The sequence below is a fragment of the Bos taurus genome, chromosome 21 (genome assembly GCF_002263795.3).
Source record: "Bos taurus isolate L1 Dominette 01449 registration number 42190680 breed Hereford chromosome 21, ARS-UCD2.0, whole genome shotgun sequence".
Lineage (NCBI taxonomy): Eukaryota > Metazoa > Chordata > Mammalia > Artiodactyla > Bovidae > Bos > Bos taurus.
In genome coordinates this window covers 19,729,699-19,800,595 of record NC_037348.1, presented here as the reverse complement: position 1 = coordinate 19,800,595, position 70,897 = coordinate 19,729,699, and the positions used below count along the sequence as shown (strand labels likewise).

Below are 70,897 nucleotides of genomic sequence, written 5' to 3'. Positions count from 1 at the left end.
GCTTGCCTGGGGCCCCTCTGGGCCTGGTGACGCCAGGATGCTGGGCTCTGAGGCTTTGTGGCTGAGAGCAGAAGAAGAAAAAAGATTGTGGTGTCTTCCTGGCCATCAATTATTATAAAGGTTCCTGGTCTCAATGCATGTGTGGCATACAGGCACATATACAGGAAAACACACACTGGGCATGCACTCAGGCATGCATCCTTAAATACAGTTATTCGGGGTCTGGTCCTTCAAGAGGCAAGGGGACAGAAAGTCTAGTGTGGGGGCACAACTGCTAGTTGTCTTGGGCTGGGCCATGCCCCTAGGTTCTCAGGAAAGGTGGGAGTAGGGAGACATTGGGAAGGGCTCCCAGAGATGGGGGTTTGGGTGAGAACAAAAATCTGCTCAGTTTTTCTGAGTTCTAAGAAAATTTGGGGCAATTAGGGTATGTTGATTTGTGCTTTATTCTTTTATATTTGTGTTGAGGTTTAAAAAAGAACATTATAGATATGGGAGAAAGGACAGGCTTCTCTCTATGAACAGCAGGGTTTGATGGTATCCAGAAATTCCAGAGAATTAAAAAATATATGTATATTTACATTTATTTAGATCATATGACAGGTGGGTCCCAGAGAAGCAGGAAGCAACAACAGAAAGCAGCTGGCACATAGAAACACACGTGTGTACAGCACACACCCAAGAAATGCAGGTTCTTCAACAGTAGCAGCAGCAGTGCTCATCCACCCAACACCACCCCCAAACAAAACTTTGGAAAGAAACTTTCCATGCAAAATATAGTCTCCCCATAATTTTTGCCCTTGAGACAATAAAAAGGAAAAGAAAATACCCCAGACTAACATCATCTTAAGGTTGACAGGGCCATGCTCTTCTCCCTGCAGAGGCAAAATGAGCTGTTTTATCACTGAGGCAGGAGGGCCACATCGCCGCCCCTCAAAAACACTGCAGGCAAGTGTCTTCAAGTCTCTGTGGTTCTTCACCAGCTCTTTTTTTTAATTCCCCAGAGAGTAGCTGGGATGGACAGTATCTACCCCTGGCTTCCTCTAAGATGGCCTCTAGGCAGCGGGTGTTTAGTGAGCCTGCAAAAATTCTGGAGCCAATCTCAGGTGGGGCTGGAACACCCAACCTGGAGCACCAGGTGGGGCCCAGGGACCAGGGTCTCTGCTTCAAGACTCCTGCCACTGAAAAGTACAGACCTCCAGAGATTTTAGTTTAAGTTAAAGGGCAGGTGCCCTGTACACTCCCCTCCCATGGGAGGTGGGGGCCGAATCACACAGAGGGCTGTGTGCTGTGGAGTCAGCACCTTAGGAGGCGGGAGGGGTCAGTGGGCAGAGAAGGAAGAGTCTCAGGTCCTGATGGATCAGAAGAAGGAAGATGGGGAGAGGTGGTCAGGACACATGCTGTTATTATTGTTCAGTCACTAAGTCGTGTCTGACTCTGTGACCCCATGAGGCACACCAGGCTTCCCTGTCCTTCACTGTCTCCCAAGGTTTGCTCAAACTTATGTCCATTGAGTTGATGATGCCATCCAACCATCTCATCCTCTGCCGTGCCCTTCTCTTCTTGCTCTCAGTCTTTCCCATCATCAGGGTCTTTTCCAATGAGTCAGCTCTTCACGTCAAGTGGCCAAAGTATTGGCGCTTCAGCATCAGTCCTTCCAATGAATATCAAGGGTTTTTTTTCCTTTAGGTGATAAGGAAAAAAAAAAGGATGACCAGAAGAGGGGAAAAAGCAGAAAATATAGAAAAGATGAGAGTGGAAAAAGAAGGCAGCTAACAAGGTAAACAGAGAGACAGAGCAGAAGGAGGGAAGGAAATGAAAAGGGAGGGAGATGAATGGGGAAGGATGTGAGAGGGGAGAGAGGGAACCAGGAAGAGAACATCAGAGCTCAGTGAAGAACCTGCAGGTGAGAAGAGAAATAGGGAGCCCCAGGGCCCATCCTTGGTCCCTACAAAGCCTCCGAGGCCATGTACAGCAGGTCAGCCAAGTAAATCAGCAGGGTAGCGGCTGTCAAGACAGCCACAGTCCAGCATTCATCCCAGACGCACACAGAGCAGGTGAGGGTTTTTTTTTTTTCCCCTCTATTTTATCATGGCAGCTCACATCACTGGACCACAGAGGCAGCCCACCCAACTTCTCGTGAAAGGGGCAGAGTGACCAGAGATCAGAGCGCTGGTAAAGAGGAGGATGGAAACATAGTCTCCTTTTACAGTAAAGGATAGTAGACAGGTGTCCGTGTTTCAGTGTCATCTTTGAGCAACAGGGTGGACATCATCCCTAGGTAGAAGCAGACGGAGCACAGGATCGTTTGTCTCACCATGGCAGACGTGTACTGGAAACGGCTGTTGCAGTTGATAATGGTATGAAAATTAAAGCCAAAATGACATAGAGCAGGAAGATCAACAGTCTCTCGAGCATGCCTGGACCAGCAGGCACAAAGCAGGATGTGTCGCCAGCCAGGGCGCAGGTCCAGGCCCCTGCGGCGGCGTAAAGCACAGCACTGATGCAGGAGGAGGCAGTGGCGGAGATGGCCTGGTTCCGGGTGTGGCTCTGAGGCAAGAACCGGACATAGTTGGTGGTGAAAATAGTGGAGGCAAAGAGACAGAATAGGGTGAAATAGAAGGCACAGTGGTAGAGAACGTCATAGCAGGACAAGGGGAAGTGGGATTGGAGCCCACACAACTCCACTATGAAGACGGTGAGGGTCTCACCGAAGCAGAAGCACCACAGGAACACAGACCGGTTGACTGTGCACTCACTCCAAGTGTCCATGCTGGCCACCAGCAAGGAGGGCAACCAGGCGGAGAGCAGCTGCCCCAGGTGGAGGAAGAAGCCCACCGTTCTGGAGCCCAGGCCTGAGGAGGTTCCCGTGGTGATGGTGACGGTCAGGCAAGTCACCAGCACAGGAGTTGTAACCTTACTGGTTTTAAAACCAAAGGCTTGTGAATAATTAAAAAACAGCTCAGGGTTTTGACGGACTGGTTCAGTTTCACTCTGCCTGTTTAGTTCTGTTTCTGTCTTTGTTTTTCCAGAAAGATACAACCACCAATCCTAACAATGTAAGGACCACACTCACGGTCTCACTCCAGCAAGATGGTTTCTGGTTCCTGGTTACTGTTCAAAGAAAGAAGTGCAGCACACCCGCAGTGTGCAGCCTGCAGCCACTTCTTGCTCCCCTCCATGTAAGTTCCCCTGGCTGAGCCTTGCTGTGTTGGGAGTTGATTCTTCTGAGTAGTAAAAAACCTTCTCCCCTGGTGGCTGGCTTCCTTAAGATAAAGCTACTTTTCTTTTACCCAGTGCTTGTCTCTCTGTATTGGCTTCTTCTTCTTTTTTTTTTTTAATGTAAATTTATTTAATTTAATTGGAGGCTAATTACTTTACAATATTGTATTGGTTTTGCCATACATTGACACGTGGCAGATTCATGTCAATGTATTGGCTTCTCAAGCAACGCACAGTCGAGACTAGCTGGGGGACAATGCTGTGCATCCAGGCAGGAGTCAGGTCCCCTAGGCTCAGCCCCTCCACCTCCTTCTGGGGCGAGGAGAGGGGTGAGGCTGAGAAGGTTGGGGAGGATCTATAGGCATTTTCAAGCAGAAGCAGAACTTGCTAGTTTCAGGAACTTGCCTGTCCCTCCCACTCCTCGCTCACAGCCTGTGTTCGCTTTCTGTTGAGAGACAGAAACTGGCCTCTTAAGGAGCAGTTGCGCTCTTGACCGAGTGAATAGAGGGCTGTGCACCTGGAGATCCCCCCATTCTCACCCATTTGGGAATAATATTTGCCCTTTGGGACTTTGGGGTCAACTTGGACACTGCAGGAGTGGAAAGTGGCTTGCTTGGGATTCTGTACGAGTCTCTCCTTGAGGCAGAATTGCTTTGTTTGAATTCCGTTCTGGGGGAGCAAGTGAAGTGCCTTCCAGAACTTCATAGGGGAGGCATCTTGGCAGGTTGCCAAACTAGACTATGACCCTGTAACCAACAAAAAAATGTTTTTTTTAATTATAAGCCAGGCTTCCCATGTATGTTTTCAATTCTGAAGAATGGTGGCCCCTAAATGTGTCTCTAAATTCCTCACTATTTTGCAGTTAGAACTGACTTGACCATGATCTGGTAAATGGGAGGAAATTCCATGTGCAGGCTTCCTTGTTTCTTACACTAAGGATTCTTCCAACAAGGGCCCTAAATTAACGGTAAAAGAGGCTGGGGCTGCCCCGGGGTCTTTCCCCGCACACCCCCCTCCCACCTGTCCCTGGAAGGAGGAGGAGTTCTAGTGTGGGGGCAGGGCAGAGCCTGAGTGTCCCCCAGCAGGAGGACAAAAAGGGGTCTGAAGTAGTTTCTCCCTTTAAGACCCCACAGGGCACTGAGTTTGCCTGCAGTGTGTCTCCTATCAGGGAGAGGCAGGGAGGGGATGGATTTTCACTAAGACGACTCCCTGCAGGAGGTTTGAGGACAGCCAATAGGCTATTATTGTTGTTATACTCTGTTTTCCACCTCAGACCTGCTAAACCGGTCAACTGCCAACCTTCTACATGGAGATGATCCACAAAAATAGTGGAAATGTTCATTAGGATTTTTCTCAAGCCGTCACCCAACACGGGCTGATGCGCAGGTTTGGGTGATAATTTTGTGGAGACCTGATGAGGGGTCATTCGTCCCTCCACACCCTCCCTGGGATGCCCTGAAAGATTCCACACCAGCATCAGACACAGTATCCTTGTTCGTTTCCAATCCCTTCTTCCCTGGCTTGCAAGCTGCTCACCAGTTTCCCAGGCCAGGAAAGTCCTCACTCAGGTAGCCCTACTCCTAGATCTTTCCAGACTCCCACCTGGATGGCAGCTTTGGAGCTTAAGAGACAGACATTATGTTAATTTATTCTGTGGTTCCCCCACGACACTATACCTTGGAGTCATGCTGGGTGGGGGTCTCCTTTCCCAAAGGGGAACAGTCTCATGCTGAGACAAATTGGGGGAGGGGATTCACAACAGTCCCTACTTCCCATGTCATCTCGTCCCCACGGCCTTGCTCTCACCCCATGGCTCCTCCCTGTTCACCCCTGAAGCTTCTCTCCTCAGAATGGGACTGTGTCCCTCAGATGGCAGCTCCTTCTAGTGATGCTGCAGGGAGGACAGGCTGGGACAATGTGTCTTCAAGTGCTGTGGAAGGAGGCTGTGGCCCTGAAGGTGGGTCCTGGGTCCCAGAGCCCCGAGCTTTGGTCCTGGGCTCCCATCCACGGGCCTGGTTGACCTGCTGGGCTGTAGAACGTAGTGTTCAAACCCACGGCTTTTTATTTTTAACAGGGATTTCCACTCCTCCCCTTTCAAACTAGGGAAGACACTTGACTCCTGGAGCCTTGGCTTTGCCATCTGTAAAATGGGGTTAGCAGGACAATCCACAATCCCTTTTCTGAAACCCCTGGGGTCAGATTGCTACAGAATCAGAATTTTTTAGCATCAGTCATGTAACTTGATGCATCTTCTCTATTGGACCTAACACCCTACTGGTGTCTAATGCACCTTTTAAGCAAAGGCATTAGTGTTTCTGTAACTGCGCTTTTGAACATTCACACTAAGTAAAATAAACAAAGACCATAAATTGTCTCATGTCTGTTCAGGTGAAACTTTGTTACCAAACAGCTTTTTAAAAAATCTTTTTCAATTTTGAGTATAATGAAGATTTGTGGTTGTAGGAAACGACCAGAGTACCCTGTGTCTCTGTAGATAACGGCTCAAAGCGTGAAAAAATGTGCATGGCTTTGTGGCCAGACCCAACCCATCTGTGAGATAAGACAAGTCTCCTGACAAGGCCGAGGCTGATGGGAGGGAAGAGTAACTGTAGAGCAGCTGTGCTGTTACCAGGTGTCTGAGTCATTGGTTCAAACTCCATGGATCCTGAGCCTCAGTCCTCACAGGGCCCTGAGCCTTTTCTAGGCATCTAACTCAATCCACCTCTGGAGCTGGATCATTCTCTGGGTGGTCCCCAGTGAAGATCACTACCTTACCAGTGTCCGTGAGCTGCCTGACCGTCATAACACCATTCCACCAGGTTGACATCCCCAGACCTTGGACACCACATTCCACTTCCTCCGCCTGCTGCAACTGTTCTCCATCAGTGTGGCTTTCTCGCTGGTGACCAGCATGGGCATTGGGAAGCAGGGGCCATAAGTAACTGGCCCGTGGCCATCCGGTGCTTTTGTTTAGCCATGACTCTCATCATCTTCATTGTTGAGTTATGTAAGCTCCGGTCCTGGCTTCCTGTCTCTGGTACCGCCTCCTCGACACCTACACCTGCCACGCCGCCCTCCTCTGCCTCTCAACCCGCATCATCCACTCCATCACCTATTATGTCCCTCATCAGGACTGGGCTGTCACTGCTACTGCTTTTTCCTGTCTCGCATCTCTACTGTATATCATAGCTGTGGCTTGGACATGGGTCTGCTGTGTGTTCAAGGAGATTTCCAGCTACATTCACACTGTGCCAGGCCTGCTGAAGGTGCTGGAGACCTTCGTGGACTGTATCATCTTTGCCTTCCTCAGCAACACCTCCCCGTACCTGCACCAGTCGGCCCTGGAGTGGTGCGTGGCCGTTACTCCGTCTGCTTCATCCCAGCAGCTGTGGCCATGCTGCTGAAGCCGGATGACTGGGAGGACAGCTACTCACCCCCTGCCCATCTTCCAGGTTGTGGTGACCCGCTCTGTCCTTTTCTACATCAGCGCTCTCGTCCTCTGGCTGCTCTATCAGTTCAGTGAGGAGTGTGACGGGCACCCTCGTTGGTCCGGTGACGAGGACTGCATCGATGACCTCCCCTACAGTCTGCGTGTGCACCTGAGATGAGCGACTGGCTGTGGCCATCCTGACAGCCGTCAACCTGCTGGTTTACGTGGTTGAGCTGCTGTACTAGGCCCGCCAGCTTTCTGTGGGGACTGAGGATACCTCCAGTGCTCCAGACTCTGTTTGCTCCCATTCAGTATCTTCACAGAGTTTGGATTCCTCTGATGCCCTCTTCCTGGCTCCCTCTCTCCCTCCTCACATCCTTCCCCTTTCATCTCACTCTCTTTTCTGTTTCCTTCCCTCCTTCTGCTCTGTCTCCTTCCTGTTTTCTTTAGTTGCCCGTGTCCTGTTTTGTCTCTTTCTCATCTTTTCTACATTTTCTGCTTTTTGCCCCTTTTCTGGTCATCCTTGGTTTCTCATCTCCTGTGTCCTGACCACCTCTCCCCATCTTCCTCCTTCTGATCCATCAGGACCCGAGACTCCTTCCTCCTCTGCCCACTGCCCCCTCCCACCCCATGAGGTGCTGACTCCACAGCACACAGCCCTCTGTGCAGCCGTTCACACCCTGGGCCTCGGGAGGGGCCTCATTGTCAAAGCGTGTCTGTCCCCTGGTGGTGCCTTAGTTGTATATGCATTTGGGGGTGGGGTGGGTAGCTACTCATTGGGCCCCGTTTCTCCCAGTGGAGGGGGATATATAGGCTACATCCCCATTACATCGAAAAAATTCTCTAGAGGTCAATAATTCCCAGTGGGCGAGAGTCTTGAAGCAGAGACCCTGGATCCCTGGGCCCTACCTGGTGCTCAGCTCCACCTGAGAGTGGCTCCAGGATTTTTGCAGGCTCACTGAACACCCACTGCCTAGAGAGCATCTTAGAGGAAGTCAGGGGTGAATGCCTTCAATCCCAGCTAGTGTCTGGGGAATTTTAAAAAAGGAGCTGAGAGAACTGTATGGTCGTGAAGACACCTGTCTGCAGTGTTTGTGAGGGGCAGCGATGTGGCCTGCTTGCCTCAGTGATAAAACAGCATTTGATCACTGTAGGGACAAGGGCATCCCACTTGTCCCCCCACCAACAGCCTTAAAGTGATGTTAGCCTCAGTGTTTTATTTATTTATTTATTTATTTTTACTATCTTCTGTTCAGGAGAGCAAAAATTACTGAGTGACCCTGTTTTGGGGTCTCTTTGATTAAAGACATTTTTTACATTGGTTTCTTTTTTTTAAGGTTTTTTTTTTTTTTATCATGGTAAAAGTCACATAGCATAAAACATGTGACTTTAACCATATTTAACTGTATAGTTCAGTGGCACTAAATGCATTCACATTGTGCAACTCTCAAGATCATCTCTCTCCCAAATTTTTCACCTTCTTAAACTGAAACTCCCCCCTTTAAGCACTAACTCCCATCCACCTCCTGTTCCTGGCATCTACCAACACACTTTCTGACTCTATGAATTTGACTCTTCTAGGTACCACGTATGAGTGGAATAAAGTAGTATTTGTCTGCACCTATTGTATATTGGAAGGCATTTTTAAAGTTAATACATGTGAGTGATTTTGTTCTTAAAGAGGAAGTTTCTTTTCAAATTTTCTTGGGCAGGTGTTCGGGGATGGGATACAGGTTGCTGGTCTCACTGTCCAAGGAACTGCATTGCTTGAGTGTGAGAGGACACACTCATGTATGTGTGTTTCTGTGTACCAGTTGCTTTCTGTTGCTGCTTCTTGATTCTCTGGGGCTCAGACACAATGTAATCTAAACCAATGTACATAATTTAAAAAAAATTTCTGGGGCTTCTGGTTCCTAATAGTCCCTGCTGTTAATCATAGAGAAGACAGTTCAACATTCTCCACATTGATAATGTCCTTTTCAATCACAATTCAAAGATGAAAGAAAAGAAACAAACGAATAAAAACCCAAAACAAAGTCCACATATTCTAATTGCCCCAAATTGCCTAGCACTCAGAAGAGTCCTAGTCAATTTCCACCCTCACCCAAACCTAGGTTTCTGGGAGCCCCTTCCACTGACCCCAGTCACACCTGAACCAGAGCCTGGGGGTGCAGCCCAGCCTGTGATGCAAGATGTTGGGCCCCACCCTAATGCCAACATCACAGGATGTTGTGCAGGCCATGACAGCACCTGGACACCTCTCTAGAAAGGTGTGTACTTGTATGCAAGCTCAGTGCACATGTGTGTACATGTGTACATGCCCACTGCTCCCCTGCATTGAGATCTGCAGCTCTTTACTGGTGGCTGTGAAGGCCCCACAAGTCTCCCAGTCTCAACCACAAAGCTACAGAGTCCAGCATCCTGGTGTCACCAGGGCCAGAGGAGCCAGAGCAGCAGAGCTGTGGGGGAATGGAGGGGAAGGACCCCCTCTACTGTCCCCTCACTCCTGTACTGCCATGAAGCATGTTATCTTCACCCAGGGCAGGTTGGATGGAGGGGAAAGGCTCCCAGGAGGTGGTCCTCGTGGAAGAAGATCTTAAGAAACAATGAAATAAAATTCCTATTTTAAGACAAATCAAGAAAAATTTAAATATAACAATGTTTGTCTGTCTGTTTCAGCCTCTTCCCTCTCCTCTAGTGTGCATTATTCATCTGCATTGTGCCTTAACCAGACCTCTTCAAGGGAAGAAATACCCATTTCACCACAAGGGTGACATTTTCTAGAGGAAGGCCTTGTAACACCTTAGAAGATAGCACTGCTAACTTACTTAGGACCTGATTAATGTCTCTAGTTGTATTACTTGTGTTCTGCCTACTTTAAAGATTTATGTCTTGTTTCTTGTGGTAACATATCTGTGATTAAGTCTGTGAAGAAATATAATGGTGACTAGTGATGGGCTCGATAAAGGACAGAAATGGTATGGACCTAAGAGAAGCAGAAGATATTAAGAAGAGGTGGCAAAAATACACAGAAGAACTGTACAAAAAAGATCTTCACAACCCAGATAATCACGATGGTGTGAGCACTGACCTAGAGCCAGACATCCTGGAATGTGAAGTCAAGTGGGCCTTAGAGAGCGTCACTATGAACAAAGCTAGTGGAGGTGATGGAATTCCAGTTGAGCTGTTTCAAATCCTGAAAGATGATGCTGTGAAAGTGCTGCACTCAATATGCCAGCAAATTTGGAAAACTCAGCAGTGGCCACAGGACTGGAAAAGGTCAGTTTTCATTCCAATCCCAAAGAAAGGCAATGCCAAAGAATGCTCAAACTACCGCACAATTGCACTCATCTCACACGCTAGTAAAGTAATGCTCAAAATCCTCCAAGCCAGGCTTCAGCAATACATGAACCGTGAACTTCCTGTTGTTCAAGCTGGTTTTTGAGAAGGCAGAGGAACCAGAGATCAAATTGCCAACATCTCCTGGATCATTGAAAAAGCAAGAGAGTTCCAGAAAAACATCTGTTTCTGCTTTATTGACTATGCCAAAGCCTTTGACTGTGTGGATCACAATAAACTGTGGAAAATTCTGAAAGAGATGGGAATACCAGACCACCTGACCTGCCTCTTGAGAAATCTGTATGCAGGTCAGGAAGCAACAGTTAGAACTGGACATGGAACAACAGACTGGTTCCAAATAGGAAAAGGAGTACGTCAAGGCTGTATATTGTCACCCTGTTTATTTAACTTCTATGCAGAGTACATCATGAGAAACGCTGGACTAGAAGAAACACAAGCTGGAATCAAGATTGCCGGGAGAAATATCAATAACCTCAGATATGCAGATGACACCACCCTTATGGCAGAAAGTGAAGAGGAACTCAAAAGCCTCTTGATGAAAGTGAAAGTGGAGAGTGAAAAAGTTGGCTTAAAGCTCAACATTCAGAAAATGAAGATCATGGCATCTAGTCCCATCACTTCATGGGAAATAGATGGGGAAACAGTGGAAACAGTGTCAAACTTTATTTTTGGGGGCTCCAAACTCACTGCAGATGGTGACTGCAGCCATGAAATTAAAAGACGCTTACTCCTTGGAAGGAAAGTTATGACCAACCTAGATAGCATATTCAAAAGCAGAGACATTACTTTGCTAACAAAGGTCCAGCTAGCCAAGGCTATGCTTTTTCCTGTGATCATGTATGGATGTGAGAGTTGGACTGTGAAGAAGGCTGAGCGCTGAAGCAGTGATGCTTTTGAACTGTGGTGCTGGAGAAGACTCTTGAGAGTCCCTTGGACTGCAAGGAGATCCAACCAGTCCATTCTGAAGAAGATCAGCCCTGGGATTTCTTTGGAAGGAATGATGATAAAGCTGAAACTCCAGTACTTTGGCCACCTCATACGAAGAGTTGACTCATTGGAAAAGACTCTAATGCTGGGAGGGATTGGGGGCAGGATGAGAAGGGGACGACAGAGGGTGAGATGGCTGGATGGCATCACTGACTTGGTCGACGTGAATCTGAGTGCACTCCAGGAGTTGGTGATGAACAGGGAGGCCTGGCATGCTGTGATTCATGGGGTCACAAAGAGTCAGACATGACTGAGCAACTGAACTGAACTGAACTGAGGCCTCTTGAAATGATTCATATAATATATATAGTTTATAAGGTTTGTGATTGTAATACAGTGACTGTCCCCATACGGCTCAGTGGTAGAGAACCCGCCTGCCAATGTAGAGGGCTCAGGTTTGATCCCTGGGTCTAGAAGATGCCCTGGAGAAGAAAATGGCAACCCTCTCCAGTATTCTTGCCTGGGAAACCTCATGGACAGAGGAGGCTTGAGGGCTACAATCCATTGGGTTGCAAAGAGTCCGAGATGACTTATCAACTAAACAGCAACAACTACAGATGTGGGAAGAAGCAACAGGAAGGAATCATTTCCTCAGGGCTTGGGCCCAGACCACCTTTTCCTCCTCATCAAACCCAGCAACTTTAGGATTCCACTCATCAGTAAGTATTCTTTTTCACCAAGTGTGTGTGTGCCAGGCCCTATTCTAGACACTGGACAGAGAGCAGAGAACAGAACCAAGAGTTCTGCCCTCATGGAGCTTACACTCTAGTACAGGAGACATGCACATCAATACATAACATCAAGTCAGTGGGTTATTAATGCCACAATAAAGGGAACACAGGTAAGAACAGGTACTGGAATGTGTATGGTGGGGGAAGGGGCAAGGCTGCTATTTTAGGTGGGTGGAGGTCAGGCTGCTCCATGGATACGACATTTAAGACGATGCTGAAGGAAGTGAATAGGCCCTGTGCTGACAACTCCCCAATTCCTGTCTCTGGAGTTGATCTCTCTTGGGACCCAGAGTCACACCTTACTGCCCCTAATCTCTCCCTCTGGATGTCTCAGGACACGTCACACTCAACATGTCCAATCCCACCTCTCAAACCCCTCAGCCCTCAACACACGCTAATCCTTCCTCATCTTTCCCATCTCAGTCAATGGCACCACCTTCCCAGATGCTCTTCACAAACTGCTTGTGAATCCGTCTACCCTTCTTCATCTCTAGACTATGTGGTCCAGATCCATCCACCCCCTCACCTGCTCTCCTGCCATAAGCTTCTAGATGCTTTCTGTAGTTCCATCAGTTCAGTTCAGTGGCTCAGTTGTGTGTGACTCTTTGTGACCCCATGGACTGCAGCATGCCGGGCTTCCTTGTCCATCACCAACTCCTGGAGCTTGCTCAAACTCATGTCTGTCATGTCGATGATGCCATCCAACCACCTTATCCTCTGTCGTCCCCTTCTCCTCCTGCCTTCGATCTTTCCCAGCATCAGGGTCTTTTCCAATGAGTCAGTTCTTCGCATCAGGTGGCCAAAGTATTAGAGCTTCAGCATCAGTCTTTCCAATGAATACTCAGGACTGATTTCCTTTAGAATTGACTGGTTTGATCTTGCAGTCCAAGGGACTCTCAAGAGTCTTCTCCAACACCATGGTTCAAAAGCATCAATGCTTCAGTGCCCAGCTTTCTTTATAGTCCAACTCTCACATCCATACACGACTCCTGGAAAAACCACAGCTTTGACTAGACTGACCTTTGTCAGCAAAGTAATGTCTCTGCTTTTTAATATGTGTCTAGGTTGGTCATTTCCATCTTTTCCCTCAAAGACTGGTTTAGAATAAAGTCAAAGTAAGATACTTTGAAGGTTTCTGTTTGCTCCCTTAGGATGGAACACAGATTCCAGAACATTACCTCCAAAGCCCTGCAAGTTCAGACCCCTTTCTACCTCTCCAGCCTCCTCACTTCCCTCCCTCCAGCCAGTGAAAACTGCTTCCAATTCCTCTTGGTCCTCTCAGAGCCTTTCACCTTACCTGTCTACACACCACCCCTCAGCCCTGAACATGGTAGTCCTGTGTCAGTCAATGCCACTCTAAGCCTCAGTTTGCTCATCCAGAAAATGGAGATTTAAGCTCCTGCTTTTAGTTATAAAAGCTGTTAACTGCACCCTGAAGGGAACATCTCAGCCACGTAAGCAGGGAACAACTGTACTAGAAGGATGCAGGATAGCTTGGAAAATCATTAGGGAGGCACCAGCCTGACTCCAGGCTGAGACCAGGAGGAGGGGTGCTGGGCAGCCAGGTCACAGCCAAGGGCAGCGGGTCCAGGCCCCGTGGCCATTGGAAGCACACACTGGACGCTGCTGCAGGCCCCGGAGAAGGAGTTCTGGTCTTTCTTTGTCTCTGTGTATCACCTGTTCTTGTGTGTCCAGGCCCCACTTATGGGGCAGGTCCAATATTTGTCTGGCCTTTTCTTTCTTAGTGAGGATCAGGCCCAGTCTCCCTCCAGGTCGCACACATGATGGGATTGTCCTCAAATATGGTGATGAGTTCACAGCCTCAGTGCTTTCCCTCCATGGAGATGTCCATCACACAAGACCAAGGATTGTTAGGATTAAATGGGAGAAAACATGACTCAGTGATTGTCAAAAATTTACCCAAAAGGCTAAAGGGATGGAATGTATCCCAGTCGGTAGTTCCAGGCTATAGTCTGAGCTGTAAGCACTTGTTATATTCATTTAAGAAACACTTGCCATGGGCCAACAGGGTAGTTACAGACATAAAAGTTTTAAGAGGTGTCACATACAGCGCTCACTACAGATCAAGCCCTGCTCTGGATTCATTTGTTCCTCCCAGCAACCCATGAACTATGCACAAAGTGTCCCCATTTTTACAAGCACACAAAGGGTAACGAGCCCAAGACCACACAAGTAGGAACTGGCAGAGCTGGGATTTGAACCCAGTCATGTGGGTGCAGGACCTTAAACTCTGATTGGCATTGATTTGTACCTTATATTCCAGAAAGATAAAGTAGCCAATATTTTTTGAACACCAACAGTCTAACAAGGTTGTCTTATTACCTCTATTTCATTTCATCTTCAGGGATATTATTACTGTGTCATCCCCATTTAACAGATGATGAAACTGAAGCACAGAGGGTACATTATGTTTTTAGCTCAGAGCCACACAGTTACTCCCTGACAGAGTCTGGACTTGAACACAGATCTGTCTCCCCCAAATCTCAGCAGGTAAAAGAACCTCAGGAAATGCTGAGCCCCTTCCCTCTTCTCTCAGATCCAGGAGCCAACCACACAGACAAGGGTCACATGGATCGGCCATCTGCGCTGGCACCCAAGGGAGATAACCAGGTGCCTGAGACACAGGAGGGAATGGCCCCAACTCTCCCCACTCAGAGGAGGACTGAGGAAAGGCAATCCCTGATTTTTCCAAGAAGTTGGTCTAGGAACACAGAATGGAAACATCTGTGCCCCAGGCTCTGTTCTGGATGCGGCTCAGGCCACAGTCCGGAGGGCATCAGCTGGAGTCATCGTGTGCAGAGGAGGCTCTGGCTGGCTGAGGAAGGAGCCTCTGGCCGCTGCCCCAGGAGACAGAAAGCCCAGGCCAGGCAGGGAGCAAGGGAAGGGCCTGAGGCTTCGGCACTGCAGGGGGCAGGTTGTCTATCAACTGTGTGTGCTAAAGGGCTAGGGGAGGCACTGGACACTAAGTAGGTTGGTTTGGGAGCCACAGCTCCCCCTCCCCATCCAAGTTGATTGGATAGCATCACCGACGCAATGGACATGAACTTGAGCAAGCTCCGGGAGTTGGTGATGGACAGGAAAGCCTGTTGTACTGCAGTCCATGGGGTCGGAAAGAGTCAGACCCCGAACCCAAGGTGCCTCCCTTCTCTCTGCCTTTGGAGACAGGCCTGTGTGGGCATCTCTCAGCTCCTCCCCCAGCCTGTCTGCTTTGGAGTCAGAGCAGATGTGACTGTGAATCCATTCGCGGACCCCAGATCTGCCTCCCTTCACTCTGGGCTTCTCTTTCATCTTCCCCTGCTTATGGTCAGCCCTCTATATGCCCAGCAGGAAGGAATTTGCTTTTCCTAAAGGGAACACAAGCTCCCTAAATAAGGCAAGAGCATTCTGGCTGCTGAGCTGGACTCTGAAGAAGTGGAAAGTCAAGAACGTGCCGAAATAAGGGAGTCTGGGAGACCTCAGATGTGGGGGCACCTGGAAGCAGTTTGTGTTTTTGACAAGAATCACTGGAGAGTCAGACCCCTGGAAAGTGACTGAGGAAACTCATGTTATGAAAGAGAAACATGTTCACCACCAAGCAGGGCTTGTTGGGAAGGAGGGTCTGTGTAATGAGGAAGGATGTGACCAATAAATAGGACCTGGCAGCCAAGAGGAAACAAGCAGAGAGGGTGGACAGAGGGGAGGGAGCCGGCTGCCATCTCCACGTCTGAGTCTCCAAGACTGGCAAGTCCAGGGGCTCCAGAAGAGGGGGGCTGGGAGGGACCAGGGGTCTCTGGCACCCCTCCCCCATCTAGCAGATGAGGAAACTGACTTAGCAGCAGTGAGTGCCCTCCTCACGGGGACGGGGCAGGTTTGTACAGGACTAGAATGGACGGGGCAGAATCCCAGCCTGGAGGATGCTGCTGCCACATTTGTCACAAGCAGCGTGGGGCCGTGGACAGACAGCCGGCCTGGGGACAGGGCACCTGGTCCTGACTCTGACTCTGCCACACACAGGGTGACTCTGGACAAGTGCTGCCATCCCTGGGGCGCAGCTGCTCCTCCTCTGTGATGAGAAGATTAAGTGTATCTCACTCAGTCATGTCTGGCACTTTTTGCGACCCCATGGACTGCAGCCCACCAGGCTCCTCTGTCCATGGGATTTCCCAGGTAAGAATACTGGAGTGGGTTGACATTCTCTTCTCCAGGGAATCTTCCCAACCCAGGGATCCAATCCAGGTCTCCTACATTGCAGGAGGATTCTTAACCTTCTGAGACACCAGGAAGCCCCTATGACGAGAAGTTTGAACTAAATATAGGATCATTACACTTTCTTTTGAGTGCCACAGTGAGGGGACTGGAGCAGCCTTGGAATTGTGACAAATGGCCCTTAACCTCTCAACAGGAGGGATAAAGCAGCCGCCCCCATGAACCGAGAGGCTTGGACAGCGAGCCCCTCAGGTGAGTCCACCCTGGATAATTCTTTTACTGAAGCACAGAGACATTTCCATCCTCCTGGGAAGTGAGGTCCCAGGGTTGTGCTCAATTTGATTTAGAAAAATATAAGAATATGAGGTTCCTGCACTGAGACTTGCGGAGTTCAATGCATATTTGCTTTTGTGGATGAAAAGTTAGGAAATAGTCAACCTAAGAAAGAATTGCAAACTTTATTGGAACCAACCTGAGAAGTGTAACTGGGGAGACAGTCTCTCAAGAAGCTCCGAGAACTGTTTCAAGGAGGTTAGGGTTGGAGATCAGTGTATGTGTTATTTGGGGGAAGGACATGAAACCAGCCCACGTCTTGGTAGAAGGGTACTTCACTCAGGAAGAACAGATATCATAGTTCATGCTTTTAGTGCTTCCTAAGCATGGACAGATACAAGAAACTGGGTTCACATAAAAGTCTCCTGAAAATATCCAAGTATGTGAGGGCAGGTTCGCCAGTTTTCTCAGAGTACAAAGAACAATCCTGACCTTTTCCCATGACTTCCTTTCAGAGTGGATTGCAGGTCAGTGAATTGCAGCAGCTAGTGACTTGATTCTTGTAGAACTGGGTGGTGGGCAACATTCTTTATCACACAATCTATTTGTTTCCATCTTAATTCCAATCAAGGTTTGGAGGACTTCCCCACGTCAGGTGAGAATTTCATTGATTCTCCACTCAATGTGCAATTATTCATCTAGTCCTGGTAACAGTAGCCAAAATCCTCTGGAACAATTGTCTTACTTGTCTGTCAGGCTCTTGGAAATGGTCCCCACTGTTGCTTCTTCCCATATCTCAAGTCACCTTATTATACTCATGGATCTTATAAAACTGTATATTAGGTCACCTGGTCATTACTGTTTTTATCAGAGGCTCAATGACACATTTGTTAGTGCAAGAGACAATATTCTTGTAAAACGGCAGACTACAAGTAATACAGCCAGTGACATTAATAAGGTCATAGGGAGCAGTGTCATATAAAGTTACAAGGCTGGGGTTAGAAGAACAAAAATGGATCTTTATATTGGGTCAGGTATTTCTGCCCTTAGGAAGGTCTGCTTGACATATACACTGCACACAACAGGGGAGGGAGGAGGTCAAAACAGGCAGAGAGAAACTTGGTTTAAAGTTTTCTTGTCTTGCCTTAAAATATGAATTTTATTTCATTGCTTCTTAAGATTTGCCCGTCATGGGAACCACCTCCTGGAGCCCTCCCCATCCACCCCACCCGCCCCCAGGTGAAGAACTCATGCTTCATCCCAGTACAGGAGCGAGGGGCAGCAGTGGGGGGTCCTTGCCTTCTCCTCCCCGACAGCTCTGCTTGCCTGGGGACACTCTGGTCCTGCTGACACCAGGATGCTGGGCTCTGAGGCTTTGCAGCTGAGAACAGGAGACTAAGAACTATATTGGTGGCTTCCTGGCCACCAGTTATTATAAAGGCTGCTGGTCCAAATGCACCTGTGAGCACAGACATACAGGCACATACACAGGCAAACACGCGCTGGGCATGCACGCAGGCACACACCTTTAAATACAGTCATCCGGGGTCTGGTCCTTTAAGAGCTAAGGGGACAGAAAGTCTAGTGTTGGGGACACAACTGCTAGTTGTCTTGGGCTGGGCCATGCCCCCAGGGCCCGGGGAAGGTGCGAGTGGGGAGACATTGGGAAGGGCTCCCGGAGATGGGGGCTTTCGTGAGAATAAAAATCTGCTCCATCCTTCCCAGCTCTGAGAAAATTTGAAGCACTTAGCGTATGTCAGGTTTGTGGGTTTTTTCCTTTTATCTTTGTACTGAGGTTAAAAAAGAGCATTACATTTGTAGGAGAAAGGGCAAGGCTTCATCTATGATTGATAGCAGGGGTGATGGTATCCAGAAATTCCAAAGAATTAAAAAATCCATGTATATTTACATTTATTTAGATCATATTATGTGTTTGTCCTGGAAAAGCAGGAAGCGGCATCAGAAAACAGCTGACACATAGAAACACATGTCTGTGCAGCACAAACTCAAGCAACACAGTTTCCTCGACTGTGGCATCAGCAATACCCACCCATCCAACACCACCCATCAACGAAGTTTTGAAAAGAAACTTTCCATGTAAAAATATAGTTGCCCAGTAATTTTTACCCTTGAGACAATAAAATTTAAAGAAAAATAAAACACCCAGACTAACATCACCTTTAATGCTGGCAGTGGCGATGCCCTTCTCCCTGCAGAGGCAGGACCTGCTTTTTGATCATTGAGGCAGGAGGGCCACATCACTGCCCCTCACCAACACTCCAGACAGGTGTCTTCAAGACTCTTAGTCCCTACAATAGCCTACAATAGCCTCACAGGCCAGGCACTCAGTGTCAGCCACATCAAGCAGCAGCTGGATAGGACGGCCGCAGGCAGCTGCTGGTCCCAGGCGCAAACCGAACAGGTGCGTCTGCTGCTCCAGCTCACATCACTGGACCGCTGGGGCTGCCCATCCAGCTTCTTGTTGAACTGGGAGAGCTGGCAGAGGAGCACAAAGAGCACCATCTGCTCAGACAGGATACCGGTAGGGAACAGAGCTTTTTGTCTTTGATTCGATCAAACCCCTTCACTATGAAGTTCACAGCTCCTTCCAGGAGGAAGCATATGAAGTACACAACCACGAACGTAGGGCTGGCTGATGCTGATACTGGTGGGGGATGCTGAGGAAGGCGATGATGATCCAGTCAGCATAGTTCTCTGGCCTCCTGAGCAGGCCTGGGAAGGCTGGCTTGAACCAGACCATGCCTCCAGGCTGGATATGATGCAGAACGCTTCAGTGGCATAGAGTACAGCAGCCATGAAGGCGAATGCAGTGGCAGTGATGACCCTGTTTTGGGCGGAGCCTGGAGGCAAGAACTTGATGTAGGTGGTGCCGAGGATGATGGACGTTGAGAGGCAGGAGATGGAGAAGTAAAAGGCATGGGCGCAGAGAAAGCCATCCCAAGAGAAAGGGAGGCGGGACCGGAGCCCACAAAACTCCCCTATGAAGATGATGAGGGTCACGGTGAAGCAGATGCACCAGATGAACATGAACCAGTTAATTACATTCCCCTTCATAAAAGTGTCCTCACTGGCCCCCAGCGAGAAGGGCACACAGGTGGAGACCAGCTGCCCCAAGTGGAGGAAGAAGCCCACGATGGGCTTGGTGCCCAGGCCTGAGGATGGGCACATGGTGATCATGGTGGTCAGGCAGGTCACCGGCACCCGTTTGTAACCTTGCTTGTTTCTCAACCAAAGGCTTATGAATAGTTAAACAGAGTTTGATGTTCTGGTTTCAGTTTTGTTTTGCCGGTTAAACGCTGTTTCTGTCTCAGTTCTTTTTCTCTAGAAAATATATAACCACTGAGTCCCTCGAACTGATGTGCTGATCTGAACAAAGTAAGGACCACACTCACCTTCTCAATCCAGCAAGGGGGCCCAGGGGTTACTGTAAAGTCCCCCAAAAGCACAACTCATCCCCGGCATGCAGCCTGCAGCCGTTTCCTGCTTCCCTCCTCATATAAATCCCGGCTGAGCCTTGCCATGCTGGGAGTTGATTCTTCTGGGCAGTAAAACAGCTTCTTGCCGGCTTCCTTAAGATAAAGCTACTTTGCTTAAACCCAAGACTTAGCTCTCTGTATTGGCTTCTTCAGCGACAAGCAGCTGGGCCTGACTTGGGGGACAGTGTTGAGCGTCCAGGCAGGAGTCAGGTCCAAGTCTCCAGCCCTTCTTTCTTCCTAGAGCAAGGTGCAGAGTGCCACTGGGAAGATAGGGTGGAAGTGCCAGCTACTCCTAGCGAAGATCTATAGGTCTTTTCCAGCAGCTGCCGAACTTGCTAGTTTCAGGAACTTGCCCTGTCCCTCCCCACGCCTTGCTCACAGGGTGCTTTCTCTCTCTGTTAAGAGAAGGAAACTGGCCTCTGAAGGAGCACCGAGCTCTTGACTGAGTGAGTAGAGGGGTGTGGGTCCCAGGAGCCCCCCTTCCCACCTGTTTGTGTGTATTCTTTGCTCTTTGGAACTCTGGGGCCAGTTGGACACTGCAGAAGTGGGAAATGGCTTGTTTGTGACTCTGTACCACTCTCTTCCCAAGGAAGAATTGCTTGTTTGTTTAAATCTGTTCTGGGGGAGCCAGTGAAGTGGGGGGAGGGGACCTACATCCATCCCTTCTACAAGTCCACAGGCACCCATCTTGGCAGATGGGCAAAACTGGAGGTATGACCCTGTAATCAAGAAAAAAATGATTTTCTACTTTCAATAAATACAACTTGGCCCATGTATATTTTCAGTTGTGAAGAACATTGGTTCCTGCATGAATCTCTAAATTATTCCAGTATTTTGCACTTAGAGCTCTTTTTTCAAGATCCGGAAGTGGGAGGGAACTCCATGCGCAGGTCTTCCTATTACTCCCTAATTAGGATTCTTCCAACAAGGGCACCAAATTAAAGGCAAAAAGGAAAGTAAACTGTGAAAAGCCTGCCATGTTCACAGAGGAGTCTGCAGGCAAGGGAGGGAGAAGAGGGGTCAGCTTCTTAGGGAACTGAATCCACCCCGACCTCTGTGGTTCCTATGATGCCCCAGGCAGGGGCTGCCCTGGTCTGCGCCAACCCCCTCCCCCTCCCCCCAACTCCTGTCTCCGGAAGAGGTGGGGTTCTAGTGTGTTGGTGGGGCACAGCCTTAGTGTCACCACAGCTTGAAGAAGAACGGGGTTCTGAAGTAGTCTTTCCCTTTAAGACCTGACAGGTCATTCAATTTGGCCAGAGTGCGTCCCTTATGGCATGGGGCAGGGAGGCGGGGGCGGGCAGGGCCCTGCAGGAGGTTTCACTGCAGGAGAAAAGTCTGTGACTGTTATTGAACATATGATCTTCTTCTCAACATAGACCTGCTAAACTGGAAAAAACCATCCTCCAAGTTGATCCACAAAAAATGGTGGAAACGTTCATTGGTATTTTTTCTAACCCTCTGCCCAACATGGGCTGATGCACAGATGTGGGTGATGATTGTGTTCACAGCAGAGGAGCGGCACCTTGTCCCAGACAAAGCCCGACACTTGTCTCTCAGTGTTTGGCTTCTTGAGGACTGAGTAGACAAGCCTGAGTTCAGGAACACAGCCACGGGCCAAGGCTCCTCCAGAAGCCAAAAGAGACAAGGAGGGACCCTCCCCTGGGGCATCAGAGACAGAGCAGCCCTGCTGACACCTTGTTTCAAAATGCTGACCTCCAGAACTGTGAGAGAATCCGTTTCTGTTGTTTTAAGCCATCAGGCTTGTGGTAATTGGCTGCAGTAGCCCTAGTAGAACAAAATGAATTTCCAGAAATGAAAAATATATTATTTGTCATATTTTTTTTAAGTTCCCAGAAAATCTTGCCAACCTCCTGCTCTAGAGTATGGTGGTCACAGGGATCCCAGGACCCCTTGTCATATCCTGTGTCCCCCAGTGTCTGAGACTCACAGGAGAGGGTCCACTGATCTAGAGAAGGGGGGTCAGTCCAAACGCCCACAGGAGCCAGGAGGGAAGGAAGTAAGTAAAGGGGATGGAGAGGACTAGGGCCCCTGGAGAAGACCAGCTGCACCTGCCGGGGGTGGTGGAAAAGCAAGATGCCGTGTGCATGGCACGGTCTTATGTTTACAAAACAGAAAATAAAGAAGATACTCCCTACAGGCATGTGTGCATGTATGCAAACACATGTCTAAATACATTTTCAGAGCTTGTGACATGTGTTGAAGGCTGTACGAGATGTTGAGAACACCGATGCTCCCTGGAGGAAGGGGTGGACGCTCGTGTGAGCAGGCAGGAAGCCTGGCCATCCCAAAGAGGGGGAAATAGGCACACGTGAGATGATCATAGCCCTGTTTATGTCGATTATACAGGAGAATAAGAGAAATATAGAAAACTACACAAAGGTATAAATGGAAAACAGTAAAGAGGCCATAGCCGATGCTCACCCCCAGCTACTCCCCCAACCCCAAGGGAACACAGCCCAGTGACACCAGATCTCCTGAGGTTTCTAAAGGAGCAGGAAATCTGGATTTTCTTGTGAAATTAAAACACTGCAGCTTCCAAACCCTTAGGGAAGAAACAATACTGATTCTACACCATGTCTTCCAGAAAATACCATGAAGAAAAACAAAACAAATCCTCGGGGCTACCTCCAGTACAAACTGGTTTGTGCCCCTAATCTGGAGCAAACCAAGCTTGCGTGAGCGGGCGTGGGCCTTCTGGGTCCTCTCTGAGGGGGAGGCGGAGAACCGTGAGACCATGAATTGTCTCATGTACATTCAGCTCAAATTCTGCTACAAAAATGAAATTTTAAAAAATTGTTTTCGATTTTGAGAGACTTGAAGATTTGAGGTTGTATGTAAGGATGATCCTACCTTATAACCCCAAAAGATAATGGTATGCAGCACAAGACGCCCCAAATATTCATGGTTTGGGGCCAGACCAAACATGGCTGTGAGATTTTGGGATGAGGCAGTCTCCTGACAAGGGCGAGGGTGATGGGTGGGGAGAACCATTGTGGAGCGGCTGTGTTGTTGTCCAAGTGTCTGACCATTGGGTCCAACTCCACAGATCCTGAGCCTCAGCCGTCACAGGGCCCTGAGCCTGTTCCAGGAGGCTGACTCGATCCACCACCAGCCAGACCAGCACAGCCCTTGGGCACTGGGGTGACACCTGAGACAGGGGCTTCTTGGAGGTCACATGCTGCTGTCTCTGCCTCCGCCCGCCACAGCTCTTCTCCACCTGTGTGGCCTTCTCTCTGGTGGCCGACATGGGCATCTGGAGAGGGGCCACAGGTAACTGGTCCATGTCCCTCTGGTGCATCTGCTTCGTTGTGACCCTCATCATCTCCATAGTCGACTTACGTGAGCTCTCGTCCTGCTTTCCTTTCTTCTGGTGCAACACCACCCTCCTCTGTCTCTCGGCCTCCATCATCTACTCTGTCACCTTTGTCCAGTTCCTGCCTGATGGTCCTTACCGGCACCGGGCCATCAGTGCCACTACGTTCCCCTGTGTGGCATCTGTGCTACATGCCCTGTAAGTAGTCTGCATGCGGATCACCTATGGGTTCAAAGAGACCTCCTGCTGTGTGCTCACCATGCCAGGCCTGCTGAAGGTGCTGGAGACCTTTATGTCTGGTTTCATCTTCACCTGCATCATCAACACCTCCCTGTACCTGCATCAGCCGGCCCTGGAGTGATGTGTGGCCGTGTAGTCCATCTGCTTCTTCCCAGCAGCCCTGGCCATCCTGCTGAACCTGGGCAAATGGCAATGCAGGCTGCCCAGCCTGTATCCCATTTTTCAGCTTGTGCTCAGCCTGCTCTCCGTCCTCCTCTATGTCAGCACTCGGTCCTCTGGCTGCTCTACCAGTTCAATGAGCAGTTTGGCAGACAGCCCCACTGGTCCAGTGATATGGGCTGCATCAATGGGCTCAACTACGACATGTGCTTCTGGGACCAGCGACTGGCTGTGGCCCTCCTGACAGCCATCAACCTGCTGGTTTACGCGTCTGACCTGGTGTACTGGGCTCGCCAGGTTTCTGTAGGGACTGAGGACCAGCCCAGGGTTCCTGACCCCCCTGCTCTCAGGAGGTATCCTCACCGAGCTCTGTCAGCCCCTGATATCCTCTTCCTGGCTCTCCTCTCTCCTTGCTCGTGTACTTCTCCACTCATCTCACTCTCTTTCTGTTTCCTTCCCTTCTGCTCTGTCTCCTTTCTGTCTTGTGTGGTTGCCCACATTCTGTTTTGCTTCTTTCTCTTGCTTCTCTCATTTTTTCTACATTTTTCTACCTTTTGCCCCTTTCCTGGTCATCCTTGCTTTTCTCATCTCCTGTGTCCTGACCACCTCTCCCCATTTACCTTCTCCTGATCACAGCAGCCTGGCATAAATCAAGCTCCCACTCAAGATCAGATTCACAAGTAAGATAGAAAAGATTGAAAATAACCCAGGTGTTCATCTATAGGATGCAGATCACAGAATTAACCTTCCTAGTCCACCTTTGAGAAGAGACAAGGGACTCTGCTCTCAGGAGGCTCAAGGCACCTACCCGGGAGCCGACATCGACTGCCAATCTGTGTGGCCCTTGTCTGTGTCACTGTCTTGTGGAAAAGTCTCTAGGAAGACTGATGGGCCAAGGAGATTCAGGCCAGGTTCCAATCAGTCCCTCCCTAGGGTCTGGACCCTCTCTGTCACGTACTGGCTGGCTTGCCAAGTGGAAGTGGTCTGGCTGGGATGGGAACTCAGCCACAGGACCTCTGGGTGGGGCACTAGAGCCAGACCAGGACACACGGGAGCCAGGAGATGAATCCTGGACCCAGAGAAGAGGGAAGGGGCTCAGCATTTACTGAGGTTCTGTTCCCTGCTGGGGCTTCCTTGGTGGCTCAGATGGTAAAGAATCTGCCTGCAAAGCAGGAGACTCATGTTTTATCCCTGGGTTGAGAAGATCTTCCGGAGAAGGAAATGGCTTCCCACTCTAGTACTCTTGCCTGGACAGTTCCATAGACAGAGGGAGCCTGTGGGGTCTGCAGTCTGTGGGGTCACAGCGTCAAACATGACTGAGCGATTAACACTTTTCTTTTTCCGCTTATGAGTTGCTGAGATTTGCAGGAAGACAGACCTGTATTCAAATCTGTCTCTGACAGGAAGTGACTGTGTAAACCTGAGCAAAAAACAGAACACACTCTCTGAGCCTAAGAATCATCATCTGTACAATGGGGGATGACAATAATAACATCCCTGAAGATGAATGAAATGGAAGTGATGTCACCAGGTCACTCTGTTGGTGCTGAAAAACATATTGGCCACTCTGTCCCTTTGGGTCTAAGGTACAAATCAAACCCAAGCAGATTTTAAGGTCCTAAACCCACATGACTGGGTTCAAATCCCAGCTCTGACACCTAAACCTCTGTAATCGTGATTGGTTGACCTCTCTGTGTGCTGTGAAAATGGGGACTGAGAACATAGTTCAGGGGCTGCTGGGAGGAACAAATGAATCCACAGCAGAACTCGACCTGCAGTGAGCACGACACATACGACCTCTTGTAACTGTTGTGTCCACAGCAGCCCCGCTGCAGCCCAAGTCCTCAGGGCCCCTTTCTCAGCTGACAGAACGTGTGAGCTGTCACCTGAGGTCTCTTCTGGAGCCAGGCTGGGCTGGTGAGGTTTGCCCAGTTGGTCTTTTCTGGGTCTGCTTCTGACCAGGAATGGAGTAGCAGTGGGGTGGGGGAGCTTAGTTCAAGCCCATCTCCACACCCCTCATTCCAACCAGCATCTGATTCCATAAATCCCTCAAGTGCTTGGCCCATCAGCCCAAACCACTGCCCCCAGTAACACTCCCATTGCTAGTGTGGGACCACTCCTTATGCATAAACCCTTAAAAGAAAGCCTGGTGTTCTTTCTGCTACTTTGGGCAGGAAATGCTTCTTGAATAGTCTGTTCCTGGAACTTGTCAGAGGCTGGCAGGACCCCAGAACCCTCCATCATCTCTCGGACCCTCTGCTCCTCTCTCACAGGTTTTGGCTCCCCCGTGTTCTACTCCCCCCGATCACATGTACTCTGATCCAGCTTTGTTCATGTGTCAACCACAATGTGCTTAAATATAGGCACATAAAGACCTCGTCTTCTAGTATCTTGACGCAAATAGGATGGCTCAGCCACCAGCCCATTAGTAGGAAGTTGTTACTTTTGTATTGAAACAAGTCTGATATGTTAAGAGTATATTATTATGGGGTATTATAAAAAAGAATGCAATATCCCACATTTACTATCATGGAAAACATGAGGCTTCAAAGATAAACTCTAGAATATAGATCCACAAAGCAGAGGTGTCTTGTCCTTTGTTCACTGAAGTTTTCCCAGTGCTGAGCAGAAGGCCTGGTATGTTGCAGGAGTTTATTGAATAAGTATTAACCGAGTTTACAACCTCAGGCTCCTTCCTGCCTGGACCTCCTGACCGGGATACATTCCATCCCTTCTGCCTTTAGGGGAAATGTTTGAGAACCAATGATTCCTTTGTTTTCTCTTTTAATTCTCCCACCTTTCCCATGGCCTTGTATGATGAACATCTCCAGGGAGAAGAACAGTTGAGAACCTGAACTTCCCCCCACCTCATATTTGAGGATGTCCCCATCGTGTGAATCTTGATGAGAAACTGGGCCTCACCTTCAATAAGAAACTCAAAAGGTCAGGTAAATATTTGACCTGCTCCCATGTGAAGTCTGGACACACACCTAAGGAGCAGGTGATACACAGACACCAGGTCAGATCGGATTCCTATTGCTGGGGCCTGAGTAGCATCCAGAGTCTGCTGCCAGGGGCCATGGTGGCTGGACCAGCTGCCCTTGCCTGTGCCCCAGCTGCCCAGCACCCCTCCTTCCTGGTCTAAGCCTGCTCTCAGGCCCGTCTCTCCCTAATAATTCTCTAGCAGCCTTCTAGTACAGTTGTTCTCTGCCTAAGTTGCTAGAGGTGTTTTCTGCAGGATGCAATCAAGAATCTTCTCCTTTAAAAAATGGTGCTATCTGTAAAGCAATTATCCTTTAATAAAAAATAAATATTTAAAAACTGGTGCTATTATCTCCATTTTCTGGATGAGGAAACTGAGGCTCAGAGTGACGTTGCCTGAACAGGACTACTATGTTCCAGGCTGAGTTCTGGTCTCTGTTCAGGGTTGGGGTGTGTGTAGACATGTAGCAGGAATGGCCCTGAGTAGACCAAGAGGAACTGGAAGTACTTCTCCGTGACTGGAGGGAGGGAGGCAATGAAGCTGGAGAGGTAGAAAGGGGTGCGAACCTACAGGGCTTTGGAGGTGACATTGTGCGGTTTGAGGGAGCAAAGAAAAGCGGTCAAAGGTAACTTAGTTTGAGTTCAGCCCAAGCTGACTTTGAGGCAAAGAATGGAAATAGAGGAAGCAGTGAGAAGCTTATGAGGGGAGCACAGGTGAGAAGGCTGGATGGATCTGGACCAAGATCAAGTGGATGCTCTAGAGAGGAGGAAGAGTGTGTGTGTGTGTGTGTGTGTGTGTGTGTGTGGTGTGGGTTCACAGTATTTTGTGAAGCGCATCTGTGAAGGTGGTGCCATCAACTGAGACGGGAAAAACAAGGAAGGGTCTGTGTGTGTTGGCGCTAGGAGGGTTCAGGAGATGGGACCAGAAATGGTGAGTGTGAGGCGTCTTGAGACATCCAGAGGGAGAGATCTGGAGGCAGTTGCATATGACTCAGGGTCTCTGTAGAGATCAGTCTGGAGGCCAGAATTGGGGAGTTATCATCATACAGTCAATTCACTTCACTGAGCTCCAACAAATCAGAATCTCTTGGTGAGGGGTGGGTCACATCCACAGAGTGGCCTGACCTCCAACCACCTAAAATAGCAGCCTTGCCCATCCCTGCATTCCAATAACTTTTTTTTCCACTTGTTTTCCCTTTATTATAGTATTTATCACCCACTGACCTGATATTACACATTGGGTCTCAGATTTTCCATCTTGTGCCCTAGAGGATAAGCTCCATGAGGGGGGAACTACTGGTTATCTTCTCTGCTCTCTGTCCATTGTCTACAAAACTGCCGGGCACACACTTGGTGCACAGGCGTATTTGTCAACTGAGTGGAATCTTAAAGTCATAGGACTGGATGAGGACGAGAAGGAGTGAGGGTGGGTAGCTAGGCATCGGGCCTCCTTTCTCCCAGTAGAAGGGCGTGTATAGTGCACCTCCCCTTTAAGTAAAAAAAAAAAAATTCTGGAGGTCACTGATTCCCAACTGGCAAGAGTCTTGAAGCAGAGATTTTGGATCCCAGGGCCCACAGATGCTCAGCCTCACACTGGCTGCCTAGAGGGCATCTTAAAGGAATTTGGGATAAGTTCCACCCCCAAGCAATCTCTGGAGAATCAAAACAGGAGCTGGTGAAGAACACGAGGGACTTGAAGACACAACCACGAACGTAGGGCTTGCTGTTGCTGATAGTGGTGGGGGCTGCTGAGGAAGGCGATGATGAGCCAGTCAGCATAGTTCTCTGGCCTCCTGAGCAGGCCTGGGAAGGCTGGCTTAAACCAACCATGCCTCCAGGTTGGATATGATGCAGAACGCTTCAGTGGCATAGAGTACAGCAGCCACAAAGGCGAATGCAGTGGCAGTGATGACCCTGTTGTGGGTGGAGCCTGGAGGCAAGAACTTGATGTAGGTGGCGCCAAAGATGATGACGTTGAGAGGCAGGAAATGGAGAAGTAAAAGGAGTGGGTGCAGAGAAAGCTGTCCCAGGAGAAGGGGAGGCGGGACCAGAGCCCACAAAACTCCCCTATGAAGACGCTGAGGGTCACGGTGAAGCAGATGCACCAATTCAGCGTGCACCAGTTAATTATGTCCCCCTTCAGAGTGACCTCACTGGCCCCCAGCGAGAAGGGCACACTGGTGGAGAGCAGATACCACAAGTGGAGGAAGAAGCCCACGGTGGGCTTGGTGCCCAGGCCTGAGGGTGGGCACATGGTGATCATGGTGGTCAGATAGGTCACTGGCATCAGTTTGTAACCTTGCTTGTTTCTCAACCAAAGGCTTATGAATACTTCAACAGAGTTTGATGTTTTCTGTTTCAGTTTTGCTTTGCCATTTAAGCTCTGTTTCTGCCTCCGTTCTTTTTTCTCTAGAAACCACTGACCCCTCGAACTGATATGCTGATCTGAACAAAGTAAGGACCACATGTTCTCAGCACAGAAAGGCTCCTGGTGGTTACTGTAAAGTTCCCCAAAATAGAAGCACAGCGCACCCCCGGCATGCAGCCTGCAGCCGTTTCCTATTCCCTCCTTGTATAAATCCCGGCTGAGCCTTGCCTTGCTGGGAGTTGATTCTTCTGGGCAGTAAAACAGCTTCTTGCCGGCTTCCTTAAGATAAAGCTACTTTGCTTAAACCCAAGACTTAGCTCTCTGTATTGGCTTCTTCAGCGACAAGCAGCTGGGCCTGACTTGGGGGACAATGTTGAGAGTCCAGGCAGGAGTCAGGTCCCCAGGTCTCCAGCCCCTCCCTTTCTTCCTAGAGCAAGGAGCAGAGTGCCACTGGGAAGACAGGGTGGAGTACCATCTATTCCCAGGAAGATCTATAGGTCTTTTCCAGCAGCTGCCGAACTTGCTAGTTTCAGGAACTTGCCCTGCCCCTCCCCAAGCCTTGCTCACAGGGTGCTTTCTCTTTCTGTTAAGAGAAGGAAACTGGCCTCTGAAGGAGCACCGAGCTCTTGACTGAGTGAGTAGAGGGGTGTGGGTCCCAGGAGCCCCCCTTCCCACCTGTTTGTGTGTATTCTTTGCTCTTTGGAACTCTGGGGCCAGTTGGACACTGCAGAAGTGGGAAATGGCTTGTTTGTGACTCTGTACCACTCTCTTCCCAAGGAAGAATTGCTTGTTTGTTTAAATCTGTTCTGGGAGAGCCAGTGAAGTGGGGGGAGGGGACCTACATCCATCCCTTCTACAAGTCCACAGGCACCCATCTTGGCAGATGGGCAAAACTGGAGGTATGACCCTGTAATCCAGAAAAAAATGGTTTTCTACTTTCAATACAACCTGGCCCATGTATGTTTTCAGTTGTGAAGAACGTTGGTTCCTGCATGAATCTCTAAATTATTCCAGTATTTTGCAGTTAGAGCTCTTTTGTTAAGATCTGGTAAGTGGGAGGGAACTCCAAACGCATGTCTTCCCATTACTCCATAGTAAGGATTCTTCCAACAAGGGCACTAAATTAAAGGCAAAAAGGAAACGAAACTGTGAAAAGCCTGCCGCGTTTACAGAGGAGTCTGCAGGCAAGGGAGGGAGAAGAGGGGTTCATCTTTCTAGGGAACTGAATCCAGCCCCAGCTCTGTGGTTCCAGTCCTGATGCCCGAGGCAGGCGCTGCCTGGGCATCTGCGCCCCCCTCCCCCCAACTCCAGTCCCCGGAAGGAGGAGGGGTTCTAGTGTGTTGGCGGGACACAGCCTTAGCGTCACCACAGTTTGAGGAAGAAAGGAGGTCTGAAGCAGTCTCTCCTTCTAAGACGGTCAGATCACTTGATTTGGCTAGAGTTTGTCCCCTGGGGTGCGGGTGGGGTGGGGGCGTGCCAGGGATGGATTTCCACTGAGACGATTCCCTGCAGGAGCTTTCAGTGCAGGAGAAGAGTCAGTGGCTGACCCTTCATACAATCTTTTTCTCACCTCAGACCTACTAAACTGGAAAAAAACAAATCCTCCAAGTTGATCCACAAAAAAAGGTGGAAATGTTCATGAGTATTTTTTTCAAACCACCGTCCAACATGGGCTGATGCACAGATGTGGGTGATGATTGTGTTCACAGTGGGGGAGCCGCACCTCATCCCAGGCAAAGCCCAGCACTCATCTCTCGGTGTTTGGCTTCTTGAGGGATGACGGGACAAGCCAGAGTTCAGTAACACGGGACGAGCTAAAGGGCCTCCAGAGCTAAAAGACGCAAAGAGAGACCCTCCCCTGGGGCATCAGGGACAGAGCAGCCCTGCTGACACCTTGTTTCAAAACGCTGACCTCCAGAACTGTGAGAGAACAGGTGTCTGCTGTTTTAAGCTGCCAGGCTTGTGATAATTTGTTGCAGATCTAGGAAACCAGATTTAATTTCCAGAAATGAAAAATATATTATTTGTCATATTTTTAAGAAAATTTCTCAGAAAAACTTGCTGACCTCCTGCCCTAGAGCATGGTGGTCACTTGGATCCCAGGATCCCTTGTCCCATCCTATGTCCCGTGTCTGAGACTCACAGGGGAGGGTCCACTGATGCCCAAGGAACCAGGAGGGAAGGAAATAAGGGGATGGAGAGCACTAGGATCCCTGGAGAGGACCAGCTGCACCTGTCTGGGGTGGTGGAAAAGCAAGATGCTCTGGGAACACGTGGTCTCATGTTGACAAAACAGGAAAAAAGATACAGATATTCCCTACAAACATGTATGCACGTATGCACAAACATGTATGCTTGTGTGCACACACATGTCTACACGTGATTTTACAGCATTTGAAATATATTGAAGGCTGAGGTTGAGGTTGAGGACATGGATGCTCCCTCGATGGAGGGGTGGATGCTCCTGTGAGCAGGCAGGAAGCTTGGCCATGCCGAAGACGGGAAACCAGTCACAGGAGAGATGATCATAGTCCTGCTTTATGTCAGTTATACATGAGAATGAGAGAAATATAGAAAATACTAAACAGAGATGAGGATGGAAAACAATATAAAGAAAGAGGCTAGCAGCTGCTTGTCTCCAGCAACGCCACTGCCAAGGGAACCAAACCAGGTGACACTGTATCTCCTGAGGCTTGAAAAGGAGCTGTAATCCGAATTGTCACGTGAAATTAAAACAATGTGCAGCCACCAAACACTCAGGGAAGAAATAGTAATGCTAGTGATCCCACATCATTTTTTCATGAAAACACTGATGGAAACTGTGATGGAAACTGAACACATCAAGAGTCCACCTGCAGTGCAAACTGGCTTGCAGCCCCTGATCTGCAGCACATCAAGCTGCATGTGCTGATGTCCAGAGCCAGGGCCTTCTGGGTCCTCTGTGAGGGGGGCGGGGAGGTAGCTGGCATGGATTAGGGTTCCATGTGACAAGCCTTCTGATGAACCTGTCACATGCTTTTATTCATTTAATTGACACAAAGTAGGTATAGAGACATTGAACAGAAGGGGAAACTGAGGTTCTATTGAGTAGCTTGCCATGATCATCCAGCTATGAAGGCTCTACTCCTTGTCACTCTGAGTGTCCATCTCATCTCACCCTTCTCTGCCCTTCTGGCACCTCCTCTTCCTTCCTCTGTTCTGGCCATGACCTTCCCAGCTCACTGTCTTCCAGTCCACATGCCTGGCTGCCGGGCAGGCAGGGCTCAGCCACATCCAGGCTGTGCTATGACCGGAGCACCACGTCCAGGCTCACAGATTAGAGTGGACGAGGGGCTGCTGGGAGACTCAGATAAACTTCCACTTCCTGCTTTCCAGGGCACAGGCCTGACCCAGGATCACGCGGTTGAAACCCCCATGCCTCCTCTTCTCCATATGCTCTCTCTAATGCATTCAATGGATTCAAAGCATTCAAGTTGTCTCTTATCTTAGGTGGAATTTCAGGGTGAGTTCAAGTAATTAAACTGGGATCAAACTGGGGTACACAGAGCATGACACTCCCTCCCTCACCCCAGTGCCCCTTCCCCACCCTGGCAGTGCCCAGTAGGAGGCCAGCAGGCTCCAGGGCTCCCCTGCAATGGGCCTCAAGGAGCTTTGTGAGTCCAGGGAGGTTCTCAGGTTTGCGCTCTGTTTCTCTTTCCAGCCTCAGCTTGTCCCAGGGTTTATTATCAGCAAAGGCAACAAGGCCCCTGATGGCAGGAAGCTGGCTGGGGCTCAGGCTGCTGGCCCTTCAGCCCTGGGGGCCTCTCAGCAAATAGTCCCTTGGAAACAGGGCGGCTGTCCCCGCGGAGGGGGCGGGCTGGGAGGGGCCTCATTCCCCCCAATACTGGACCCTGGAGGAGCCCCTGTGGGAGCAGGACTGCAGCCCTGGCTGGAGGGACTGTCTTGGGCGGTGACCTGGGCAATTCCATGGTCTCGAAGGTCCCTGCCACGTGTCCCTGTCACAGCCCTGAAACCCCTTCAGGCCCCTGTTCTCCTGCCTCAGTTCCAGTCCTGGCCCCTCCTCCATGGGAAGGTTGGCTCCATTCCTGCATCCCTTCTGGGTCAGAAGACCCCTACTGGGCTGCCTCAGGGCCCCAGGGACCCTAGGATCCCCCCAGTCATCTCCACTCTACCCCACCCCCACCCCAGTCCCGGGTGCATTCTCAGGGTCACCCCCTTCCAGGGTAACTGCTGGGGCCTCCTCTTTCAACTCCTGCCCTTAAAAAGGGGTGATCATCCGTCCATCCCCACTCCCTCCCTGGATGCCCTGAAAGACTATACATCAACCTCAGACACAGCATCCATGTTCATTTCCAATCCCTTCTTACCAGCTTGGAAGCTGCTAAGAAGTCTCCCAGGCCAGGAGAATCCTGCTCAGGTAGGGCTTCTAGATCTTTCCAGACTCCCACCTGGATGGCAGCCCTGGAGCCCAACACTATGTTAATCTATTCTGTGGTTCCTCAATGTCACCCCACCTTGGAGTCATGCTGGGTTGGGGTCTCCCTTCCTCATGAGGAAGCATCACATGTGAAGGCAAAAGTGGGTGGAGGAGATTCATAACAGTCCCTACTCCCATGTCATCCTGTCCCCATGGCCTTACTCTCACCCTGTGGCTCCTCCCTGTTCACCCCTGAAGCTGCCCTCCTCTGGGTGGGGCTGTGTCCCCTCAGACGGCAGCTCCTTCTAGTGATGCTGTGGGGAGGTGAGGCCAGGACACGTGTGCCTTCAGGTTGCTGTAAAAGGAGGCCGTGGCCCTGACGATGTCTCCTGTGTCCCAGAGCCCTGAGTTTTGGTCCTGGGATCCCACCCACGGGCCTGGTTGACCTGCTGGGCTGTAGAACAAAGTGCTCAAACCCATGGCTTTTTAATTTTTATCTTGGATTTCCACTGCTCCACTTTCAACCTTAGGGAAGGCACTTGACTCCTGGTTTTCCCATCTGTAGAATAGGGTTAGCACAACAATAAACAGTTCCTTTCTGAAAATCTTTGGGGTCAGATATTCTCCAGAATTCAGAATTTTTCAGTTTTGACAGGTGACATGATACATATTCTCTATAGGACATGACACCCCACTGGGGTCTGAAAGCACTTTGGGATCAAACACATTACTGTTTCAGCAAATGGACTTTTGAACATTTTACACTAAGTGAAATAAGAAAGAAGGAAGAAAGTTTAGTCTCTCAGTCATGTCCTACTCTTTGTGACCCCATGGACCGTAGCCTACCAGGCTCCTCCATCCATGGGATTTTCCAGGCAAGAGTACTGGAGTGGGTTGCCATTTCCTTCTCCAGAGGATCCTCCCGACCCAGGGATCAAACCCGGGTCTCCCACATTGTAGGCAGACGCTTTACCGTCTGAGCCATCAGGGAAGTCCATACAAAACTATAAATGATCTCCTGCCCGTTCAGCTCAGAATTGGTTACCAAACAATTTTTTTAAATTGTTTTTCTAATTTGAAGGTTTGTGATTGTAGAAAAAGACCACAGTATACTGTATTTCTGTAGATATTGACGCCCAGCAAAAAGACATAAAAATGTTGGTGGTTTGAGGCCAGATCCAACTCATTTGTAAGATGAGCCAAGTCTCCTTACAAGGCCAAAGGTGATGGGTGGGGACAGTCATTCTGGAGCAGCTGTGCTCTTACCTGAGTGTCTGAGCCACTGGTTCAAACTCCACAGATCCCGAGCCTCAGCCCTCATAGGGCCTGACCGTTCTCTGATCATCTCACTTAATCTACCTTCAGATCTGGATCTCTCTCTGATGAGTCCTAAGTGAAGACCACTCCATGTTGGTGACTCTAACCTGCCAGACCTTCACAACACCATGTCTAGCAGACGGATAATTCCTGAGGAAGATGATGTGGACACACTGTGCTACTTCCTCCGCCTCCCGCAGGTGATCTCCATTTGTCTGGCCTTCTCCCTGGTGGCCAGCATGGGCAACGAGAGGGGGGCTGTAGGTAACTGGTGCCTAGCCATTTGGTGCCTCTGTTTCACTGTGACCGTCTTCATCTCTATGTACGAGTGCTTTTACTGCGACTGGATACTACCTTTTTTCTGGTACAAATTACATATCACCTATGCCTGCTATGCGACACTTTTCTGCCTCTTGACCTCCATCATGTACCCCATCTTCTACGTCCAGTACCTGCCTTATGGTCCTTCCCGAGACCGGGCCATCGCTGCCTCTGCGTTCTCCTGCATCGCGTGTGTGCTCTATGCCATAGATGTGGCCTACACATGGAAACACTATAAGTTCAAGAACATCCCCTGCTACGTGCACACATTACCAGGCCTGCTAAAGATTCTGGAGAGCGCTGTGGCCTGTGTCATCTTCGTCTTCATCAGCAACACCTCCCTGTACCTGCACCAGCCGGCCCTGAAGTGGTGCGTGGTCGTGTACTCCATCTGCTTCGTCCAGGTAGCCGTGGCCATGCTGCTGAAGCTGAGTGGCTGGGAGAACAGACTGCCCCTCTGGCTCCCCATTTTCCATCTGGGGCAGACCATGCTCTCATTCCTCCTCTATGTCAGTGCCATGGTCCTCTGGCCACTCTACCAGTTTGACGAGAAGTTAGGTGGACAACCCCACTGGTACAGTGATATGAGCTGTGTTGATGAGCTTACCGACTATGGCTGCGTCTGGGACCAGCGACTGGCTGTGGCCATCCTGACAGCCATCAACCTGCTGATGTATGTGGCCGACCTGGTGTACTGGACCCGCCAGGTTTTGTAGGGACTGAGCACCAGCCCAGCACCCCTTATCCCCTCCACTCACAGGGAGTGTATTTGCAGAGCTCTGTTGAACCCTGATGCCCTCTTCCTGGTTCCCTCTCTCCCTCCTCACGCCCTTCCCGTTCATCCCGCTCTCTTTTCTGTTTCCTTCTCTCCATCTGCTCTGTCTCCTTCCTATTTTCCTTGGTTGCCCATGTCCTATTTTGCTTCTTTCTCATCTTTTTACATTTGCTGCTTTTTGCCCCTTTTCTGGTCATCCTTGGTTTACTCGTCTCCTACATCCTGACCACCTCTCCCCATTTTCCTTCTTCTGATCTATCAGGACCTGAGACTCCTTCCTTCTCTGTCTACCGCCCCTCCCACCTCCTAAGGTGCTGACTCCACAGCACACAGCCCTTTGTGCAGCTGTTCACACCCTGGGCCTCGGGAGGGGCCTCATTGCCAAAGTGTGTCTGTCCCCCGGGTGCCTTAGTTGCTGTGTGTTTCTGGGGTGGGAGTGATGGTGGGTAGCTAGGCATTGGGCCTCCTTTCTCCCAATAGAAGGCAGTGGATAGCGCACCTCCCCTTTAAGTAAAAAAAAACATTCTGGAGGTCACTGATTCCCAATGGGCGAGAGTCCTGAAGCAGAGATTTTGGATCCCTGGGCCCAGCCTGATGCTCAGCCTCACCTGAGATTGGCTCCAAAATTCTTCCTAGCTTACTCAACACTGGCTGCCTAGAGGGCATCTTGAAGGAATTTTGGATGACTTCCACCCCCAACCAGTCTCTGGAATATCGAAAAAGAAGCTGGTGAAGAACCCCAGGGACTTGCAGACACCTGGCTGCAGTGTTGGTAAGGGGCAGTGATGGCCTCCTGCCTCAGTGATCACAACTGCAGGTCCTGCCTCTGCAGGGAGAAGAGCATGGCCACTGCAGCCTTATGTGATGCTAGCCTCAGATTATTTTTTCCTTTCTTTTTCTGTCTTCTGGTCAGGAGGCCAATAATTATTGGGTGACTTGTTCCTAAAGAGAAAGTTTCTTTTCAGAATTTCTTAGGCAGGTGGTTTGGGGGTGGGTGTGGGGTGGTTGTTGCTGCCTCCATTGCCAAAGGAATTGCATTGCTTGAGTGTGAGGTGACACGTGTGTGTGTTTCTGTGTACCTGTTGCTTTCTGCTGCTGCTTCCTGAGTTTCTGGAATCAGGTAAAATAAACATAGAATTAAAAATTTTTTTCTAGATCTTTTTGTTTCCATCAGCCTCTGCTGTCAATCATCAGGAAAAGACTTGTACTTTTTCTCACACACATAATGTTATTTTTAATCTCAGTATAAAGATAAAGAGCGTCGTCAATGGCTCAGCAGTAAAGAATCCATGGGCAATGCAGGAGACAATGCAAGAGATGCCAGTTTGCTCCTTGGGTAAGGTAGATCCTCTGGAGAAAGGCATGGCCACCCACTCCAGTACACTTGCCTGGAGAATCCCATGGACAGCAGAGCCAGGTGGGCTACAGTCCATGGGGTCACTAAGAGTTGAACATGACAGAAGCCACTTGGCATGCATATAAATATGAAAGGGAAAAAAGCAAGAAACAAAAAGCCCAAAACAAAATCCACATATTCTAATACCCCAAATTGACCTAGAACTCAAAAGAGCCCTAGTCAGTTTTCACCCTCACCCAAATCTATGTTTTGGAGAATCACTCTCACTGACTCTCTACCTCCATCTGGACCAGAGCCTGGGGATGTGGCCCAGGCTGTGAGGCAAGAGGTTGGGCCCCACCCCAATGTCAACATCCTGCCCGCTACCTCTTAAAGGGGCCATGACAGCACCTCAAGGCCTCTCTTTAAAGATGTGTACCGGTGTGGATGTTCAGTGCACCTGTGTGTGTACATGTGTGTGTGCTCATGTCAGTCAGTCAGTTCAATCGCTCAGTCGTGTCCAACTCTTTGCGACCCCATGAATCACAGCACACCAGGCCTCCCTGTCCATCACCAACTCCCAGAGTTTACCAAACTCATTTCCATTGAATCAGTGATGCCATCTAACCGTCTCATCCTCTGTCGTCCCCTTCCCTTCCTGCCTTCAATCTTTCCCAGCATCAGGGTCTTTTCAAATGAGTCAGCTCTTCACATCAGGTGGCCAAAATATTGGAGTTTCAGCTTCTACATCAGTCCTGCCAATGAACACCCAGGACTGATTTCCTTTAGGATGGACTGGTTGGATCTCCTTACACTTCAAGGGACTCTCAAGAGTCTTCTCCAACACCACAGTTCAAAAGCATCAATTCTTCGGTGCTCAGCTTTCTTTATAGTGCAACTCTCACATCCATACATGACCACTGGAAAAACCATAGCCTTGACTAGACAGACCTTTGTTGACAAAGTAATGTCTCTGCTTTTTAATATGAGGTCTAGGTTGGTCATAACTTTCCAAGGAGCAAGCATCTTTTAATATCATGGCTGCAATCACCATCTGCAGTGATTTTGGAGCTCCAAAATATAAAGTCAGCCACTCTTTCCACTATTTCCCCATCTATTTGCCATGAAGTGATGGGACCGGATGCCATGATCTTAATTTTCTGAATGTTGAGCTTTAAGCCAACTTTTTCACGCTCCTCTTTCATTTTCATCAAGAGGCTCTTTAGTTCTTCTTCACTTTCTGCCATAAGGGTAGTGTCATCTGCATATCTGAGGTATTGCTATTTCTCCCGGCAATCTTGATTTCAGCTTGCTTCCTCCAGCCCAGCGTTTCTCATGACAAAGTCTGCATAAAAGTTCATATGCAACCCTGCAATGACACCAACAGCCCTATATAGTAACTGGTGATGAGAAATGCACCACAAGCCTTCTTCTCCTGTTCGCAGCCACAAAGCCTCAACCCCAGCATCCTAACATCACCAGGGCCAGAGGGGCCAGACAAGTAGAGCTGTGGGGGAGGGGAAGGGAGTGACCCCACTGCTGCCCCTCACTCCTGTACTGGGGTGAAGTGTGTGATCCTCACCCAGGGGCTGGATGGATGGAAGGGAAGGACTTCCAGGATGTGGTCCCTGTGGCAGGAAAATCTTAAGCAACAATGAAATAAAATTCCTATTTTAAGACAAAACAAGAAAAATCTAAATTGAACATTTTGGGTCTGTCTGTTTCAGATTCTTCCCTCTCCTCTAATGTGCATATTTCATCTGCATTATGCCTTAACCAGACCTCTTCAAGAGAAGAAATACCCATTTCACCACAAGGGTGACATTTTCTAGAGGAAGCCATGTAACTTCTTAGAAGATAGCACTGCTAACTTACTTAGGACCTGATTAATGTCTCTAGCTGTATTACATGTGTTCTGCTTATTTTAAGGATTCATGCCTTATTTCTTGTATTAACAGATGTGTGATTAAGAATGTGATGAAAAATTAATGGTGACTAGGCCTCTTGAAATGATTCATATAATGTATATAGTTTATAAGATCCAGGATTGTAATGCAGTGACTACTCCCATATGGCTCTGTGGTAACGAACCTGCCTGTTAATGCAAGAGACTTGGGTTTGATTCCTAGGTCTGGAAGATGCCCTGGAGAAGGAAATGGCAACGCACTCCAGCATTCTTGCCTGGAAAACCCTATGGACCGAGGAGTCTTGCGGGCTACAGTCCATTGGTCTCAAAGAGTCAGAGACGACTTAGCGTCTAAACCACAACAACAGCTACAGATATGGGAATAAGCAACAGGAAGGAACCATTTGCTCAGGACTTGGGCCCACACCACCTTTTATCTGGGAGCCTTTTTTGTCCTCATTCAGTCCGATGACTTTAAGATTCCACTCATTAATAAATATTCTTGTTCCCCAAGTGTGCATGTGCCAGGCCCTATTCTAGACACTGGATAGAGAGCAGAGAACAGAACCAAGGGTTCCGGCCTCGTGGAGCTTGCACTCTAGTACAGGAGACGTGCACATCAATACATAACATCAGTCAGTGGGCTATTAATGCCATGATAAAGGGAACACAGGTAAGAAGGGTTATTGGAGTGCCTGTTGGCGGTGGGGGGCAAGGCTGCTCCATGGATGTGACGTTTAAGAAGAAACTGAAAGAAGAGTGTAGGCTGAGGGAGGACAGCTCCCCAGTTCTGTCTCCGGAGCTGATCTCTACTGGGATCCAGAGTCATATACACCTGCCTCCTTATCTCCCCCTTCAGATGTCTCGGGACACGTCACACTCCGTATGTCCAGTCCCACCTCTTCAATCCCCCACTCCCAACACACGCTGATCCTTCCTCATGTTTCCATCTCAGTCAATGGCACCACCTTCCCAGATGCTCTTCACAATATGCTCCTGAACCCACCCACTCTTCTTCATCTCTAGACCACCTGGTCCAGATCCATCCATCCCCTCACCTGTACTCCTGCCATAAGCTTCTAGATGCTTCCTCTATTTCCATCCTTTCCCTCAAAGACTGGTTTGAATTAAAGTCAAAGTACGATACTCTGAAGATTTCTGTTTGCTCCCTTAGGATGGAACACAGACTCCACAACATCACCCACCTGCAAAGCCCTGCAAGATCAGACCCCTTTCTACCTCTCCAGCCTCCTCCCTTGCCTCCAGCCACTGACAACTGTTTCTAGTTCTCTTGGTCATCTCAGAGCCTTTCACCTTATATGTCTACACACCACTCGCAACCCTGAACTGAGACCTGAGTTCAGCCAGGTTCACAGTAGTCCTGTGCTCAGTCTATGCTACTCTAGGTCTCAGTTTGCTCATCCAGAAAATGGAGATAACAGCTCCTGCTTTTAGTCATAAAGGCTGTTAACTGTACCCTCCAGAGAACATCTCTGGCAGCATAAGCAGAGAACAACTGTACTAGAAGGATACTGGATAGCTTGGAGAACTGCTAGAGAGGGACCAGCCTGAGAACGGGCTCAGACCAGAAATGAGGGTGCTGGACAGCCAGCTCACAGCCAAGGGCACTTGGTCCAGGCACCGTGGCCACTGGAAGCACACTGGATGCTCTGCAGGCCCTGCAGAAGGAATTCTGGTCTGTCTTTGTTTCTGTGTATACCTGTTCTTGTGTGTCCAGGCCCCAGTTGTGGGACAGGTCCAATACTTACCTGGCCTTTTCTTTCTTGAAGCTTCCCTGATGGCTCAGACAGTAAAGCATCTGCCTGCAATGTGGGAGACTTGGGTTCGATCCCTGGATCAGGAAGATACTCTGGAGAAGGAAATGGCAACCCACTCTAGTATCCTTGCCTGGAAATCCCCATGGACGGTGGAGCCTGGGATGCTATAGTCCATGGGGTCACAAAGAGTTGGCCACGACTGAGCGACTGCACTTTCCTTTCCTTTTCTTTTCTTTCTTATTGAGGGTCAGGCCCAGTCTCTCCCCAGGTTGCACACATTATGGGATTCTCCTCAAATATGCTGATGAGGTCAGGTCCTCAGTGATTTCCCTCCTTGGAGATATCCATCACAGAAGGTCAAGTGTTGTTAGGAGGATTAAATGGGACAAAACATGACTCAGAGATTCTCAAATATTCCCCCCAAAGGCAGAAGGGATGGAATGCATCCCAGTTGGTAGGTCCAGGCTACAGTCTGAGCTGTAAGCACTTGTATTCATTTCAGAAACATTTGCCATGGGCCAACAGGGCAGGTATTGACATAAAAGTTAAGAGAGGTGTCACACACAGCACACACTGCAGGTTAACCACTGTTCTGGATGTTTTGTTCCTCCCAGCAGCCCATGAACTATGCACTCAGTGTCCCCATTATCACAGACACACAGTGGGTAACTAGACCAAGATCACACAATTAGGAAGTGGCAGAGCTGGGATTTGAACCCAGTCATGTGGGTGCAGGATCTTGTACTCGGATTGTCATTAATTTGTAGCTTGTATTCCAGAAAGATAAAACAGCCAACATTTTTTAGCACCAACAGTCCAGCAACTCCTTGGTGGCTCACTAGGTAAAGAATCCACATACAATGTGGGAGACCTGGGTTCGATCCCTGGGTCGGAAAGATCCCCTGAAGGAGGTCATGACAAGAATCAGGACCAGGCATAACTGTGGAGACAACCGTGGACACTGGATCTGTCTCTCCCTCTGGGTTTCCATTTCCTCCTTCACTGCTTGGGATCAGTCCCTTCGTTCTCTCCCAGCAGAAGAAACATTGCTTTCCCTAAAGGAAACACGAACTCCCCAGTCAGGGCAAGAGTATATTCCGGCTGCTGAGCTGGACTCTGAAGAAGTGGAAAGTCAAGAATGTGCAGGAATAAGTGAGTCTGGGACACCTCAAACTGTAGGGGCACCTGGAAGCGATTTGGGTTTTTGACAAAAATCACTGGAGAGTTGGATGGACCCATGGAAAGTGACTGAGGAAACTCATGTTATGAAAGAGAAACACGTTCACCACCCAGCGGAGCTTGTGGGGAAGGAGGGTCTGTGTAATGAGGAAGCATGTGACCAATAAACAGGACCTAGCAGCCAAGAGGAAACAAGCAGAGAGGGTGGACAGAGGGGAGGGAGCCGGCTGCCATCGCCACATCTGAGTCTCCAAGACTGGCAAGTTCAGGGGCCCTGGGAAGAGGGGGGCTGGGAAGGACCAGAGGTCTCTGGCACCCCTCCTCCCTCTAGCAGATTTGTCCATGGGGATTCTCCAGCCAAGAATACTGGAGTGGGTTGCCACTCCCTCCTCCAGAGGATCTTCCCAACCCAGGGATCGAATCCAGGTCTCCCGCATTGCAGGCAGATTCTTTACCCTCTGAGCCACCAGAAAGCCCTCTCCATTTGTTTCTGTATTAATTTCCACCAAGGTTTGGGAGGCATCTTTGACCATTTTGTCTCAGAATGCTAGGAATGCTCATTTCCAGGTCAGGTGAGGATTTCTTTGATATACCACTCAAATGCTATTACTTATCTAGCCCTGGGAATAGCAGCCAAAGGCCTGTAGATCACCTGTCTCACTAGCCTGTCAGTTTCTGAGAAATGGTCCCTCCTATTGCTTCTTTCCATATCTAGAGTCATACTATTACAATCATGGGTCTTACAGGACTATATATTATATGAATTGTTTCAAGTAGTGTATTCATTGTTATTTTCCATTACAGACTCAATCACAGATCTGTTAATGCAAGAAACAAGAATCTTGTAAAATAGGCAGAATACCAGTAGCACAGCTATGACATTAATCAGGTCATCGGTAAGTAAGCACTAATACCCTCTAGGAGTTGCATGGCTTTCACTAGAAAAATTCATCTTTACGGTTGAGCAGGTATTTCTGCCCTTGGGGACGGCTGGTGAATAATAATGCAGATGTACAGTGCACAGTGGAGGGGAGAGAGGAGGTCAAAACAAGCAGAGAAAAATACTGTGCTTTTTAAGTTTTTCTTTGCTTGCTTTAAAATATGAATTTTATTTCAGTCCTTCTTAAGATTTTTCCCATGATGTGGATCACCTCATGGCAGCCCTCCCCATTCACCCCTCCTCCACTGGGTGAAGATCACATGTTTCAGGAGCCAGGGGCAGCAGAGGGGGTCTTTCCCCTCCCCTCCCCCACAGCCCTGAGTGCCTGGCCCCTGGCTCTGGTGACATTAGGATGCTGGGCTCTGAGGCTCTGTGACTGAGGAGAGGAGATGGGTGGTGCCTTCACAGCCACCAGTTACTGTACAGGGTTGCTGGTCTCCATGCAGGGGAGCAGTGGGAACACACACATGTACACACAAGTACACTGAAATGCACACAACTGCTCACCTTTATAAAAAGGCAGCCTATATGTCACGGCCCCTTTAAGAGTTAGGAACGCAATTGGCATTGTGATGGGGCCCAACTGCTTGTATTGCAGGCTGGGCCACACCCTCATCCTGTGGTTCACATGTGGGTGGGGAGTCAGTGGGCAGGGCTCCCAGAGACCTAGTTTAAGGTGAGAGTGCAAATTGGCCAGGACTCTTCTGAGCTCAGGGCTTCCCAGGTGGCTCAGTGGTAAAGAATCCACCTGCCAATACAGGAGACATAAGAGATGCGGGTTTGATCCCTGAGTAGGAAGATCCCCTGAAGCAGGGCATGGCAGCCCACTCCAGTATCCTTGTCTGGAGAATCCCATGGACACATACAGACTGAAAGTGAAGGGCTGGAAAAAGATATTCTATGCAAATAGGGACCAAAAGAAAGCAGGAGTAGCAATACTCATATCAGATAAAATAGACTTTAAAACAAAGGCTGTGAAAAGAGACAAAGATGGTCACTACATAATGATCAAAGGATCAATCCAAGAAGAAGATATAACAATTATAAATATATATGCACTGAACACGGGAGCACCTCAATATGTAAGACAAATGTTAACAAGTATGAAAGGGGAAATTAACAATAACACAATAATAGTGGGAGATTTTAATACCCCACTCACACCTATGGATAGATCAACTAAACAGAAAGTTAACAAGGAAACACAAACTTTAAACAATAGAATAGACCAGTTAGACCTACTTGGTATCTATAGGACATTTCATCCCAAAACAATGAATTTCACCTTTTTCTCAAGTGCACATGGAACCTTCTCCAAGATAGATCACATCCTGGGCCATAAATCTAGCCTTGGTAAATTCAAAAAAATTGAAATCATTCCAAGCATCTTCTCTGACCACAATGCAGTAAGATTAGATCTTAATTACAGAAGAAAAACTATTAAAAATTCCAACATATGGAGGCTAAACAACATGCTGCTGAATAACCAACAAATCACAGAAGAAATCAAAAAACGAATCAAAATTTGCATAGAAATGAATGAAAATGAAAACACAACAACCCCAAACCTGTGGGACACTGTAAAAGCAGTCCTAAGGGGAAAGTTCATAGCAATACAGGCATACCTCAAGAAACAAGAAAAAAGTCAAATAAATAACCTAACTCTACACCTAAAGCAACTAGAAAAGGAAGGAAATGAAGAACCCCAGGGTTAGTAGAAGGAAAGAAATCTTAAAAATTAGGGCAGAAATAAGTGCAAAAGAAACAAAAGAGACCATAGCAAAAATCAACAAAGCCAAAAGCTGGTTCTTTGAAAGGATAAATAAAACTGACAAACCATTAGCCAGACTCATCAAGAAACAAAGGGAGAAAAATCAAATCAATAAAATTAGAAATGAAACTGGAGAGATCACAACAGACAACACAGAAATACAAAGGATCATAAGAGACTACTATCAGCAATTATATGCCAATAAAATGGACAACGTGGAAGAAATGGACAAATTCTTAGAAAAGTACAACTTTCGAAAACTGGACCAGGAAGAAATAGAAAATCTTAACAGACCCATCACAAGCACGGAAATTGAAACTGTAATCAAAAATCTTCCAGCAAACAAAAGCCCAGGTCCAGACGGCTTCACAGCTGAATTCTGCCAAAAATTTAGAGAAGAGCTAACACCTATCCTACTCAAACTCTTCCAGAAAATTACAGAGGAAGGTAAACTTCTAAACTCATTCTATGAGGCCACCATCACCCTAATACCAAAACCTGACAAAGATGCCACAAAAAAAGAAAACTACAGGCCAATATCACTGATGAACATAGATGCAAAAATCCTTAACAAAATTCTAGCAATCAGAATCCAACAACACATTAAAAAGATCATACACCATGATCAAGTGGGCTTTATCCCAGGGATGCAAGGATTCTTCAATATCCGCAAATCAATCAATGTTATACACCACATTAACAAATTGAAAAATAAAAACCATATGATTATCTCAATAGATGCAGAGAAAGCCTTTGACAAAATTCAACACCCATTTATGATAAAAACTCTCCAGAAAGCAGGAATAGAAGGAACATACCTCAACATAATAAAAGCTATATATGACAAACCCACAGCAAACATTATCCTCAATGGTGAAAAATTGAAAGCATTTCCTCTAAAGTCAAGAACAAGACAAGGGTGCCCACTTTCACCATTACTATTCAACATAGTTTTGGAAGTTTTGGCCACAGCAATCAGAGCAGAAAAAGAAATAAAAGGAATCCAAATTGGAAAAGAAGTAGTAAAACTCTCACTGTTTGCAGATGACATGATCCTCTACATAGAAAACCCTAAAGACTCCACCAGAACATTACTAGAACTAATCAATGATTATAGTAAAGTTGCAGGATATAAAATCAACACACAGAAATCCCTTGCATTCCTATACACTAATAATGAGAAAACAGAAAGAGAAATTAAGGAAACAATTCCATTCACCATTGCAACAGAAAGAATAAAATACTTAGGAATATATCTACCTAGAGAAACTAAAGACCTATACATAGAAAACTATAAAACACTGATGAAAGAAATCAAAGAGGACACTAATAGATGGAGAAATATACCATGTTCATGGATTGGAAGAATCAATATAGTGAAAATGAGTATACTACCCAAAGCAATTTATAGATTCAATGCAATCCCTATCAAGCTACCAACGGTATTCTTCACAGAGCTAGAATAAATAATTTCACAATTTGTATGGAAATACAATAAACCTCAAATAGCCAAAGCTATCTTGAGAAAGAAGAATGGAACTGGAGGAATCAACCTACCTGACTTCAGGCTCTACTACAAAGCCCCAGTCATCAAGACAGTATGGTACTGGCACAAAGACAGAAATATAGATCAATGGAACAAAATAGAAAGCCCAGAGATAAATCCACGAACCTATGGACACCTTATCTTTGACAAAGGAGGCAAGAAAGTACAATGGATTAAAGACAATCTCTTTAACAAGTGGTGCTGGGTAAACTGGTCAACCACTTGTAAAAGAATGAAACTAGAGCACTTTCTAACACCATACACAAAAATAAACTCAAAATGGATTAAAGATCTAAATGTAAGACCAGAAACTATAAAACTCCTAGAGGAGAACATAGGCAAAACACTCTCCGACATACATCACAGCAGGATCCTCTATGACCCACCTCCCAGAATATTGGAAATAAAAGCAAAAATAAACAAATGGGACCTAATTAAACTTAAAAGCTTCTGCACAACAAAGGAAACTATTAGCAAGGTGAAAATCCAGCCTTCAGAATGGGAGAAAATAATAGCAAATGAAGCAACTGACAAACAACTAATCTCAAAAATATACAAGCAACCCCTACAGCTCAATTCCAGAAACATAAATGACCCAATCAAAAAATGGGCCAAAGAACTAAATAGACATTTCTCCAAAGAAGACATACAGATGGCTAACAAACACATGAAAAGATGCTCAACATCACTCATTATCAGAGAAATGCAAATCAAAACCACTATGAGGTACCATTTCATGCCAGTCAGAATGGCTGCAATCCAAAAATCTACAAGCAATAAATGCTGGAGAGGGTGTGGAGAAAAGGGAACCCTCTTACACTGTTGGTGGGAATGCAAACTAGTACAGCCACTACGGAGAACAGTGTAGATTCCTTAAAAAACTGGAAATAGAACTGCCTTATGATCCAGCAATGCCCATACACTGCTGGGCATACACACTGAGGAAACCAGAAGGGAAAGAGACACGTGTACCCCAATGTTCATAGCAGCACTGTTTATAATAGCCAGGACATGGAAGCAACCTAGATGTCCATCAGCAAATGAATGGATAAGAAAGCTATGGTACATATACACAATGGAGTATTACTCAGCCATTAAAAAGAATACATTTGCATCAGTTCTAATGAGGTGGATGAAACAGGAGCCTATTATACAGAGTGAAGTAAGCCAGAAAGAAAAACACCAATACAGTATACTAACGCATATATATGGAATTTAGAAAGATGGTAACAATAACCCTGTATACGAGACAGCAAAAGAGACACTGATGTATAGAACAGTCTTATGGACTCTGTGGGAGAGGGAGAGGGTGGGATGATTTGGGAGAATGGCATTGAAACATGTATAATATCATATATGAAACAAGTCGCCAGTCCAGGTTGGATGCACGATACTGGATGCTTGGGGCTGGTGCACTGGGACAACCCAGAGGGATGGTATGGGGAGGGAGGAGGGAGGAGGGTTCAGGATGGGGAACACATGTATACCTGTGGCGGATTCATTTCAATATTTTGCAAAACCAATACAATATTGTAAAGTTTAAAAATAAAATAAAATTTAAAAAAATTTAAAAATTAAAAAAATAAATAACTGTACTTGGAAAAAAAAAAAAAGAATCCCATGGACAGAGGAGCCTGCAGGCTACAGTCCATGGAATTGCAAAGAGTCAGACACGACTGAGCACTAACACACACACACACACACACACACCTGTTCTGGACACAGCCTGGCCAAACTGAGTGTCCGTCTGGTCTTAAAGGGAAAGATTACTCAGACCTTCTTTCTTCCTCATGTTGTATGGGTGCTGACGCTCTGCTCCGCCCTCACACTAGAACCCCTCCTCCTTCCAGAGACTTGGGGGGAAGTGGGCACAGACCCCAGGGCAGCCCTACAGAACCACAGAAGTCAGGATGGACTCAGTTCCCTAAGAAGCTGACCGCCTTTTCTTCCTCTGTTGCCTGTGAAGACTCCTCTGTAAAGAGGGCAGGCTTTTCACAATTTAGTTTCCTTTTCATACTGAGACAGGAGGTAGATGGACCCCATCAGGGTAAAGTGATTGGAGATACATTCCCTATGGACCAAAACGCCAAGACTAGAGTAGCAAGACTATTAAGGTAGGAGGCTGGGCCCTGCATATTTCTCATTCTCCAAGTCAGGAGATCTCCCTGACCACACATGAGCAGAAAAGCTCCTTGGAAGTCAAAAGGCAGTGATGCTAACCAATGCCAGGCTACCCATAGGCCTCTTCGGAAGAATCCGGCCTGTGTAAGAGATGCATGCACATATGGGAGGATCCGGAGATATATCAAACATGGACTCGGAACCAGGCAAACCAAAATGATTGGCCAAAGGAAATCCAGAAGAAATGTCCCATAAAAGTAATTAAAACTGCCACGAGGGTGTGACTCAGTGACTCTCCCTGACTTTGCCCGGGTTTCTATCCACACGTACTGTACTCTTTTTCCTCATAATAAATACTTGACCTGTTTCACATCTGTCTTTGTGGAAATTCTTTTCTGCAAAGCTGAAGGGCCAGGGCCCTGGTCACTGACCACTGGCCTACTGGCTAGGACCTGTGCTTTCACCACCGGGACCTGGCCTCAATCTCTGCCTGGGAACCCAACCACCACTCTAAGCTGCTGCAGGCCAAGGCCACCCGAGATCAATACCATCAATGTAGTGCCTTTGTTGAAAGAATCTTTATTATAAAGTAACAGGAAAGCTACCTATGGCATTTCCTCCCACTTGCCAGATCTTTAACAAATCAGTTCGAACTGCAAAAGAGTGGAGGAATTTAGAGACCCATTCAGGGGGTACACTGTTCTTTAGACTAGAAAACATACACGGGTTAGGGTGTATGAAAATTTAAAAATCGTTTTTCTTCTTGGTTACAGAGTCATACTCTAGTTTTGCCAATCGACCAAGATGTGTCTACGTGGACTTCTGGAAGGAATGGAAGTAAAAGGCGTGGGGGAGAGAAAGCCATTCCAGGAGAAGGGGAGGCAGGACTGGAACCCACACAACTCCGCTGTGAAGATGGCGAGGGTCATAGTGAAGCAGAAGCACCAGATGGACACTCATCTATCCCCTTCCCCGTTTCAGAGCGTCCATGCTGGTCACCAGAGGAAGGGCGCACCTGTGGGGAGCAGCTGCCCCAGGAGGAAGGAGAAGCCCATGACTGGCGTGAAGCTGGGGCCTGAGGAGAGGCTCATTGTAATTCTCGTGCTTTTTAACCTCGTTTGCTGAATAGTTAAACAGCTCTGGGGTTTGATGGGCTTGTTTGGTGTGTCTGTTTTTCTCAGTTTCTGTCTTAGTTCTTCATTCTCTAGAAATATAAGACCACTGACCCCTTAGAACAATGACCTGCTGATCTGGAAAATGTAAGGGCACACCCAAGTTTAAAAGCCAGCAAGGTGCCTCATGGTTAATGCAAACGTCTCCAAAAATAGCAGCACAGGGTTCCCCCAGCCAGCAGCCTGCAGCCCTTTCCTGCTCCCCTCCTTGTATAAGTCCTGACTGAATCTTGCAGGGTGGGAGCTGGCTCTCTTGCACAGTGATCCACCTTCTCCCCTTTTGGCTTGCTGCCTTAACATAAGGCTCCTTTTTTTCTCTCCATCGCTTGTCTTTCAGTATTGGTTTCTTCAGAAACCAACAGTCGAGCCTGAGCTAGGGTACAATGCTGGGTATCCAAGCAGCAGTCAGGTCCCCGGTGCTCAGGCCCCTCCATCTCCCCCTGGGATGAGGAGGGGACTGAGGCTGGGAAGGTTGGGGAGGATCTATAGGTATGTTGCTAGAACTACAACATAAGAATTGCAACAGCTACGGAACTTACTAGATTCCGGAACTTGCCCTGTCCCTCCCCAGGCCTTGCTCACAGCCTGCTTTTGCTTTCTGTTGAGAGAAGGCAACTGGCCTCTGAAGGAGCAGCCGAGCTGTTGACTGAGTGAGTACAGGGTGTGCGCCCCAGGAGCCCCTCCCCACCCATTTGGACATAATTTTTGCCCTTTGGAACTTTGGGGTCATTTTGGACCCACCTGAGTGGGACATGGCTTGTTTACGACTCTGTACCAGTCTCTCCCTGAGTGAGAATTGGTTTGTTTGTTTGAAATCTGCTCTGAGTGAGAGAGTGAAGTGAAGTGGGAGGTCTACATCCATCCCTTCTAGAAGTCCACTGGGACGACTCTTGGCAGATTGGCAAACCTAGAGGCATGACCCTATAACCAAGAAAAAGGGGATTTTTAAATTATAATACAGCCTGGTCTATGTATGTTTTCAATTCTGAAGAATCGTGGCCCCTGAATGGTTCTCTATATTACTCCACCATTTTGCAGTTAGAATTGATTTGTTAATGATCTGGTAAGTGGGAGGATATTCTATGTGGGGGTCTTCCTGTTACTCCATAATAAGGGTTCTTCCAATAAGGGCACTAAATTAATGGTAAAAAGAAACTAAACTATGAAAAGCCTGTGTCCTTGACAGACTATTCTGCAGGGAAGGGAGGGAGAAGGGGTCAGCTTCTAAGGGAACTGAATACACCCTGACCTCTGTGGTTCCAGTCCTGATGCCCCAGGCAGGGGCTACCACAGGGTCTGCACCAACCACTCCCCCCGAAATCTGTGGAAGGAGGAGGAGATCTAGTGTGGGGGCGGGCACAGCCTGAGTGCCCCCACAACAGGAGGAAGAAAGGGAGTCTGAAGTAGTCTCTCCCTCTAAGACCCGGATTGGGTGGAGAGGCAGGAAGGGGTAGATTTCTGCTGAGACAATTCCCTGCAGTAGGTCTGAGTGTTAAGAGGACAAACAGTTGACTATTATCGGACTTATACTCCGTTTTCCACCTCAGACCTACTAAACTGGATAATTACCAATCCTCTATGCACAGATGATCTACAAAAAATGGTGGAAACGTTCATTAGTATTTTTTTTAACCCACCACCCAACACGGGCTGATGCACAGACATGGGTGATGATTGTGTTCACAGAGGATGAGTGGCACCTTGTTCTGGACAAAGCCCAACACTCGTCACTCGGTATTTGGCTTCTTGAGGGATAAGCAGACAAGCCTGAGTTGGGTAACACGGCCATAGGCCAAGGGGCCTCGAGAAGCTAAAAGAGGCAAAGACGGACCCTCCCCTGGGGCATCAGAGACAGAAACGCCCTGCTGACACCTTGTTTCAAAACACCGATCTCCAGAACTGTGAGAGAATACTTCCTGCTGTTTTAAGCCATCTGGCTTGTGATAATTGGCTGCAGTAGCCCTACAAGACCAAGATGAATTTCTAGAAATGGAAAATGTATTTTTGTCATATTTTTTAAGTTTCCAGAAAAGATTCCAGACCTCCTGCTCCAGAGCATGATGGTCACAGGGATCCCAGGACTCCCTGTCATATCCTGTGTCCCCCAGTGTCTGAGACTCACAGGGGAGGGTCCACTGATGCCCAAGGAGCCAGGAGGGAAGGAAATAAGTAAAGGGGCTGGAAAGGACTAGGTCCCTGGAGAGGACCAGCAGCACCTGTCTGGGGTGGTGGAAAAGCAAGATGCTCTGGGAAGACAAGGTCTCATGTTTACAAAACAGGAAAAAAGATACAGAAACGCCCTACAAACATGTATACATGTATGTACACACATGTCTACATATGATTTCACAGCATTTGAAATGTATTGAAGGCTGAGGTTGAGGTTGAGGACATGGATGCTCCCTGGATGGAGGGGTGGATGCTCCTGTGAGCAGGCAGGAAGCCTAGACATGCCGAAGATGGGAAACCAGTCACAGATGAGATTATCATAGTCCTGCTTTATGTCAGTTATACATGAGAATGAGAGAAATATAGAAAATACTAAACAGAGATGAGGATGGAAAACAATATAAAGAAAGAGGCTAGCAGCTGCTTGTCTCCAGCAACGCCACTGCCAAGGGAACCAAACCAGGTGACACTGTATCTCCTGAGGCTTGAAAAGGAGCTGTAATCCGAATTGTCACGTGAAATTAAAACAATGTGCAGCCACCAAACACTCAGGGAAGAAATAGTAATGCTAGTGATCCCACATCATTTTTTCATGAAAACACTGATGGAAACTGTGATGGAAACTGAACACATCAAGAGTCCACCTGCAGTGCAAACTGGCTTGCAGCCCCTGATCTGCAGCACATCAAGCTGCATGTGCTGATGTCCAGAGCCAGGGCCTTCTGGGTCCTCTGTGAGGGGGGCGGGGAGGTAGCTGGCATGGATTAGGGTTCCATGTGACAAGCCCTCTGATGAACCTGTCACATGCTTTTATTCATTTAATTGACACAAAGTAGGTATAGAGACATTGAACAGAAGGGGAAACTGAGGTTCTATTGAGTAGCTTGCCATGATCATCCAGCTATGAAGGCTCTACTCCTTGTCACTCTGAGTGTCCATCTCATCTCACCCTTCTCTGCCCTTCTGGCACCTCCTCCTCCTTCCTCTGTTCTGGCCATGACCTTCCCAGCTCACTGTCTTCCAGTCCACATGCCTGGCTGCCGGGCAGGCAGGGCTCAGCCACATCGGCTGTGCTCTGACGGGGGCACCATGTCCAGGCTCACAGATTAGAGTGGACGAGGGGCTGCTGGGAGACTCAGATAAACTTCCACTTCCTGCTTTCCAGGGCACAGGCCTGACCCAGGATCACGCGGTTGGAACCCCCATGCCTCCTCTTCTCCATATGCTCTCTCTAATGCATTCAATGGATTCAAAGCATTCAAGTTGTCTCTTATCTTAGGTGGAATTTTAGGGTGAGTTCAAGTAATTAAACTGGGATCAAACTGGGGTACACAGAGCATGACACTCCCTCCCTCCCTCACCCCAGTGCCCCCTCCCTACCCTGGCAGTGCCCAGTAGGAGGCCAGCAGGCTCCAGGGCTCCCCTGCAATGGGCCTCAAGGAGCTTTGTGAGTCCAGGGAGGTTCTCAGGTTTGCTCTGTTTCTTTTTCCAGCCTCAGCTTGTCCCAGGGTTTATTATCAGCAAAGGCAACAAGGCCCCTGATGGCAGGAACCTGGCTGGGGCTCAGGCTGCTGGCCCTTCAGCCCTGGGGGCCTCTCAGCAAATAGTGCCTTGGAAAGAGGGTGGCCTTCCTTGTGGAGGGGGTGGGCTGGGAGGGGCCTCATTCCCCCCACACACTGCACCCTGGAGGAGGCCTTGTGTGAGCAGGACTGCAGCCCTGGCTGGTGGGACTGTCTAGGGCGCTGACCTGGGCAATTCAGTGGTCTCGAAGGTCCCTGCCACTCTGGCCACGTGTCCCTGTCACAGCCCTGAAACCCCTTCAGGCCCCTGTTCTCCTGTCTCAGTTCCAGTCCTGGCCCCTCCTCCATGGGAAGGTTGGCTCCATTCCTGCATCCCTTCTGGGTCAAAAGACATCTACTGGGCTGCCTCAGGGCCCCAGAGACCCTAGGATCCCCCCAGTCATCTCCACTCTGCCCCACCCCCACCCCAGTCCCGGGTGCATTCTCAGGGTCACCCCCTTCCAGGGTTCCTGCAGGGGCCTCCTCTTTCAACTCCTGCCCTTTAAAAGGGGTGATCATCCGTCCATCCCCACCCCTTCCCTGGATGCCCTGAAAGACTATGCATCAGCCTTAGACACAGCATCCATGTTCATTTCCAATCCCTTCTTCCCAGCTTGGAAACTGCTAAGCAGTTTCAGGTAGGACTGCTCAGGTAGGACTTCTCCGAGATCTTTCCGGGCTCCCACCTGGATGGCAGCCCTGGAGCCCAACACTATGTTAATCTATTCTGTGGTTCCTCAATGTCACCCCACCTTGGAGTCATGCTGGGTTGGGGTCTCCCTTCCTCATGAGGAAGCATCACATGTGAAGGCAAAAGTGGGTGGAGGGGATTCATAACAGTCCCTACTCCCATGTCATCCTGTCCCCATGGCCTTACTCTCACCCCTGTGGCTCCTCCCTGTTCACCCCTGAAGCTGCCCTCCTCTGGGTGGGGCTGTGTCCCCTCAGACGGCAGCTCCTTCTAGTGATGCTGCGGGGAGGAGAGGCCAGGACACATGTGCCTTCAGGTTGCTGTAAAAGGAGGCCGTGGCCCTGATGATGTCTCCTGTGTCCCAGAGCCCTGAGTTTTGGTCCTGGGATCCCACCTACGGGCCTGGTTGACCTGCTGGGCTGTAGAACAAAGTGCTCAAACCCATGGCTTTTTAATTTTTATCTTGGATTTCCACTGCTCCACTTTCAACCTTAGGGAAGGCACTTGACTCCTGGTTTTCCCATCTGTAGAATAGGGTTAGCACAACAATAAACAGTTCCTTTCTGAAAATCCTCGGGGTCAGATATTCTCCAGAATTTTTCAGTTTTGACAGGTGACATGATAATATTCTCTATAAGACATGACACCCCACTGGGGTCTGAAAGCACTTTGGGATCAAACACGTTACTGTTTCAGCAAATGGACTTTTGAACATTTACACTGAGTGAAATAAGAAAGAAGGAAGAAAGTTTAGTCCCTCAGTCATGTCCTGCTCTTTGTGACCCCATGGACCGTAGCCTACCAGGCTCCTCCATCCATGGGATTTTCCAGGCAAGAGTACTGGAGTGGGTTGCCATTTCCTTCTCCAGAGGATCCTCCCAACCCAGGGATCAAACCCGGGTCTCCCACATTGTAGGCAGACGCTTTACCATCTGAGCCATCAGGGAAGTCCATACAAAACGATAAATGATGTCCTTACTGTTCAGCTCAGAATTGGTTACCAAAAAATTTTTTTTAATTGTTTTTCTATTTTGAAGGTTTGTGATTGTAGAAAAAGACCACAGTATACTGTATTTCTGTCGATATTGATGTGCAGCAAAAAGACATAAAAATGTTGGTGGTTTGAGGCCAGATACAACCCATTTGTGAGATGAGACAAGTCTCCTTACAAGGCCAAAGGTGATGGGTGGGGACAGTCATTCTGGAGCAGCTGTGCTCTTACCTGAGTGTCTGAGCCAATGGTTCAAACTCCACAGATCCTGAGCCTCAGCCCTCATAGGGCCTGACCCTTTTCTGATCATCTCATTTAATCCACCTTCAGATCTGGATCTTTCTCTGATGAGTCCTAAGTGAAGACCATTCCATACTGGTGACTCTAACCTGCCAGACCTTCACAACACCATGTTTACCAGAGGGATACTTCCTGACCTAGTATATATGGAAACCCTGTACTCTCCCTTCAGCCTCGTGCAGATGATCTCCATATATGTGACTCTCTTCCTGGCAGCCAGAATGGACAACGAGAGGGGGGCTGTAAGTAACTGTTGCCTAACCATCTGGTGTGTCTGTTTCTCCCTGACCGCCTTCATCTCTATGTTAGAGTGCTATTACTACGACTAGATACTTCCTTTTTCTGGTACAAATTACCCATCACCTATGCCTGCTATGTGGCAATTTTCTGCCTTTTGACCTCCATCATCAACCCCATCTTCTACGTCCAGTACCTGCATTATGGTCCTTCCCGAGACCAGGCCATCGCTGCTTCTGCATTCTCCTGCATCACGAGTGTGCTCTATGCCATAGATGTGGCCTGCACATGGAAATACTACAAGTTGAAGAACATCCCCTGCTATGAGCACACATTACCAGGCCTGCTAAAGATTCTGGAGAGCGTTGTGGCCTGTGTCATCTTCTCCTTCATCAGCAACACCTCCCTGTACTGGCCCCAGCCGGCCCTGAAGTGCTGCTTGGCTGTGTACTTCACCTGCTTCGTCCGGGTAGCCGTGGCCATGCTGCTGAAGCTGAGTGGCTGGGAGAACAGACTGCCCCTCCAGCTCACCATTTTCCATCTGGGGCAGACTATGCTCTCATTCCTCCTCTATGTCAGTGCCATGGTCCTCTGGCCACTCTGCCAGTTTGACGAGAAGTTAGGTGGACAACCCCACTGGTACAGTGATTTGAGCTGCGTTGATGAGCTTACCGACTATGGCTGCGTCTGGGACCAGCGACTGGCTGTGGCCATCCTGACAGCCATCAACCTGCTGATGTACGTGGTCGACCTGGTGTACTGGACCCGCCAGTTTTCTGTAGGGACTGAGCACCAGCCGAGTACCCCTTATCCCCTCCACTCACAGGGGGTGTCTTTACAGCGCTCTGTTGAACCCTGATGCCCTCTTCCTGGTTCCCTCTCCCTCCTCACGGCCTTCCCATTCATCCCGCTCTCTTTTTTGTTTCCTTCCCTCCATCTGCTCTGTCTCCTTCCTATTTTCCTTGGTTGCCCATGTCCTATTTTGCTTCTTTCTCATCTTTTTACATTTTCTGCTTTTTGCCCCTTTTCTGGTCATCCTTGGTTTTCTTGTCTCCTGTATCCTGACCACCTCTCCCCATTTTCCTTCTTCTGATCCATCAGGACCTGAGACTCCTTCCTTCTCTGTCCACCACCCCTCCCGCCTCCTACGGTGCTGACTCCACAGCACACAGCCCTTTGTGCAGCTGTTCACACCCTGGGCCTCGGGAGGGGCCTCATTGCCAACGTGTGTCTGTCCCTCTGGGTGCCTTAGTTGCTGTGTGTTTCTGGGGTGGCAGTGACGGTGGGTAGCTAGGCATTGGGCCTCCTTTCTCCCAATAGAAGGGAGTATATAGTGCACCTCCCCTTTAGGTGAAAAAAAAAAAACATTCTGGAGGTCACTGATTCCCAATGGGCGAGAGTCCTGAAGCAGAGATTTTGGATCCCTGGGCCCGGCTGATGCTCAGCCTCACCTGAGATTGGCTCCAAAATTCTTCCGAGCTTACTCAACACTGGCTGCCTAGAGGACATCTTGAAGGGATTTCGGATGACTTCCACCCCCAACCAATCTCTGGAGAATCAAAAAAGGAGCTGGTGAACAACCCCAGGGACATGCAGACACCTGTCTGCAGTGTTGGTGAGGGGCAGTGATGGCCTCCTGCCTCAGTGATCACAACTGCAGGTCCTGCCTCTGCAGGGAGAAGAGCATGGCCACTGCAGCCTTATGTGATGCTGCTGCTGCTGCTAAGTCACTTCAGTCGTGTCCAACTCTGTGGGATCCCATAGACGGCAGCCCACCAGGCTCCCCTGTCCCTGGGATTCTCCAGGCAAGAGTACTGGAGTGGGTTGCCATTTCCTTCTCCAATTCATGAAAGTGAAAAGTGAAAGTGAAGTCGCTCAGTCGTGTCCGACTCTTAGCGACCCCATGGACTGCAGCCTACCAGGCTCCTCCGTCCATGGGATTTTGCAGTCAAGAGTACTGGAGTGGAGTGACCTAGCCTGAGATTATTTTTTTTCTTTCTTTTTTTGTCTTCTGGTCAGGAGGCCAAAAATTCTTGGGTGACTTGTTCTTAAAGAGAAGTCTCTTTTCAGAATTTCTTAGGCAGGTGGTTTGGGGGTGGAGGTGGGGTGGTTGTTGCTGCTTCCATTGCCAAAGGAATTGCATTGTTTGAGTGTGAGGTGACACATGTGTGTGTTTCTGTGTATCTGTTGCTTTCTGCTGCTGCTTCCTGAGTTTCTGGAATCAGGCAAAATAAATATATAATTAAAAATTTTTTCTAGATCTTTTTGTTTCCATCAGCCCCTGCTGTCAATCATCGAGAAAAGCCTTGTACTTTTTCTCACACACATAATGTTATTTTTAATCTCAGTATAAAGATAAAGAGCATCCTCAATTGCTCAGCAGTAAAGAATACATGGGCAATGCAGGAGACAATGCAAGAGATGCCAGTTTGAACCTTGGGTAAGGTAGATCCTCTGGAGAAGGGCATGGCCACCCACTCCAGTACACTTGCCTGGAGAATCCCATGGACAGCAGAGCCAGGTGGGCTACAGTCCATGGGTCACTAAGAGTTGGACATGACTGAAGCTACTTGGCATGCATATAAAGATGAAAGGGAAAAAAGCAAAGAAACAAAAATCCCAAAACAAAATCCACATATTCTAATATCCCAAATTGAATAGAACTCAAAAGAGCCCTAGTCAGTTTTCACCCTCACCCAAATCTATGTTTTTGAGAATCACTCCCACTGACCCTCTACCTCCATCTGGACCAGAGACTGGGGATGTGGCCCAGGCTGTGAGGCAAGAGGTTGGGCCCCACCCCAATGTCAACATCCTGCCCACTACCTCTTAAAGGGGCCATGACAGCCCCTCAAGGCCTCTCTTTAAAGATGTGTACTGGTATGGATGTTCAGTGCACCTGTGGGTGTACATGTGTGCGTGCTCATGTCAGTCAGTCAGTTCGGTCGCTCAGTCATGTCTGACTCTTTGTGACCCCATGAATCACAGCACACCAGGCCTCCCTGTCCATCACCAACTCCCGGAGTTTACCAAACTCTTTTCCATTGAGTCAGTGATGCCATCTAACCGTCTCATCCTCTGTCGTCCCCTTCATTCCTACCTTCAATCTTTCCCAGCATCAGGGTCTTTTCAAATGAGTCAGCTCTTCACATCAGGTGGTCAAAATATTGGAGTTTCAGCTTCTACATCAGTCCTGCCAATGAACACCCAGGACTGATTTCCTTTAGGATGGACTGGTTGGATCTCCTTACACTTCAAGGGACTCTCAAGAGTCTTCTCCAACACCACAGTTCAAAAGCATCAATTCTTCGGTGCTCAGCTTTCTTTATAGTGCAACTCTCACATCCATACATGACCACTGGAAAAACCATAGCCTTGACTAGACGGACCTTTGTTGACAAGTAATGTCTCTGCTTTTTAATATGAGGTCTAGGTTGGTCATAACTTTCCTTCCAAGGAGCAAGCATCTTTTAATATCATGGCTGCAATCACCATCTGCAGTGATTTTGGAGCTCCAAAATATAAAGTCAGCCACTCTTTCCACTATTTCCCCATCTATTTGCCATGAAGTGATGAGACCGGAAGCCATGGTCTTAGTTTTCTGAATGTTGAGCTTTAAGCCAACTTTTTCACTCTCCTCTTTCACTTTCATCAAGAGGCTCTTTAGTTCTTCTTCACTTTCTGCCATAAGGGTAGTGTCATCTGCATATCTGAGGTATTACTATTTCTCCCAGCAATCTTGATTTCAGCTTGCTTCCTCCAGCCCAGCGTTTCTCATGACATACTCTGCATAAAAGTTCACATGCCACCCTGCGATGACACCAACAGCCCTATATAGTAACTGGTGATGAGAAATGCATCACAAGCCTTCTTCTCCTGTTCGCAGCCACAAAGCCTCAACCCCAGCATCCTAACATCACCAGGGCCAGAGGGGCCAGACAAGCAGAGCTGTGGGGGAGGGGAGGGGAGGGGAGGGACCCCACTGCTGCCCCTCACTCCTGTATTGGGGTGAAGTGTGTGATCCTCACCCAGGGGCTGGATGGATGGAAGGGAAGGACTTCCAGGAGGTGGTCCCTGTGGCAGGAAAATCTTAAGCAACAATGAAATAAAATTCCTATTTTAAGACAAAACAAGAAAAATTTAAATTGAACATTTTGGGTCTGTCTGTTTCAGATTCTTCCCTCTCCTCTAGTGTGCATATTTCATCTGCATTGTGCCTTAACCACACCTCTTCAAGGGAAGAAATACCCAATTCACCACAAGGGTGACAGTTTCTAGAGGAAGCCATGTAACTCCTTAGAAGACAGCACTGCTAACTTACTTAGGACCTGATTAATGTCTCTAACTGTATTACTTATGCTCTACTTGTTTTAAAGATTCATGCCTTATTTCTTGTATTAACAGATGTGTGATTAGTCTGTGATGAAAAAATAATGGTGACTAGGCCTCTTGAAATGATTCATATAATATATATAGTTTTATAAGATCCAGGATTGTAATACACTGACTGTTCCCATATGGCTCTGTGGTAACGAATGTGCCTGCTAATGCAGGAGATTTGGGTTTGATTCCTAGGTCTGGAAGATGCCCTAGAGAAGGAAATGGCAAGGCACTCCAGTATTCTTGCCTGGAAAACCCTATGGACCGAGGAGGCTGGCGGGCTACAGTCCATAGGTCTCAAAGAGTCAGAGACGACTTAGCGTCTAAACCACAACAACAGCTACAGATATGGGAATAAGCAACAGGAAGGAACCATTTGCTCAGGACTTGGGCCCAGACCACCTTTTTTCTGGGAGCCTTTTTGTCCTCATTCAGTCCGATGACTTTAAGATTCCACTCATCAATAAATATTCTTGTTCCCCAAGTGTGCATGTGCCAGGCCCTATTCTAGACACTGGATAGAGAGCAGAGAACAGAACCAAGAGTTCCGGCCTCATGGAGCTTGCACTCTAGTACAGGAGACATACACATCAATACATAACATCAAGTCAGTGGGCTATTAATGCCACGATAAAGGAAACACAGGTAAGAAGGGTTATTGGAGTGCCTGTTGGCGGTGGGGGGCAAGGCTGCTCCATGGATGTGACGTTTAAGAAGAAACTGAAAGAAGAGTGTAGGCCGAGTCAGGACAGCTCCCCAGTTCCTGTCTCCGGAGCTGATCTCTACTGGGATCCAGAGTCATATACACCTGCCTCCTGATCTCCCCCTTCAGATGTCTCGGGACACGTCACACTCCGTAGGTCCAGTCCCACCTCTTCAATCCCCCACTCCCAACACACGCTGATCCTTCCTCATGTTTCCATCTCAGTCAATGGCACCACCTTCCCAGATGCTCTTCACAATATGCTTCTGAACCCACCCACTCTTCTTCATCTCTAGACCACCTGGTCCAGATCCATCCATCCCCTCACCTGTACTCCTGCCATAAGCTTCTAGATGCTTCCTCTATTTCCATCCTTTCCCTCAAAGACTGGTTTGGAGTAAAGTCAAAGTACGATACTCTGAAGATTTCTGTTTGTTCCCTTAGGATGGAACACAGACTCCACAACATCACCCACCTGCAAAGCCCTGCAAGATCAGACCCCTTTCTACCTCTCCAGCCTCCTCCCTTGCCTCCAGCCACTGACAACTGTTTCTAGTTCTCTTGGTCATCTCAGAGCCTTTCACCTTATATGTCTACACACCACCCCCCAACCCTCAATTGAGACCTGAGTTCAGCCAGGCTCACAGTAGTCCTGTGCTCAGTCTATGCTACTCTAGGTCTCAGTTTGCTCATCCAGAAAATGGAGATAACAGCTCCTGCTTTTAGTCATAAAGGCTGTTAACTGTACCCTCCAGAGAACATCTCTGGCATCATAAGCAGAGAACAACTGTACTAGGATACTGGATAGCTTGGAGAACTGCTAGAGAGGGACCAGCCTGAGAACAGGCTTAGATCAGAAATGAGGGTGCTGGACAGCCAGCTCACAGCCAAGGGCACTTGGTCCAGGCACTGTGGCCACTGGAAGCACACACTGGATGATACTGCAGGCCCTGCAGAAGGAATTCTGGTCTGTCTTTGATTCTGTGTATACCTGTTCTTGTGTGTCCAGGCCCCGGTTGTGGGACAGGTCCAATACTTATCTGGCCTTTTCTTTCTTGAGGCTTCCCTGATGGCTCAGACAGTAAAGCATCTGCCTGCAATGTGGGAGACCTGGGTTCGATCCCTGGATCAGGAAGATACTCTGGAGAAGGAAATGGCAACCCACTCTAGTATCCTTGCCTGGAAATCCCATGGATGGTGGAGCGTGGCAGGATACAGTCCATGGGGTCGCAGAGAGTTGGCCACGACTGAGCGACTGCACTTTCCTTTCCTTTTCTTTCTTATTGAGGGTCAGGCCCAGTCTCTCCCCAGGTTGCACACATTATGGGATTCTCCTCAAATACGGTGATGAGGTCAGGTCCTCAGTGATTTCCCTCCTTGGAGATATCCATCACAGAAGGTCAAGTGTTGTTAGGAGGATTAAATGGGACAAAACATGACTCAGAGATTCTCAAATATTCCCCCAAAAGGCAGAAGGGATGGAATGCATCCCACTTGGTCCAGGCTACAGTCTGAGCTGTAAGCATTTGTTGTATTCATTTCAGAAACATTTGCCATGGGCCCACAGGGCAGGTATTGACATAAAAGTTAAGAGAGGTGTCACACACAGCACACACTGCAGGCTAACCACTGTTCTGGATGTTTTGTTCCTCCCAGCAGCCCATGAACTATGCACTCAGTGTCCCCATTATCACAGGGACACAGTGGGTAACTAGACCAAGATCACACAAGTAGGAAGTGGCAGAGCTGGGATTTGAACCCAGTCATGTGGGTGCAGGATCTTACACTCGGATTGTCATTAATTTGTAGCTTGTATTCCAGAAAGATAAAACAGCCAACATTTTTTAGCACCAACAGTCCAGCAACTCCTTGGTGGCTCACTAGGTAAAGAATCCACATTCAATGTGGGAGACCTGGGTTCCATCCCTGGGTCGGAAAGATCCCCTGAAGGAGAGCATGACAACCTGCTTCAGTATTCTTGCCTGGAAAATCCCCCTGGACAGAGAAGCCTGTGGGATACATTCCAAGGGGTCGCACGGAGTCAGACATGACTGAGCGACAAAACACACCACCAGTCTGACTAGGTGACTTATTATCTCTATTTTGTTTCATTTTCAGGGATATTATTATGGTCATCCCCATTTAAGAGATGATGAACGTGAGGCTCAGAGAGCACATTATGTTTTTTTCTCAAGGTCACACAGTTACTCTCTGAGAGAGCCTGCGTTGAATACAAATCTGTCTCCCCCACAGCTCAGCGAGAACCTCAGGAAATGCTGAGCCCGTTCCCTCTTCTCTCAGATCCAGGTATAACCTCCTGGCTCCTGTCTGTCCTGCTCTGGCTGCAGTACCTCATTCAGAGGTCCTACAGCAGCACCCCTGTCTCAGCCAGACTACCTATTTCCTGTTGAAAAGGGAAGTAGCCAGCCAGAAAAGTCCGGAGACAGCAGGGAGAAACTTCACAGGGGTTGATTAAAGCCCCCTTGTTTCTCCTCAGCTCCCCTGCCTCCCAACAGGCACTTTTAGACAGGAGCCAACCACACAGACAAGGGCCGCATGATCGGCTGTCTGCACTGGCACCCAGGGCAGATAACCAGGTGCCTGAGACACAGGAGGGAACGTCCCCAACTCTCCCCACTCAGAGGAAGACTGAGGAGGCTGATTCTGTCATTTTTCCAAGAAGCTGCTCCAGGACCGGAGAACGGAAACATCTGTGCCCCGGGCTGTGTTCTGGATGTGGCTCAGGTCATAGTCTGGGGGCGTCAGCTGGAGTCACCCTGTGCAGAGGAGGCTCTGGCCGGCTGAGGAGGGGGCCTCTGGCCACTGCCCGGGAGTCAAGAAGCCCAGGCCAGACAGGGACCAAGAGAAGGGCCTGAGGCTTGGGTAATGGGAGGTCTTCTCCATCAACTGTGTGTGTTGAAGGGCTGGGGGAGGCCGTGGTCACCAAGTAGGTGGGTTTCGGGTCCCCAGCTCCCCCTCCCCAGACCTCTGGACCCAAGTTGCCTCCCTTCTCTCTGCCTTTGGAGACAGGCCTGTGTGGGCATCTCTCAGCTCCTCCCCAGCCTGTCTGCTTTGGAGTCAGAGCAGATGTGACTGTGAATCCAGTCGCAGATCCCAGATCTGCCTCATTCACTCTGGGCTTGTGTTTCATCTTCCCCTGCTTATGGTCAGCCCTCTATATGCTCAGCAGGAAGGAATTTGCTTTTCCTAAAGGAAACACAAGCTCCCTAAATAAAGCAAGAGCATTCTGGCTCCTGAGCTGGATCTGAAAAAATGGAAAGTCAAGAATGTGCGGGAACAACGAAGTCTGGGAGACCTCAGACTGTGGGGGTGCCTTGAAGTAGTTTGTGTTTTTGACAAGAATCACTGGAGAGTTGGACCCCTGGAAAGTGATTAAGGAAACTCATGTTATGAAAGAGAGGCATGTTCCCCACCAGGCAGAGGTCATGGGGAAGGAGGGTGTGTTTAGTCAGGAAGGATGTGACCAATAAACAGGACCCAGCAGCCAAGAGGAAACAAGCAGAGAGGGTAGAGAAGGTGGACAGAGGGGAGGGAGCCGACTCCCTCTCCACATCTGAGTCTCCAGGACTGGCAAGTCCAGGGGCCCCGGGAAGAGGTGGGCTGGGAGGGACCAGGGTCTCTGGCACCCCTCCCCCATCTAGCAGATGAGGAAACTGACTCAGCAGCAGTGAGTGCCCTCCTCAGGGGGATGGGGCAAGTTTGTGCAGGACTAGGGTGGACGGGGCAGAATCCCAGCCTGGAGGTTGCTGCTGCCACACTTACAACAAGCAGCGTGGGGCCGTGGACAGACAGCCGGCCTGGCAACAGGACACCTGGTCCTGACTCTGACTCTGCCACACACAGGGTGACTCTGGACACGTCCTGCCCCTCCCTGGGGTCCAGCTGCTCCTCCTCTGTGACGAGAAGACTAAGGGAATTTCACTGAGTCATGTCTGACACTTTGCGACCCCATGGACTGCAGCCCACCAGGCTCCTCTGTCCGTGGGATTTCCCAGGCAAGAATACTGGAGTGGGTTGACAACCCGCCTCCAGGGGATCTTGCCAACCCAGAGATCAAACCCAGGTCGACGTGCATTGCAGGAGGATTCTTTACCATCTGAGCCACCAGGGAATACCCTAAGACTAGAGGGTTGGACTAAATATAGGATCATTACACTTTCTTTTGAGGGCCACAGTGAGGGAACTGGAGCAGCCTTGGAATTGTGACAAATGGCCCTTAACCTCTCAACAGGAGGATTTGACCAGCTGCCCCCATGAACCACGAGGCTTGGACAGCAAGCCCCTCAGGTGAGCCCACCCCGGAAAATTCTTTTACTGAAGCACAGAGACATTTCCATCCTCCTGGGAAGTGAGGTCCCAGGGTTGTGTTCAATTTGATTTAGAAAAATATAAGAATCTGAGGTTCCTGCACTGAGACTTGCGGAGGTCAACGCATACTTGCTTTTGTGGATAAAAAATTAGCCAATAGTCAGACAACCTAAGAAAGAATTGGAAATTTTATTGGAACCAACCTGAGAAGTTTAACTGGGGAGACAGTCTCTCAAGAAGCTCCAAGAGCTGTTTTGAGGAGATCAGGGTTGGAGGTCAATGTTTATGTCATTTGGGGAAGGCCATGAAACCAGCCCATGCCTTGGAAGAAGGTTGCTTCACTCAGGAAGAACAGATATCACGGTTCATGCTTTTAGTGCTTCCTAAGCATGGACATATGCAGGAAACTGGGTTCATAGAAAAGTCTCCTGAAATATCCAAGTATGTGAGGGCAGGTTCGCCAGTTTTCTCAGAGTACAAAGTGCAATCCTGACGTTTTTCACGACTTCTTTCCAGAGTGGATTGCAGGTCAGTGAATTGCAGCAGCCAGTGACTTGATTTTGGAAGACCTCAGTGGTGGGCAACATTCTTTATCACACAATCCATTTGTTTCCATCTTAGTTCCAATCAAGGTTTGGGAGGAATTTTCCCAGTTCAGGGGAGGATTCCATTGATGGGCCATTGGGTGTGCAATTCTTCTTCTAGTTCTGGTAACAGTAGCCAAACTCCTCTGGAACAATTGTCTCACTTGTCTGTCAGGCTCTCAGAAATGGTTCCCTCCTGTTGCTTCTTCCCTTATTTCGAGTCATGGATCTTATAAAACTGTATGTAAGGTCACCTAGTCATCACCATGTTTATCAGAGACTCAACGACACATTTGTTAATGCGAGAAACAACTCTCTTGTAAAGTGCTAGACAAGAGTAATATGGCTAGTGACATTAGTAAGGTCATAGGGAGGCAGTGTCATGTAAAGTCACAAGGCTGGGGTTAGAACACAAATGGGTCTTTATATTGGGTCAGGTATTTCTGCCCTTCGGAAGGTCTGGTTAACACGTACTGCAGATGCACACTGCACACTTCAGGGCAGGGAGGAGGTCAAAACAGGCAGAGACGAATTTTGTTTCAATTTTTCTTGTCTTGACTTAAAATATGAATTTTATTTGATTGCTTCTTAAGATTTGCATGCCACAGGAACCACATCCTAGAGCCCTCCCCTTTCACCCCACCCACCTCTGGGTGAAGAACTCATGCTTCATCCCAGTACAGGAGCAAGGGGCAGCAGGGGGGGCTTCCTCTGTCCCACCCCCTCCCCTGCCCACCACAGCTCTGATGACTAACTCCTCCAGTCCTGGTGACTCCAGGATGCTGGGCTCTGTGGTTTGTGGCTTAGAAAGGAGACTAAAGACAATAATGGTGGCTTCCTGTCCGCCAGGTATTATAAAGGCTGCTGGTCCAAATGCACCTGTGAGCACAGACATATAGGCACACAAACAAGCAAACACGCGCTGGGCGTGCACGCAGGAACACACCTTTAAATACAGTTCTCCAGGGTCTGGTCCTTTAAGAGCTAAGGGGACAGAAAGTCTAGTGTTGGGGACACAACTGCTAGTTGTCTTGGGCTGGGCCATGCCCCCAGGGCCCGGGGAAGGTGCAAGTGGGGAGACATTGGGAAGGGCTCCCAGAGATGGGGGCTTTCGTGAGAATAAACATCTGCTCCATCCTTCCCAGCTCTGAGAAAATTTGGGGCAATTAGCGTATGTCAAGTTTGTGGGGTTTTTTTTTTATTTTTGTATTGAGGTTAAAAAAGAGCATTACAGTTGTAGGAGAAAGGGCAAGGCTTCATCTATGATTGATAGCAGGGGTGATGGTATCCAGAAATTCCAGAGAATTGAAAAATCCATGTATATTTACATTTATTTAGATCATATTATGTGTGGGTCCTGGAGAAGCAGGAGGCAGCATCAGAAAACAACTGACACATAGAAACACACATTTGTGCAGCACAAACTCAAGCAACACAGTTTCCTCGACTGTGGCATCAGCAATACCCACCCATCCAACACCACCCATCAACTAACTTTTGAAAAGAAACTTTCCATGCAAAAATATAGTCAACCAGTAATTTTTGCCCTTGAGACAATAAAAATTAAGACAAATATAACACTCAGGCTAACATCGCCTTTAATGCTGGCAATGGCGATGCCCTCGTCTCTGCAGAAGCAGAACGTGCAGTTTTGATCACTGAGGCAGGAGGGCCACATCGCTGCCCCTCACCAATTCTGCAGGCAGGTGTCTTCAAGACTCTGGGGTTTTTCACCAGGTCCTACTTTGATTCCCTGAGCGTAGTTGGGATGGAGAGGCATTCAGCCTTTGCTTCCTTTAAGATGGCCTCTGCTGGCAGTGGGTTTCAGTAAGCTTGGAAAAATTCTGGAGCCAATGTCAGATGGGGCCAACCACCAGTTGGGGCCTAGGGACCAGGGTCTCTGCTTCAAGACTCCTCCCACTGGCAATTACTGACCTGCACAGACTTTTGTTTAACTTAAAGGAGTGGTGGACAGTATAGCCCATCTGCTGGGAAAAAGTGGGCCATATCCCTTGGTACTCACCTCCAACCCCAGCCTCCTTCCAACACACACACACCAACTAAGGCACCCCCAGAGGGACAGACTTGCTTGTCAACGAGGCCCCTCCAGAGGCCCAGGGTGTGAACAGCTGCACAGAGGGCTGTGTGATGTGGAGTCAGCACCTTAGGAGGTGGTGGGCAGAGAAGGAAGGGGTCTCAGGTCCTGATGGATCAGAAGAAGGAAAATGGGGGAGGTGGTCAGGACACAGAAGATGGGAAAGCCAAGGATGACCAGAAAAGGGGCAAAAAGCAGAAAGTGTTGATTAGATGAGGGCAGCAAGAGAAAGAGACAAAACCGAATGTGAGCAAACACACCAAACGGGGCAAAGACAGAGCAGAAGGAGGGAAGGAACGGAAAAGAGAGTGAGATGCATGGGGAAGGATGTGAGGAGGGAGAGGGGAGCCAGGAAGAGGGCATCAGAGGATGTCAGAGCTCTATAAAGAACACCTCTCATTTAGAAAGTGCAGTCTTAGTCCCTACAATAGCCTCACAGGCCAGGCACTCAGTGTCAGCCACATCAAGCAGCAGCTGGATAGGACGGCCACAGCCAGCCGCTGGTCCCAGCCGCACACCGAGCAGGTGCATCTGTTCCTGCAGCTCACATCAATGGATCGCTGGGCCTGCCCATCCAGCTTCTTGTTGAACTGGTGGAGCTGACAGAGGACCAGAGCACTAGGGCAGAGGAGCACAGAGAGCACCGTCCGCTTAGACAGGATACAGGTAGGGTAAAGAGTTTTTGTCTTTGACTCGATCAAACCGCTTCACTATGAAGTTCACAGCTCCTTCCAGGAAGAAGCACATGAAGTACACAACCTCGAACGTAGGGCTGGCTGATGCTGATACTGCTGGGGGCTGCTGATGAAGGCGATGATGATCCAATCAGCATAGTTCTCTGGCCTCCTGAGCAGGCCTGGGAAGGCTGGCTTGAACCAGACCATGCCTCCAGGCTGGATATGATGCAGAACGCTTCAGTGGCATAGAGTACAGCAGCCACGAAGGAGAGTGCAGTGGCCCTGATACCCTGTTTTGGGCGGAGCCTGGAGGCAAGAACTTGATGTAGGTGGTGCCAAAGATGATGGTCGTTGAGAGGCAGGAGATGGAGAAGTAAAAGGCATGGGCGCAGAGAAAGCCGTCCCAGGAGAAGGGGAGGCGGGACCGAGGCCACAAAACTCCGCTATGAAGATGCTGAGGGTCACGGTGAAGCAGACGCACCAGATGAACATGAACCAGTTAATTACGTCCCCCTTCAGAGTGTCCTCACTGGCCCCCAGCGAGAAGGGCACACAGGTGGAGAGCAGCTGCCTCAAGTGGAGGAAGAAGCCCATGATGGGCTTGGTGCCCAGGCCTGAGGATGGGCACATGGTGATCATGGTGGTCAGGCAGGTCACCGGCACCCGTTTGTAACCTTGCTTGTTTCTCAACCAAAGGCTTATGAATAGTTAAACAGAGTTTGATGTTTTCTGGTTTCAGTTTTGCTTGGCCAGTTAAGCTCTGTTTCTGCCTCAATTCTTTTTTTCTCTAGAAAATATACAACCACTGACACCTAGAACTGATGTGCTGATCTGAACAAAGTAAGGACCACACTCACCTTCTCAATCCAGCAAGGTGGCCCAGGGGTTAATGTAGTGTCCCCAAAATAGAAGCATAGCGCACCCCGGCATGCAGCCTGCAGCCGTTTCCTGCTTCCCTCCTTCTATAAATCCCGGCTGAGCCTTGCTGTGCTGGGAGTTGATTCTTCTGGGCAGTAAAACACCTTCTTGCCGGCTTCCTTAAGATAAAGCTACTTTGCTTAAACCCAAGACTTAGCTCTCTGTTGGCTTCTTCAGCAACAAGCAGCTGGGCCTGACTTGGGGGACAATGTTGAGTGCCCAGGCAGGAGTCAGGTCCCCAAGTCTCCAGCCCCTCCCTTTCTTCCTAGAGCAAGGGGCAGAGTGCCACTGGGAAGATAGGGTGGAGTGCCAGCTACTCCTAGCGAAGATCTATAGGTCTGTTCCAGCAGCTGCCAAACTTGCTAGTTTCAGGAACTAGCCCTGACCCTCCCCACGCCTTGCTCGCAGGGGGCTTTCTCTTTCTGTTAAGAGAAGGAAACTGGCCTCTGAAGGAGCATGGAGCTCTTGACTGAGTGAGTAGAGGGGTGTGGGTCCCAGGAGCCCCCTTCCCACCTGTTTGGGTGTATTCTTTGCTCTCTGAAACTCTGGGGCCATTTGGACCCTGAAGAAGTGGGAAATGACTTGTTTGTGACTCTGTACCACTCTCTTCCTAAGGAAGAATTGCTTGTTTGTTTTAAATCTGTTCTGGATGAGCCCGTGAAGGTGGGGGGAGGAGACCTACATCCATCCCTTCTACAAGTCCACTGGCACGCATCTTGGCAGATGGGCAAAACTGGAGGTACCACCCTGTAATCAAGAAAAAAATGGTTTTCCACTTTCAATACAACCTTGCCCATGTATGTTTTCAATTGGGAAGAGTGTTGGTCCCTGTATGGATCTCAAAATTATTCCAGTATTTTGCACTTAGAGCTCTATTTTCAACATCCGAAAGTGGGAGGGAACCCCCTGCGCAGGTCTTCCTGTTACTCCCTAATTAGGATTCTTCCAACAAGGGCACCAAATTAAAGGCAAAAAGGAAAGTAAACTGTGAAAAGCCTTCCATGTTCACAGAGGAGTCTGCAGGCAAGGGAGGGAGAAGAGGGGTCAGCTTCTTAGGGAACTGAATCCAGCCCCGACCTCTTTGGTTCCTGTGATGCCCCAGGCAGGGGCTGCCCTGGTCTGCGCCATCCCCCTCCCCTTCCCCCCAACTCCAGTCTCCGGAAGAGGAGGAGTTCTAGTGTGTTGGCTGAAGAAGAAAGCTTGAAGAAGAAAGGGGTTCTGAAGTAGTCTCTCTCTTTAAGACCTGACAGGTCACTCAGTTTGGCCAGGGTGCGTCCCTTATGGTGTGGGGCAGGGAGGCGGGGGCGCACAGGGGGGTGGATTTCCAAGAAGACAATTCCCTGCCGGAGGTTTCAGTGCAGGAGAAAAGTCTGTGACTGTTACTGGACATACGAACTTCTTCTCCACGTAGACCTGCTAAACTGGGAAAAATCATCCTCCAAGTTGATCCACAAAAAATGGTGGAAACGTTCATTGGTATTTTTTCTAACCGTCCGCCCAACATGGGCTGATGCACAGAAGTGGGTGATGATTGTGTTCACAGCAGAGGAGCGGCACCTTGTCCCAGACAAAGCCCGACACTCGTCTCTCAGTGTTTGGCTTCTTGAGGACTGAGTAGACGAGCCTGAGTTCAGGAACACAGCCACGGGCCAAGGCGCCTCCAGAAGCCAAAAGAGACAAGGAGGGACCCTCCCCTGGGGCATCAGAGACAGAGCAGCCCTGCTGACACCTTGTTTCAAAACGCTGACCTCCAGAACTGTGAGAGAATCCGTTTCTGTTGTTTTAAGCCATCAGGCTTGTGGTAATTGGCTGCAGTAGCCCTAGTAGAACAAAATGAATTTCCAGAAATGAAAAATATATTATTTGTCATATTTTTTTAAAGTTCCAGAAAAGCTTGCC

The 70,897-nt window shown here is 48.7% G+C and overlaps 3 protein-coding genes and 1 pseudogene across 6 annotated transcripts; 3 read left to right on the top strand and 1 right to left on the bottom strand.

Annotated features, from left to right (window-relative positions):
• Window positions 1-18,525: 18,525 nt before the first annotated feature.
• Window positions 18,526-19,404, bottom strand: LOC101905669 (myeloid-associated differentiation marker). Its single transcript, XM_005221793.2, has 2 exons — window positions 18,838-19,404; window positions 18,526-18,729 (listed from the first exon to the last, which is right to left on the bottom strand). The coding sequence occupies exons 1-2, from the start codon at window positions 19,402-19,404 to the stop codon at window positions 18,526-18,528; spliced, it is 771 nt and encodes a 256-aa protein (XP_005221850.2).
• Window positions 19,405-20,103: 699 nt separating this feature from the next.
• On the top strand, window positions 20,104-36,772 carry LOC781494 (uncharacterized). 4 transcript variants are annotated; one of them, XM_059879191.1, is made up of 4 exons: window positions 20,104-29,420; window positions 32,162-32,288; window positions 34,569-35,514; window positions 36,253-36,772. In XM_059879191.1, the coding sequence occupies exons 3-4, from the start codon at window positions 34,649-34,651 to the stop codon at window positions 36,347-36,349; spliced, it is 963 nt and encodes a 320-aa protein (XP_059735174.1). In that variant the 5' UTR covers window positions 20,104-29,420; window positions 32,162-32,288; window positions 34,569-34,648; the 3' UTR covers window positions 36,350-36,772.
• Window positions 36,773-49,968: 13,196 nt separating this feature from the next.
• LOC618633 (myeloid-associated differentiation marker-like) lies at window positions 49,969-57,564 on the top strand. The gene is given in 3 exon segments (NM_001103302.1): window positions 49,969-50,015; window positions 55,106-55,410; window positions 55,413-57,564. Coding segments are annotated over 2 exon segments (873 nt in total). The 5' UTR covers window positions 49,969-50,015; window positions 55,106-55,296; the 3' UTR covers window positions 56,172-57,564.
• A 10,961-nt stretch (window positions 57,565-68,525) lies between these two features.
• Window positions 68,526-70,897, top strand: part of LOC613805 (myeloid-associated differentiation marker-like) — a 5,109-nt pseudogene continuing 2,737 nt past the window's right edge.

What these genes read in the sequence shown, in the direction of transcription:
- LOC101905669 (XM_005221793.2), bottom strand. Translation starts at nt 19,404, where the DNA reads ATGATCACCATGTGCCCATCCTCAGGCCTGGGCACCAAGCCCATCGTG. An exon ending in AGCCCTACGTTCGTGGTTGT is followed by an intron (nt 18,730 to 18,837) that starts GTACTTCATATG and finishes CTGTCTGAGCAG; the next exon opens with ATGGTGCTCTTTGTGCTCCT.
- LOC781494 (XM_059879190.1), top strand. Translation starts at nt 34,649, where the DNA reads ATGTCTAGCAGACGGATAATTCCTGAGGAAGATGATGTGGACACACTG. An exon ending in ACAGCCATCAACCTGCTGAT is followed by an intron (nt 35,515 to 36,252) that starts GTATGTGGCCGA and finishes AATTCTTCCTAG; the next exon opens with CTTACTCAACACTGGCTGCC.